At 44.7% G+C, this 72089-nt stretch overlaps 1 protein-coding gene across 1 annotated transcript; it reads left to right on the top strand.

Moving 5' to 3' along the window:
* The first annotated feature begins 24923 nt into the window (after positions 1-24923).
* Positions 24924-63100, top strand: PSMD8 (proteasome 26S subunit, non-ATPase 8). The gene is made up of 7 exons (XM_056537822.1): positions 24924-25093; positions 36147-36219; positions 40942-41044; positions 43822-43987; positions 44074-44174; positions 46656-46767; positions 62066-63100. The coding sequence occupies exons 1-7, from the start codon at positions 24965-24967 to the stop codon at positions 62201-62203; spliced, it is 822 nt and encodes a 273-aa protein (XP_056393797.1). The 5' UTR covers positions 24924-24964; the 3' UTR covers positions 62204-63100.
* The last annotated feature ends 8989 nt before the right edge of the window (positions 63101-72089 follow it).

The following is a 72089-nucleotide window of genomic DNA, read 5'->3' as shown; positions in this document are numbered from 1 at the left end:
GGAACACATTGCAGTCTATTGGAGACTGCAGTGTCATCGCGGTCCTAGCGCCGACTGATTCAGTCAGCGCTGGCCGCACTAGGAATCTCCGGGCGGAAATTTTCTGCCCGGAGATTACGTAGTCTGAACCTAGCCTAAGGGTATGTTCACACTGAGGAATTGGAGAGGAATTTACTTGAGTAATTCCGGTCGTTTATTCCTCTCCAATTCATGCAGCAGTGAAAAACCCAATAGAGTTTAATCAAATTTATGCTCCTCAATTACCGCTAGCGGAATTCCGTCACTGAATTCCGTTCCGCATGAAGAATGAACATGTTCTTCATGTGGAATCCGTGTCTTTGTCCCATAGAAATCAATTAATTTTGTTTTTCAGTCCGACGCTGTTCCGCACGGAATTCACGCGGAAATTCTGTACAAGGAGAAGAAAAGAAAAAAAGGGAAATTCTAATTGGTGGTTGTCGTCCAGCAAAAAAAAAGAAAAAAACTGTTTCCTCCAGTATTTCCGTGCGGAATTCCGCATCAATTCTGTCGCAATTTCCATGCAAATTCTGCGTGAAAAAAAACCTGTAAATTCCACGGCATCATTTTTCAGCGAGAATTCCTCGCCAATTCCTCAGTGTGAACCCTTATTCCCTATAATAACCAGAACAAGGTGCTCCATGCATTCTCTATGGAAGAGCCAGAGATACACGAGTGCTGTACTCCAGTATCTCTGGCGCTCCCATACACAAAGGATTGATAGATAGATAGGTAAGGAAAAATCATTGCAGCACTCCAGTTGAGGGCATTTACACCACGGTTTGGCTATCCCGCAGCCGGATCTGGTGGGCGAATTTCAAAACCGGCCGCTGCCGTATCCTCACCGCATCCTGTTCACTTCCATGAGCCGAACTGAGTCAGCTAGTTACTCCGGTTGGCTCATTTTTAAACCATATCCGGTTTTGTTGCTAGACTGAAAAGTGTGGTCTGCCACAGTTTTTAGTCTGGCAAAAAAACTGATAAAGTTCAAAAATGAGCCAACCAGAGTCGCTATCTGACTCCTTCCCGCTACTTGAAATGAATGGAGTTTGGCGGGGATGTGGTCGATTTTTAAATTGCCGTACAGCCAAAACGTGGTGTGAATGCTCACATAGATAAACAAGAGTTGTGTACCTTTATTCCATCATGATCTCAAGATGCAACGTTTCAGCTTCCCATGCAGTTTTTAGCAATCATAAGTGACCAAAGGAAAATATATATATTTTTTTCTACATTGTTAATAAATATAAGGGTACATGCACACCACGTTTTTGCAATACAGTTCCTGTATCAGGTATTTGATGAAAAACGGATTCCTCAAAACCTGACTATGGCTGCATTCACATCTCGTTTTTGCAATACGGTTCCCATATCAGGTTTTATGTTAAAAAAAAAAACGTATGTCTCAAAACCGGACAGAACTGTATACAACCGTGTACAAACATATATACCTCTGTACAGTTTTAAACTGTATATGGTTTGAAAACGGATGTCCGGTTGCATACGGTTTAATAAGTTTTTTTTTTTTTTAACGGATACGGTTTTATGTTTGTCCTTAATTAAATAAAGTTCTTCTTGTTCTATTTGTGGGAAGAACTTTCGGCGTGCACTGCGCATGTGCAAACTGCAAAACTGTATTTTGCCCACCGGAGGGAACCGTACGCACATACGGTTCTGTACGGTTCCCATAGATCACCATTTCAAAAACATAAAACGTATACGGGTTGTATCCGGTTTTTGACCCAGACATAAAACCGTAGTAGACTACGGTTTTGTGTACGGAAAAAAATTGGATAAAACTTTAAATGGTGCAAAACGTACACAACCGGATGCTACGGTTGGCATACGGTTTTCTATAAAACGTCTATACATACGGTTTGCAATACGGTTCCATACGGTTTTTACACTGAAACCGGATACAGGAACCGTATTGCAAAAACGAGATGTGAATGCAGCCTAAACTGTATCAAAACGTGTGTACAAATTTTAACCCATATACGGTTTGAAAAATGATGTCCGGTTGCATCCGCTTTTAAGAAAAAAACGTATACGTTTTTAACTTTCCACTCCATTTTGAATAAAGTTGCACTTGTTTGATTGAAATTCCAAGAAAAAAACTGTGCAAAGTCAAAAACCGTACGGTGCAAACCGGATGGATCCGGTTTACAATGTTAAGTCAATGCATACGGTTTTCTATACAGTTCCATACGGTTTTTAACTTGAAACCCTATACGGGAACTGTATAGCAAAAACGTGGTGTGCGTGCAGCCTAAGAGAGGACAGATAGACAATCTCCTACCTATCTCAGATGAATGAAAGCAGACATCCTATTTTTCCTGTACTGCGCACAGGAGGGGAGGTGCAAGTGTAAGGACTGTGTGCAGCACCTAAAACCTTCCTCCAGGGAACCGGTAGCAGTCATCTCTGCCCCCCAGCAGGTCAATGTGAGAGGAATCCATTACTGCTCTCTGTTACAGGAGGAGCCATCACATCTGTCAGGTAGAGCTAACTTCACATCATGCTATGTCCCCTTCGGGGTCCATTCATTTTTAGTATTTGTTTTTTTTTTTTTGTGTGGAAGGGATCTTGAACGAGTTGGAGTGCAATGGACATCGCCAGGTTCCAATGGGTCCGACTGACTTTAAATGGGGCCTGTTGGGTTTGCATCAGGTGTCTGTTGTATAGCAGAAGTTGAGCAAAGAAAAAATGGTAAGTACTCCCCTTGCAGACCCCCATGAATCTGCCATGTGTGAACATACTCTACAGCGAAGTGTTTCCCAACCAGGGTGCCTCCAGCTGTTGCAAAACTACAACTCCCAGCATGCCAGGACAGCTGTTGGCTCCCGTAGTCAGTGGCGTCTCCTCTCTTATTTCTTCCCATCCGCTCTGTGCTCCGGCATAGCCGAGTGGCCCGCATTTAACTATAGATGTGTCTGTAAGACGTGCTTATAGTTAAATGCATCCATGACCGACAGGCTCTGCAGAGTGGTGATGCCAACATTGTACGCATTGCCACTCACATAGCGGGCGAGTTAGGTGGCTGAGAGGCCCCTCTAGCGCCTTAGACAGCTGCCTTACTGGCCTAATAGGAGAGCCGCCTCTGGTGTTAGACGTCTTGTTCAGGCACCAGTTGATTTAAAAAAAAAAATTTATTCCCCCGGAGTAACCCTTTAATCAGTCTAGGTATGCAGAGATATAGGAGAGAGCAGATGCATATCTAGGTAAACTTGCCACTCAGGAAACATGAAAAGCTTATATGGCAGTCATAGTGGTTGTCCTCCAGCTTTTAAAGAATTCTGTATGGAATAAGGAACACATGACTAGATACAATGCCATTGAGAAACCAACGCAATTTAAGAAACAGTGACATTGTCATCCAGATTCCCAAGGCTCCTGAATGGCATGGGAGTCTAGTTTTGCATAAATTTGGGAAAGGGAAGTCCTTCAGGAAGCAGGTACGGCTCAATGACAACACCTGTAAAGGCTTTGATGGTTGTCAGGGAAAACAATGCTCATCTCACCACCCAATATGGACACAATGGCCCTCAATTACTATTGCAAACCCAACATGCTTTGTCGGGTTGTGCGCCAGATTCTGTCGCATTGCGCCGGAAATTCTGTCTGCGCCACAAATTCTGTCTGCGCCAGAAATTGCGCCAGAATTGAAGAAACCCCAACTAACTCTCCATTTTGCTAAGAAAACCAGAAAAAGGGGCGTGACCACCAGGGAAAGGGGGCATGGCCTCCGAAAAGGGGCGTGTTCCCGACATTTTCACAAAAACCCAACATATTTACTAAGGTTTCCACATAAAATGTGGTGGATTTCAGCTGAGGAAAACACTACAGATCAGAACACGTGTAAAAAAAAATAAATAAAAAATAAAAATAAAAAAAAATGTAGGGAAAGTGGAAAATGTAGGGAAACCTTAGTAAATACCGTGGAAAATAAATTGTAGGGAATTAAAACCCACAAAGAAACCTACACAACACTCTTAGTAAACAAGGGCCAGTGTTGAAGGACCTCAGCTATGGTTAGAATTGCTGGAGCACGGACTGTGCGGCCTCTTCCCGTATATTGCAGATGAATGAATGGGGGCGAGTCCAGCTCACAGGTCTATTGCTGTTAAAACAGCTTTTACTATATCACATTAAAACATGAAACAAAAGGGAAAAAAATATGTGCGTTAAAAACAGCACGCTGACGCGTTTTTAGCTTAGGGCTTTTGTTTCATGTTTTAATGTGATATTGTAAAGGCTATATTTTTAAAGGGGTATTCCAGAATTTTTTTTTATATATCAACTGGCTCCAGAAAGTTAAACAGATTTGTAAATTACTTCTATTAAAAAATCTTAATCCTTCCTATAATTATTAGCTGCTGAAGTTGAGTTGTTTTCTGTCTGGCAACAGTGCTCTCTGCTGACATCTCTGCTTGTCTCGGGAACTGCACAGAGTGGAAGAGGTTTGCTATGGGGATTTGCTTCTACTCTGGACAGTTCTCGAGAGAGGTGTCAGCAGAGAGCACTTAGACAGAAAAGAACAACTCAACTTCAGCAGTTCATAAGTACTGAAAGGATTAAGATTGTTTTTAACAGAAGTAATTTACAAGTATTAAAGCCCAATGGGCTGTATTTGTGGGAGGGGCTGGACACTACATAAACCCCGGGCTCCTGTACCTCGGGGCGGGTGCGGCGTTATTGCAGTTTTCCTTGTGTGGCTGCAAGTGAGCTCACTCGTCGCGTCACTTCCGGTTTCGGTTTCCTGTTTCCGGTTTCGGTTTCCTGCTCCGGCGTTCGGCTGCGGAGTGTCACGTCAGGTGTTTGGCGGCGCGTGGAGGGTAAGTGCCGGCTGGCCGGCATATTGGAGTTACTTTTACGGGCCTTCATTAGGTATGCACCGGGAGCCGTATCCCGCCCCACTACAAGTTTGCCCCGCTTCGTTCTCGGGGCCGTCCGTCCATAACGTGCGGGGTATTCCTGAGATCAGGGATTATTTCATTAAGACAGTTATAGGTAGATAGTGTGTTATGTTCGGGTGGTGGTTAGTCATTTTGGTCACCGCATAACCGCGAGTCATTTGTACGTCCCATTGCAGGTGGGTCTATTGAAGGTTTCTCTTTTATTTTTGTGGGGGGGGGGGGGCACTACTGCCATGTGAGATGGTGTTGGCTCCCGCAGCCAGGCACTCATACTTAGAATATATCATGTCACTTCATAGTCAGCTTTTAAGACAGTTTACATGGGCTAACACAGGGGTTAATATACTATAGAACATCCACCAGGTCGGTTTTTCCAGATCTGCGTTGGATTTGGCAGATATAGTTAGTACACTGTTGTAGGGGTCTCTGGAGGTTTATAGATTACTTAAAATGGGGACAGCGTTTATTTTGCATCATATCTGTCACATTTCTGCAGAGTTAGGCGTGATTTTCTGTTGATTATTTAGTTTGTGTGTGTACATATAGATTCGGTGGGTCCTGGATTCAGGTGATTCATTGAGGGGTTCCTCCTGGTTGGTTCAGCTACAAGTTACCTCGGGTAGGTCACATGGTTTTAGGTTATTTTTGATTCTGTCGGGCGTACGTTTTGTTGTTGCTGACACGTCTTCAGAACAAACAATAGAATATATAAAAAAAAAAAAAATAAAAAAAAAAAAAAAAGGGGGGGGATATGGATAGATATATATATATATATATATATATGTGTATATGCTCGTATGGGTAAATAAGCTGTGGGGATACATAAGTGTGCGTATATGTATGGGTATGGGTCAGGCAGGGATATATGTGTATGGTCTGGGTATAGGCACGTGGGTGTGCACATGTTTTCTTTACATATATGTGTGTGTATGTGTAGGTATCTGTGTGTATATATGCAGGCGGGTATATGCAGGTATGCACATATGTGTGTATGTATGTATATGCTTATGTTTATGTGTATAGTAGAGCACATTGTATGTGTATGGGATGTCTAGTTTTACGTAAAAATTGGTTATATCTTGACGATGACCCGGCACGTTGTTGGGTCTGGCAGAAATCTCGTTTCGGTAGTCATGCTTATACACCAGCAGTTATCCTAAGTAACTGCCACGAATGGTATGTCAGTCCTAACTACGCACGTCACGTAGTTATATAGTCAATTTCTCGGTACCCTGTTGCCTGACTCGTTCCTTCAGCTCGAGGGTTGTTATTACTTGTTTGTTGTTTCTGACTCTTCTTCAGAGCAACCTCATTGCGGCAGGTTCTGGTTGGCTTTCTGACACGTTTTCAGATCGATTTGCAATATCTTTATTTACGTTGTACTTAGTGTACGCATATTTCCATTTACGGTCAGGTTTTTCTCCTTTAGTAATTACAGGTCCAGTATCAGTGGTGGTTACTCGATTACATCAGCAGCACCTAGGTGGGTAAAAAAAAAAAAAAAAAAAAAGTGAGAGAAGTCCATGACACATGCTGGTTTGGGTTTAATTGTTATATTTTATTTTCCACCGGCACCCGTTTGGCCCGGACAGGTACCTACTCAAGCATGTCTCATGGGTCAGACATCGAGGAGTCCTTGTCCGTCTTGGATACCCCATCCAGGGTGTCTGAGGGGGGCGACGCTCCTTCGTATCGCACATGGACCATCCCAAAACTGATGGAGGAACTTAAGAAGCGTGGGGTTCCTTTTCCGGCTTCCGCACGAAAAGCCGAATTATATAAGATACTGATGGCTGACCCATTGCCAGGGACCAGTCTGCAGCAGGATCCCATTACAGCTTCCCTGGGACAGTTGCATGCCTTAATGGCGACTATGGTGGACTCCCTATCAACTGTGCAGGCTAGGTTGGACAGTCTCGAGAGCAACAATGCCCAGAGGCCTGCAGCAGGTGTCCTGGTGCCTGCCGTTGTCCCAGTTCCAGCTGCTAACAGTATGCAGGTGGCAGTGCCGGTACCAGGGTGCAGTACGGATTCAGGTAGGGGGTTGGTACCTCCTAGGGTGGCACCAGCGTATTTTGTTCCTTCCAATGTGCGTAAGGACATTTTGGAGGGAAGGGACGTAAATTTGGCGTCTTTGCTCATTGCCACCCAGGACATGATAGATACTAGAACCATTGCCTGCGGGGAGTTGTCTGTGGTGCTGAGGAGCAAAGACGCCAGGTTGAATAGGAAATTATCTTTTCCTGAATTCATTGTGGCATTTAGCATGTTCAGGGATGTAGTCTGCTCGGCAAAACCTCTTAGGAGGGAGGAATTGGATATTTACCTATTTAATATGGCAGACCTATGTAATAAATATGGAGGGACCTACTTTTACGATTATCATAAGTCGTTTTCAGCAAAAGCAGCAGCGGCATTTGCGCAACATGGTTACTCTTATGACTGGTCCAAACTGGACACGGAGCTGTTTTGCCGGCATTTTGCGGGGCTTAGGGCCCCGTCATGCGCGTTATGTCAATCTATATCACATGCCACGGCATGGTGCAATTTAGCGCAGGAGGAGGCGTCAGCAAGTAAACCAGGTACCTCATATGCTGGTAACAGGGCCACAGAATCGGTTGATAAATTGGGCAGACCAGTTAGGTTTTTGGGTAAAAACCAAATTTGTAATAATTATAATTTAGCTACATGCAATTACAATCAGTGTAGACTGTTACATGTTTGTTTTAAGTGTTTTCGGGCTCACCCCCGTTCACTGTGCTCAATAAAAGGTGGTTCATCATATTTAGGTGTCATACAGATGCATGTCTTGAAGGGGTATCTTGAATTTCATCCCAACTTAGAATGGGTAAATTGGCTTTTGGATGGTTTCAGCAGCGGTTTCCATACAGGACTAGTAGCTCTTCCACAATCCACATATGAATGTAATAATTTATTATCAGCGGCCAATGACCCTATGTCAGTATCAGAGTTGCTGGATAGGGAAGTTGATAAAGGTTACATGATTGGTCCTTTTTCAGTACCTCCATTTCAAGATTGGCGGGTCAGCCCCATTGGTATTGTCTCAGGGAAGTTCAGTAACAAAAAACGATTGATTTTCGATCTGTCAGCACCGCACGGCTCTGTCATACCCAGTATTAATTCTTTGATCCCCTCAGATGAGTTCGCTATGAAATATTCTTCCGTTGACCAAGCAATCCAGATGTTGCTAACGTTGGGTACAGGTGCATGGTTGTCCAAGGTAGACATAATGGATGCTTTTAAGCTGTTGCCAGTAAAAAAGGATCTTTGGCAGTGGTATGGGGTGAAGTGGCAACAACTGTATTATTTTGCGGTAAAACTTACATTTGGTTCCAAATCCAGTCCATGGCTTTTTGATCAGTTAGCTTGTGCTTTGCAGTGGATTTTACAACACGCTGTTGGCTGTAGCAACGTTATTCATTATCTTGATGATTTTCTGTTGTTAGAGCCCCCTCAGCAAGTTCCGTGGCAGTTGGGAAAGACACTTGAGGTTTTTAGTCAGATAGGAATTCCAGTTTCCCCCGCTAAGGTGGAAGGTCCGACCAAGGTTCTGACTTTCCTAGGGATAATTTTAGATTCTAACAAAATGGAGGCCCGATTGCCTGCAGATAAACTATCACGTATCCGAGACATGGTTAATAAGTTCGTCAGGTCCCGGGTCACGAACAAAGCAGAGTTGCAGAGTCTTTTAGGGATGTTGGCTTTCGCCATGAGGGTAATTCCCCAGGGCAGGTCCTTCATTTCTAGGTTGTTAGATTTGGTGGCCGCTGCTCCGCTCCAGGACAGCATAGTGCACCTGGGTCATCCAGCTATGTCGGATCTGCTCATGTGGCAGCAGTTTCTAGCAAACTGGAAGGGGGTGTCTCTCTTTGTGCCTGTTGTTGGTTCCGATTCTCCCCGCATATTCACAGACGCCTCATCCAGCGTGGGCTTTGCTGCTATATGGGGTTCTCGATGGATAGCTAGCGGCTGGCCGGGGCAGGTTTATGTTATTCCTGGTTTCACGGACAGCTCCGCTACCTTTGAAATCGTTCCCATAGTGGCGGCAGCGCAGGCTTGGGGGGAGTACTGGTGCAATAGGTCGGTGATTTTTGTTTGTGACAACTCGGCCACTGTGGACATCGTCAATAAAGGGAGATCTAAGTCAGCAGAAGTAATGAGGTTTTTAAGACGTTTAGTTTGGATCGCGTTACAATTTAATTTCCATTTCTCGGCTGTACATATTGAAGGTAGTAGGAACATAGCAGCTGATGCGTTATCTAGGCTAAAATTTGATGTTTTCTTTCAGGTTATGCCGGGGGCAGATACGCGAGGGTGGCCAGTACCACAATTTCAACTTCTCAGCATGGATTAGGTCTTTACAAACAACTGGCTCGGAAGCTAATGATGAGCTCGTTGGCTCCTAGCACTGCTCGAGCATATAATCTTGCGTGGGACAGGTATACCAAATTTATAGCAGAGTTTTCTAATCCTGAAGAAGATTATGTTTCAAATTTAGTTTGTTTCATTTCATTTTGTCATTTTACCAAGAAGTTCTCATTCAATACTATCAAATTATATTTGGCGGGTATTCAGCACTTCCTGGCCATGGAATATCCAAGCAGGCCTTCACTTTTTTCGGTACATGCGATAAAGTCGGTGTTGCGCGGTATTCGCAGCACCCCAACTGTCAGGGCAGGGGCTAGGTGGCCCATTTCAGGTGAAATATTCCGTAACTTATCGGATTTGTTGGATACAGCACCTTTGGGGGTTGCACGCAGCATTTTGATTAAATCAGCCATGTACTTAATTTTTTATGGTTTTCTCAGGCCTGGAGAAGTGACAGCTAGTTCAGTCAAGGGCAGGCCAGTTTTAAGGCAACAGTTATCGCGAGTTGGAGATAGATATGTTTTATCTCTGCTAAGTACCAAGACATCCAAATCGGAGGTTTTGATTACTTATTTTTTCTCGGGTAACAAGTGGTGCCCAGTAAGGGTCTTGGATCAATTCATGAATATCACACGCGGAGTGGGTCCCGAGGTGCCTTTACTGGCAGTAGATGGTTTGCCGTTGTCAACTAGTCTTTTCACTAGTTCTATTCGCTCTCTACTCACCATGCTAGGCCTAGACCCGCAGAAATTTTCTGGCCATTCCTTCAGGATAGGTGCAGCATCGGCCGCGTCAAAGCACAAGGTGCCCGCTCATGTAATAAAGAGGTTGGGTAGATGGAAGTCGGCTTGTTACGCTCGATACATTCCAAACCCCGAGAAAGAAATGTCAGATGTATTTAAGGTGTTAGTTTTGTGAATTAATAAAGGTTATATATATTTACCTATTCTGGCTTGTCTTTTGCCCTCTATAGGCGGGCCCTCATCTCATGCGGTTATGGCACACCTCAGACCGCTGTTAGTATAAGGTTAGGTAAGTTCATATCCATTATGGGAAGCCTTGACCACAAGTATTAAAGCCCAATGGGCTGTATTTGTGGGAGGGGCTGGACACTACATAAACCCCGGGCTCCTGTACCTCGGGGCGGGTGCGGCGTTATTCCCACCCAACCCTCCCTCATTTATCATATTTTCACAACAGGGCATGCCCTCTATAGGCGGGCCCTCATCTCATGCGGTTATGGCACACCTCAGACCGCTGTTAGTATAAGGTTAGGTAAGTTCATATCCATTATGGGAAGCCTTGACCACAAATCTATTTAACTTTCTGGAGCCAGTTGAGATATATATATAAAAGTTTTTTCCAGGATAACCCCTTTAATGGTTGTCACCCAGCTTTTCCCAGTAAACCAAGAATTAGCAGAGAGGCTAGGTAATCCGTTTGCCTCTTTACACCAGATTATCTGGGGGCAGTAATTAAATGAATGTACTATTTGTCCTTTTCGCATATTGTAATGGTATAAACTGGAGACCATCCAGCAATTATATAGAGGAGGATGGCAAAGGAAGGGTTAATGCGTCCAGCTGTCACTAAATTCGGTGCGCTCCCTTTCATTCGTCCGTAATTGCTTATAACAAGGGACATTAACACTAATAACGACTCTTACTTACATGCTGGAGCGTTTAGTGCAGCAATTGGACACAGATTGAGCAGCCACAAGTCTTCTTCTACATGCAGGTCATAGTGATTGGTATAGAGAGGGCAGAACCTTTCTATAAAGCGGGCATCCGCAGATGGTGGTGGTATCACTGCATGATGGACACAGAAGAGAAGGGCTATGCTGAGGCTCTGTTATTCCTCCTGGACATATCTGAATACAGTGATCCCTCAACTTACAATGGCCTCAACATACAATAGTTTCAACATACAATGGTATTTTCTGGACCATTGTAACTTGAAACCAGACTCAACATACAATGTACAGACCGTTCAGATCTGTGAAACATGTCAGTGGCTGGAAGAACCGACCAATCAGAATGGACATTCACTGGTAAAACCCCTGTATTACTGAAGTGTATGCACTGACTGATGTCTGGTAGCGCCCCCTACAGTACAGGGAGGTATTACATGTTCTGTACTCTTTACCTGTATTACTGAAGCGTATGCACTGACTGATGTCTGGTAGCGCCCCCTACTGTACAGGGAGGTATTACATGTTCTGTACACTTTACCTGTATTACTGAAGTGTATGCACTGACTGGTGTCTGGTAGCGCCCCCTTCAGTACAGGGAGGTATTACATGTTCTGTACTCTTTACCTGTACCAGGGTTAGCTGCTCCTTTGGACACCAAGTAAGAGAGACTCCATTTTACTCTTTTAGGACATTGTGTGTTCTGTACAGGACCCTGAAGAAGCTCCTGTCCTCTACATAGACCAGTGTTTCCCAACGAGGGTGCCTCCAGCTGTTGCAAAACAACAACTCCCAGCATGCCCGGACAGCCTTTGGCTGTCCGGGCATGCTGGGAGTTGTAGTTTTGCAACAGCTGGAGGCTCCGTGCTTGGGAAACACTGAAATAGACAGTGATTACAGCTCCCAGCAGATCTTTATTACTTTTATATATAAGGATTTGCTTTATATATATTAGTTATCTACTTTTTATTTTATTTATTTTTTATCCTCACTTTTTCCTATTTTTGGATGACATTTTGGTACCTTTAGAACCAATTACCAGGTTTCCATAGAGTTGTGGTCCCAACATACAATGGTTTCAACATACAATGGTCATCCCAGAACCAATTAATATTATAACTTGAGGGACCACTGTACATTGAAAACTGTGAGTTACCATTCCTCTTGGTTGTCCTGATGCTGTCAGAGCTGCACTTTTCCTTTTCCCCTATGAAAGTCCATCAGAATGTGATGCATGTTTTCATTTAAAGGGGTTATCCAGGAATAGAACAACAGAGTTAATTTCTTCCAAAAACAGCATCACGCCTATCCTCAGGTTGTGTGTGGTAGTACAACTTGGCTCCATTCACTTCAATGGAACTGAGCTGCAATACCAAACACAACCTGAGCACAGGTGTGGCGCTGTTTACAGAAGAAATCAGCTTAGTATTTCTAACCCTGGATAACAGTTCCCGGCTGTGAAAGCTCCTTACATTAGTTTTCTGCTATCATCACACAGATGGAGGAGAATCTTTGGGTGACCATGTAAGAATCATGGAACTTTCCAACAACAATAAGAGCCCCACGCACACTACGGAATTATTTCCAGAATCGACTTGCACACGGCAGAATTTCCATGACATCAGAAATCCTGATATCGGCATCCGCTCTATGTGTTGCCATCTATGAACACGGCGCATCTCCGAGCGGTACTAGCGCCGGCATGTTCTGCTGGGGCCCACTATTTGTGGAATATCTGCCTGTGCTTTTCCGGATGGACCGACCGAAAATATTCCGCCATGTGAACATAGCCTGGAACTTATTTCTGCTGTAAAATTCCATGCAAAATAAGCGACGGTTCTTGGCGGTGTGGCTCCGCTGACTAAATCCAGCAAGGAAATTCCTTGCAGAATCTCCATAGTGTACATGGTACCTTAGGCTTCCATAAGACACACTTTTTAAGTAATGTTATGCAATGTGTGTCCTTTTTACCCAAAATAGTGTGCATTAACATAGTGTAGTCATGTGAATCTTTGATCATGTGAGTTAAAGGGGTACTCCGGTGAAAACCTTTTTTCTTTTAAATCAACTGGTGGCAGAAAGTTAAACATATTTGTAAATTACTTCTATTAAAAAAATCTTAATCCTTCCAGTACTTATTAGCTGCTGAATGCTACAGAGGAAATTCCTTTCTTTTTGGAACACTGATGACATCACGAGCACAGTGCTCTCTGCTGACATCTCTGTCCATTTTAGCAACCATGCATAGCAGATGTTTGCTAAGGGCAGCATGGTGGCTCAGTGGTTCGCACTGCTGCCTTGCAGTGCTGGGGACTTGGGTTCAAATCCCACTAAGGAGAACAATAAATAAATAGACTTAAAGACTTATTATTATTATTATAATAATGTCAGCAGAGAGCACTGTGCTCGTGATGTCATCAGAGAGCATTCCAAAAAGAAAAGAATTTCCGCTGTAGTATTCAGCAGCTAACAAGTACAGGAAGGATTAAGATTTTTTAATAGAAGTCATTTACAAATCTGTTTAACTCTCCGGAGCCAGTTGATTTAAAAGAAAAAAGGTTTTCACCGGAGTACCTCCAGCCCTAGACATCTAATCCCATATGTAAAGGATAGGGGATAAGATGTCTGATCGCAGGGGTCCCACCACTAGGACCACCCCCCCCCCCCCCCCCGATCTCCAAACAACACCCGACGTTCTAAACAGTATGTTTAGAATGTTGGGTTCCCATGCCAGGTGTCGTTAAGTCACGCCATGCCTCCTCCATTCATGTCTATGGGAGGGGGCGTGGCATGACATCATGACCCTTGCCACGGGAACCCAGTGTTTCGGGTCCCAGCCGGGTGCTGCATGGATATCGCAGGGGGTCCCAGTGGCAGGACCTCTGAGATCAGACTCATAAGATGTCTAGGGGTGGAGTATCCCTTTAAAGGGGTACTCCACTGGAAAACTTTAAGATTTTTAAATAGAAGTAATTTACAAATCTGTTTAACTTTCTGGCGCCAGTTGATTTAAAAAAAATAAATACATTTTTTTCCAGGGAAGTAGATTTCAATTAAAGAATGCAAGGAGAAAACACCAGCAAAAAAACACCCACATACATTTAGAAATGCGTTTTCTTTCTAGACTTTATTCCCCCACCCCCTCCCCCTCCTAATAGAGGTGGAAAAAGGACACAAACTGGGGACAAAACAAAACTCCTAAGCATGCTGCAATTTTAAACAGATACCAACTGACCTAAAAAGGGCCCCTTGGGATTGCAGGGCACCCCAGTAGTGAGACTCCATGCAATCAGATAGTTATCTAGCTAGTTATCTGTTTAAAAAGTACAAATCCCAACATGCCCAAAGGCTGGGAGTTGTAGCTTTGCAACAGCTGGAGGCACCCTAATCGGGAAACACTACCCTTTCCTGTGGACAGGGGATGACTTTGGAAAATGGGAAAAGCCCATTGGATGACACAATAGTAGATGCTAGGATCAAAAGGTGTCAAAACCAACTTAACATCCCCTTATAATGATTATTGTACAGAGAATGACTGACCTATCTAGTTTTACCTCCCGGCTACCACTCACTACAAATTGCTCTGGCCAAATGATTTTGGATTAATGCTGTTCCTTTGTCTCCCTCTTGTGGTTCCTGTCTGGTACAGCGCTTTAGGCAGATTTATTAATATCACAGTAACCCCAGAGTGCCTAATTCAAGGGAAAAAAGTGATCATGTGAGGCGTTTGGGGTTATGCGAGTTGTAATAGGTTGAGATACAGTGCGGCACTAAAATAGTAACTCCATGTGTTTTACGTTTTCTTATATTATACAGTCATGGCTGTAAATGTTGGATTGCAGTAACACATCTTTTGCTATACACATGTTTATTCCCTTTGTGTGTATTGGAACTAAACCAAAAAAGGGAGGAAAAAAAGCAAATTGTACATAATGTCACCAAACTCCAAAAATGGGCTGGACAAAATTATTGGCACCCTTTCAAAATTGTGGAAAAAATAAGATTGTTTCAAGCATGTGATGCTCCTTTAAACTCACCTGGGGCAAGTAACAGGTGTGGGCAATATGAAAATCACACCTGAAAGCAGATAAAAAGGAGAGAAGTTCACTTAATATTTGCTTTGTGTGAAAAGGAGAGAAGTTCACTTAGTCTTTGCATTGTGTGTCTGTGTGTGCCACACTAAGCATGGACAACGGAAAGAGGAGAAGAAAACTGTCTGAGGACTGGAGAACCAAAATTGTGGAAAAATATCAACAATCTCAAGGTTACAAGTCCATCTCCAGAGATCTAGATTTGCCTTTGTCCACAGCGCGCAACATTATCAAGAAGTTTGCAACCCATGGCACTGTAGCTAATCTCCCTGGGCGTGGACAAAAGAGAAAAATTTATGAAAGGTGTCAATGCAGGATAGTCTGGATGGTGGATAAGCAGCCCCAAACAAGTTCCAAAGATATTCAAGCTGTCCTGCAGGCTCAGGGAGCATCAGTGTCAGTGTGAACTATCTGAAACGCTATGGCAGGAGACCCAGGAGGACCCTACTGCTGACACAGAGACTTAAAGAAGCAAGACTACATTTTGCCAAAAGGAACTTGAGTAGTGTCAGAAAGCTGGGTTTGTGTCAGAGATCTTGGGTCTTCCAGCAGGACAATGACCCCAAACATACGTCAAAAAGCCCCCAGAAATGGATGGTAACAAAGCGCTGGAGAGTTCTGAAGTGGCAGCAATGAGTCCAGATCTAAATCCCATTGATCACCTGTGGAGAGATCTTAAAATTGCTGTCGGGAAAAGGCGCCTTCCAATAAGGCTGCATTCACATCTCTTTTTGTACATACGGGCTCCTAATCCGGCTGGGGGAGGGGCAAACCTGGCGCTCCCGGTTTTAGGTCCGGTCCAAAACCGCATACGGGTCAAAACTGAGCTGACCGGAGTCACCGTTTGACTCCGGTCGGCTCATTAAAGTAAATGGAGTCACAGGCTGATCCGGCTGGGGTACGGGAGCTCCCGGTTTGCCCATCCCCTGCCGGATCCGGCCCCGTATGTACAAAACGAGATGTGAATGCAGCCTAAGAGAGACCTGGAGCAGTTTGTAAAGGAAGAGTGGTCCAACATTCCGGCTGAGAGGTGTAAGAAGCTTATTGATGGTTTTAGGAAGCGACTGATTTCAGTTATTTTTTCCAAAGGGTGTGCAACCAAATATTACGTTAAGGGTACCAATAACTTTGTCCAGACCATTTTTGGAGTTTGGTGACATTATGTCCAATTTGCTTTTTTTTCTTCTCTTTTTGGTTTAGTTCTAATACACACAAAGGGAATAAACATGTGTGTAGCAAAATGTGTGTTACTGCAATCCTTTTCTGTGAGAAATACTTCATTTTCTAGAAGAATTTCAGGGGTGCCAACATTTACGGCCATGACTGTATCTATATTACCTTATATTTCTTTTATGATAGTCAAATACTGAGGGGCTCAGACAATTCGGGAACATGCCGCTGTGGTAGACAGTGGGTGCCTCCAAGTCTGTGCCTATGTAGACCTTCCATACATTCCTTCCTGAACAAGGACACTATAGTAAACTATTATTTCATTGGTCGCTCACATAGAGGATGAGGAACAAACCTCCTCCGCTGCAATAGGATATTTCTTATATGCTGATGCTGAGGAGATACATGACTTTACACAGGCCTCCTCCAGTCATACAAATATTTGTCTTTCATAATGCAGTTTTTGTGCCATTTTTGTCCTATTCGAAGTTCCTGCTAGCTTATAGACCCCTCCCCTTCCACATTTGTATACTGCTGCAGCTATCTCTATGGGATCAGGATATATATTAGATATACACCTCCCCTCCAGCTCTATCTCTATACTTCTGCTGCTACCTCTATGGTAGTGATTTCCAAACAGTGTGTCTCCAGCTGATGCAAAACTACAATTCCCAGCATGCCCGGACAGCCAAAGGCTGTCCGGGCATGCTGGGAGTTGTAGTTTTGCAACAGCTGGAGACACACTGTTTGGAAAACTCTGCTCTATGGAATCAGGATATAAATTAGATATACCACTCCCCTCCCAGTTCTGTATACTGTTGCTACCACCTTTCTTGCTGTGTTTTTTTATTTTTATTTTTTTCAGTTTTGTGCCAATTCATGTGCATTGTTGTATTTTTTTTCACCCAAGTTTTTCTCATTACAAGTCATGTGATTCTAGGATTTCTAGACAAAAAAAGATGCACACATTTGTCTATGCATTTTTTTTTCAACCTAAAGAGGTCTATGAGAAGAAAAATTCCCCAAACTGAGTTGAAATTCTGTTAAATTTCCATCAGAAATTCCAACTACTGTATTTATCGGGGTATACCACGCACCGGCCTATAACACGCACCCTCATTTTACCAAGGATATTTGGGTAAAAAAAGTTTTTTACCCAAATATCCATGATAAAATGAGGGTGCGTGTGTGCGCGTGTATACCCCGATATACCCCCAGGAAAGGCAGGGGGAGAGAGGCCGTCCCTGCCCGCTTCTCTCCCCCTGCCTTTCCTGGGGTCTAGAGCGCTGCTGTCGGCCCTTTTCACCCCCTGTTTATCGGCGCCGCTGCCCGTTCTGTCCCCCTGACTATTGGTGCCGGCGCCGATAGCCAGGGAGAGAGAAGCGGCGCCGACAGCGAGGGGGAGAGAAAGGGCAGCGGCACCCATTGCTGGCGCCGCTGCCCCGTTGCCTCTCCCCATCCCCGGTGGCATAATTACCTGAGTCGGGTCCACGCTGCTCCAGGCCTCCGTCGTGCATCCCCAGCGTCATTGCTATGCACGGCGCGGCGCTCTGACGTCAGGCCTGGAGGCCTGGAGCAGCGCGGACCCGACTCAGGTAATTATGCCACCGGGGATGGGGGGAGGCAACGGGGCAGCGGCGCCGGCAATGGGTGCCGCTGCCCCTTCTCTCCCCCTGGCTGTCGGCGCCGCTTCTCTCTCCCTGGCTATCGGCGCCGGCACCGATAGTCAGGGGGACAGAACGGGCAGCGGCGCCGATAACCAGGGGGTGAAAAGGGCCGACAGCAGCGCTCTAGACCCCAGGAAAGGCAGGGGGAGAGAAGCGGGCAGCGACGGCCTCTCTCCCCCTGCCTTTCCTGGGGGTGTATCGGCGTATAACACGCACACAGACTTTAGACTAAAAATTTTAGCCTAAAAAGTGCGTGTTATACGCCGATAAATACGGTACATTTGAAGCCCATTGGGCTTATCTAAACCTGTCCAGAGGAAAAGTTGCTGAGTTGCCCATAGCAACCAATCAGATTGCTTCTTTGATTTTCGAAAAAGGCCTGTGAAAAATGAAAGAAGCGATCTGATTGGTTGCTATGGGCAACTGGACAACTTTTGCTCTGGACGGGTTTTGATAAATCTCCCATGTGAAATAGGATTCCGCTGTCCCATTCACACAGCAGAAGTTCCGCAGTGGAAATTCCACATTCATTAAATTTTAGCAGAATTCTGGGGGAGATTTATCAAAACCTGTCCAGAGGAAAAGTTGCCCAGTTGCCCATAGCAACCAATCAGATCGCTTCTTTCATTTTTAAAGAGGCCTGTGTAAAATGAAAGAAGCGATCTGATTGGTTGCTATGGGCAACTGGCAACTTTTCCTCTGGACAGGATTTGATAAATCTCCCCCTCTGTGTTTAGAGAGTACAGAATTCTGCCCAAATTTCACTGCAATTTTAGCAGAATTTCGGCAGAATTCTGCATACTTTGCTGAATGGAATTTGTGCAGAATTGCAGGAATTCTACCATCTAGCCTTACAGAACCCCCTAGAAAATGTATTCTTACCTCAGGGACCCAACCAATTAACTTTTTTTTTTTTTTTTAAAGAAGGAAAAGACTAAAAACAAATAATATATAAAAATACAATCTGACTATGGACACCACCCCACAATGTATTCAGACCTGTGGGTTTTCCTGACGGGGCCCCCTAGAACGCTAGTTGGAAAAACGCTGCATTAAAGGAAAACTGTTACATAGTTACATAGTTAGTATGGTTGAAAAAAGACATATGTCCATCAAGTCCAACCAGGGAATTGAAGTGAAGGGGATAAGGGAAAGGGATGTAGTTTTATAATTCTGCATAAGCATTAATGTTATTTTGTTCCAGGAATGTATCTAAGGCTGGTTCACACTACGTTTTCTCCCATACGGGAGCGCATACGGCAGGGGGGAGCTAAAACCTCGCGCTCCCGTATGCCTTCGCATGCGCTCCCGTATGTCCTTCATTTCAATGAGCCGGCCGGAGTGAAACGTTCGGTCCGGTCGGCTCATTTTTTGCGCCGTATGCGCCTTTACAACCGGACCTAAAACTGTGGTCAACCACGGTTTGAGGTCCGGTTGTAAAAGCGCATACGGCGCAAAAATGAGCCGACCGGACCGAACGTTTCACTCCGGCCGGCTCATTGAAATGAATGACATACGGGAGCGCATACGAAGGCATACGGGAGCGCGAGGTTTCAGCTCCCCCCTGCTGTATGCGCTCCCGTATGGGAGAAAACGTAGTGTGAACCCAGCCTAACCCTGTTTTAAAGCTATTAATTGTTCCTGCTGTGACCAGTTCCTGAGGTAGACCGTTCCATAAATTCACAGTCCTCACGGTAAAGAAGGCGTGTCCCCCCTTTAGACTAAACCTTTTCTTCTCCAGACGGAGGGAGTGCCCCCTCGTCCTTTTGGGGGGGGGGGGGGGGGGGGGTTTAACCTGGAACAGTTTTTCTCCATATTTTTTGTATGGGCCATTTATATACTTATATACGTTTATCATATCCCCCCTCAAACGTCTCTTCTCAAGACTAAACAATTGTAACTCCTTTAATCGCTCCTCATAGCTAAGATGTTCCATGCCCCATATTAGTTTAGTCGCGCATCTCTGCACCCTTTCCAACTCCGCAGTGTCCCTTTTATGGACAGGTGCCCAAAACTGAACAGCATATTCCAGGTGAGGCCGTACCAATGCTTTATAAAGGGGGAGTATTATGTCCCTGTCCCTTGAGTCCATGCCTCTTTTGATACATGACAATATCCTGCCGGCTTTGGAAGCAGCAGCCTGACATTGCATGCTATTCTGTAGTCTGTGATCTACAAGTACACCCAGATCCTTCTCTACCAGTGACTCTGCCAGTTTAATCCCCCCTAAGACATACGATGCATGCAGGTTATTAGTACCCAGATGCCTAACTTTACATTTATCCACATTGAACCTCATTTGCCAAGTGGAGGCCCAGACACTTCGTCTATCCAAGTCATCTTGTAACTTATGCACATCCTCTATAGACTGTACCGTGCTACAAAGCTTGGTGTCATCTGCAAAGATAGAAACAGAGCTGTTAATACCATCCTCTATATCATTGATAAATAAATTAAACAGCAGCGGGCCCAGTACTGAACCTTGGGGTACACCACTAATAACCGGGGACCAATCAGAGTACGAATCATTGACCACCACTCTCTGGGTACGATCCATGAGCCAGTGTTCAATCCAGTTACAAACTAAAGTTTCCAAACCCAAAGACCTTAACTTACCTGTCAGACGTCTGTGAGGGACAGTATCAAACGCTTTAGCAAAATCCAGAAACACTATATCCACAGCCATTCCTCTATTTACAGAGCCCCCCCTCTATATCCACAGCCCCTCTATATAAACAGCCCCCCCTCTATATACACAGTCCCCCTCTATATCCACAGCCATTCCTCTGTCAAGGCTTCTACTCACCTCTTCATAAAAGCAAATTAGGTTGGTTTGACAACTTCTATCCTTAGTAAACCCATGCTGGCTATCACTTATAATACAGTTATCCCCTATGTATTCCTGTATGTAATCCCTTATAAGTCCTTCAAACTATTTACCCACAATGCATGTTAGACTTACCGGTCTATAATTGCCTGGCAAAGACCTAGAGCCCTTCTTGAAGATTTGCACCACATTCGCCTTGCGCCAGTCCCTTGGCCCAATACCAGACACCAGAGAATCTCTAAATATCATGAACAGGGGTACAGATATTACTAAACTTAGTTCTCTAAGAACTCTTGGGTGTAGTCCATCCGGTCCTGGAGATTTGCTTACATTTACTTTACTTAACTTACCTTGTACCATCTCTACATTAAGCCAGTTCAGTACATTACATGATGTGTTACCAGCACTGACCTGTACATGATGTGTTACCAGCACTGACCTGTACATGATGTGTTACCAGCACTGACCTGTACATGATGTGTTACCAGCACTGACCTGGCCAATGTCAGCTCCTTCTTCCATAGTATATACAGAACTAAAGAACCCATTCAGTAGCTCCGCCTTCTCTTGATCGCCCGTGACAACCTTCCAATTATCATTATTAAGAGGTCCTACATGCTCTGTCCTTGGTTTTTTTGCATTTATATATCTAAAAAAATATTTGCTTTCTTTGGCCACCTGTCTCTCATTTTGAATTTTTGCTGTTTTTATTACATTTTTACAGATTTTATTAAGCTCCTTGTACTGTTTAAATGTTATAGCTGACCCCTCAGATTTGAATTTTTTGAAGGCTATTTTTTTGTTGTTTATTGCTCTTTTAACATCATTTGTCATCCATGTAGGATTTAGTTTTAATCGTTTATATTTGTTCCCCTTTGGTATATATTTAGCTGTATAGTTATTTAGAGTTGATTTAAAGATGTCCCATTTACCTTCTGTATCAGTATTTGACAACACCTCCCCCCAGTCTATGTCCTGTAGTGCAGCCCTCAGCCCAGGGAAATTTGCCTTTTTAAAGTTATATGTTTTTGCCTTCCCCGCCTGTCTTTGTTTTCTACATTTTAAGTCAAAAGTAACTATATTGTGGTCGCTATTACCAAGGTTTTCCCGCACAGTTACATTACCAACCAGCTCTGCGTTGTTGGAAATGATCAGATCCAACAAGGCATCACTTCTTGTTGGGTCCTCCACAAACTGGCCCATAAAATTATCCTGCAATAAATTTAGGAATTGTCGCCCCTTTGTAGTTTTAGCCAACCCCGGACCCCAATCTATATCTGGATAGTTAAAATCTCCCATTATTACCACTGTACCTGCCCGGGCGGCCCTCTCTATTAGTTTATGAAGCCGACCTTCTATCTCTTCAGTGATATTAGGGGGTCTGTAGATTACACCAAATATTATTTTTTCAGTATTTCCCTCCTTTTGTAATTCTACCCACAATGATTCCACATCCTCAGAATCATCACACACTATGGCATCGTTCACACTGACTTTCATACCACTTCTTACATACAGACAGACTCCACCACCTTTTCTGTTCATTCTATCCTTGCGAAACAATGTAAACCCCTGCAGATTGACAGCCCAGTCATGCGAGGAGTCCAGCCATGTCTCAGTGACCCCAACTATATCAATATGTTCCTCCAGTATCGAGGTCTCAAGCTCCCCCATTTTATTTGCTAGGCTTCTGGCATTTGTGAACATACACTTTACATTTCCATTAAGTTTTACACATATAGTCTCACTAATGGGATTTTCAGAGTTATTGGGGTTAATGTTATTATTTGAGTTATAAGGGCTAATTGTACTATTTAAGTTATTGGGGCTAATGGGATTTTTTGAGTTATTGGGTCTAACGTTATTATTTAAATTATTGGGGCTAACGGTATTTTTTGAGTTAATGGGGCTTATTGTAGTTATTGTAGTTATTGGGGCTAATGGAATTTTTTGAATTATTGGGATTACAATTTTCCGGGCTACATTTATTTTTACAGCTGGTTTGTAACCCATGGATCTCCTTATCCACTGCTCTTAACCTCCACCAGTTTGTTTTCTGTCACTTGTTTTCTCCCGCATTATCCACAGGTACTGGTGTGGTGGATAGTGCGGGAGACGCTGATTGAAATGAGCCCTACCTTGCCCAGATCTGCGCCGCCGTTCTCCCGCAATTGTAGTTTTATTATCTGTTCAAATCTTCGTGTAACTGGCACGGGTGGGGCTTCGGCACTTAACTGGCACTGGCGTCAGCGCCGCTTATGAATATTCATCCTCCTCTCTCCAGTTCTCCCTCTCTTTGAAGCTCGTAACTGGGGGGAGGGGGGGATGAATATTCATAGGCGGCGCTGACGTCAGTGCCAGTTAAGCGCCAAAGCCCCGCCCGTGCCAGTTACAGGAAGATTTCAACAGATAATAAAACTACAATTGCGGGAGAACGGCGGCGCAGATCCAGACAAGGTAGGGCTCATTTTAATCAGCGTCTCCCGCACTATCCACCACATCAGTACCTGTGAATAGTGCGGGAGAAAATAAGTGACAGTTTTCCTTTAAGTCTATGAAAAGACACAAATTTTGTTTAGTGTTTTTTTGTTTAGTGTCCACTCTTTTTTTCATCTCCATGATGCAGATTTGTGGCATTTAAAAAAATATAAAATAAAAATGTACATTGGTATAGGTGTTTTTTTGATGTGGTGTTTTTCCCTGCATCTTTCTTAAGTCAATTTTTTTATCATGTAACTCAAGGATTTTTGATAAATTGGGGAAAAACTTCAGAAAAAAACACCCACATACATGTAAAGCTGCCGTCACTCCCCCTCCCAAATACATGAATGTCGCGTCACGTCACGTCTCCAGTCCCGGAAACACAGAGGTTTGCAATACTGGAGCAGCAGGCTCGCATAGAATGCGGGTGCTGCACGGAGATCGCGCACTCACCATCACTAGTCGTACAGCGCCACAGCACAGCCGCATCTATGTGTGTGAAAAAAATGCTGCATGAATCAACAAAGATTCATCACTTATATAAAGTACAATATGCCAATCTCAGAATTATGTCGTTAAGTAAAAGTATGTCAGCGGTATTACCACTTAAAGAAACACATGCCAGGTTTGAAAAATTGGACCTGGTCATTAAAAGGGGTACTCTGCCCCGCCCCCTCAATGCAAGTCTATGGGAAGGGGCGTGGCATCACACCCCCTCCAATAGACTAGCATTGAGGGGGTGGGGACGTGACATCACGAGTCTACGGCCCCTGCATCGCCAGTCATCAGGCAGGGGGTGAAGTTCACTCCGTGCACCAGATGACAAGGGCTGCAGGAGAGATCGTGGGGGTTCCCAGCAGCAGGCCCCCACGATCAGACATGTTAGGGTGTGTTCACACTACGGAATTCCGCTGTGTGAACTTAACATTAGTGTGAATGGGTCTCCGCGAGACCCTTTCCCACTGCGGAAATTGTTCTGCGCAAAGAAAGAACATGTTCATTCTTTGCGCGGATTCCGTGAGCACTGCATGGCCATCAATGGTAACGGGTCAGTGCCCCGCAGCCCTAGCGCCGAAGTATCTTCGGCGGCAGCCCCCAGGCGGAATCTCCTTCCTTTGGATAGGGGATAAGATGTCTAGGAGCGGAGTACCACTTTGGGGGTTAAATCTTAATAAAACACCTTAACTGTTATTATGGGTCAAATAATTTTTGCCTTGCGGCAATTTTTCTATAAAATGCCCACTTTTCATTTTTTTTTATCTAATGAGTTCATCTGGGTAAACTCCAGCACTAGCAGTCCGATGAGATGAACAGGTGTAGTGATCAAACTCCACACCATTAGCCAGATGATTCATGGGAAATGTGAGCTGCATTACAAAATCACCTCAGTAACGAATTTCCATTCACAATGGAGCCAATAATCACGTGGTATACACTCCATGCACATGTTCCCCAACCTGCAGCTCTCGAGCTGTTGCAAAACTTCCATCACGCCCGGAAAGACTGCAGCCGTATGCATTTACCGGCATGTGATGATTTAGCATACGTCATAGACACGTGTTCGCCATGTTTACTAAGTTCGTTCGGCTTCCATAACTGACCTTCCCAAGATGGCGGCGTGAAGTTCCACGGACGTTGCGTGGTGACGTTCTAGAATGACGTGATGACGTCAGGTGCGGCATGTGTTGTCTTGCAGTTGCCGATTCATTGTGGAGATGGCGGTGAACGGGGGTGAAGCTGCCGGCCTGAGACAAGTGGCTGCCATGTACGAGCAGCTGAAGGCGGAGTGGAACAAGAAGAGTCCGAACCTCAGCAAGTGCGGGGATGTGCTGGGGAAGCTGAAGGTGAGCTCCGGGGGGCGCTGTGCGAGGACGAAGACATCCGGGGAGTGCTGTGGGGGAGGGGCTGGCAGCCAAAAGGTACAGGTAGGAAAGATGATAGGAGTCCGTGTGTAAGGTGATGGGGCCCTGTAGTGGTGTTTATGGTGACAGGGGCCCTGGTGCCAGCTTCTGGGGTGACAGGGGTCCTGGTGGCAGCTTCTGGGGTGACTAGGGGCCCCTGGTGGCAGCTTCTGGGGTGACTAGGGGCCCCTGGTGGCAGCTTCTGGGGTGACTAGGGGCCCCTGGTGGCAGCTTCTGGGGTGACTAGGGGCCCCTGGTGCCAGCTTCTGGGGTGACTGGGGCCCCTGGTGCCAGCTTCTGGGGTGACTGGGGCCCCTGGTGCCAGCTTCTGGGGTGACTGGGGCCCCTGGTGCCAGCTTCTGGGGTGACTGGGGCCCCTGGTGCCAGCTTCTGGGGTGACTGGGGCCCCTGGTGCCAGCTTCTGGGGTGACTGGGGCCCCTGGTGCCAGCTTCTGGGGTGACTGGGGCCCCTGGTGCCAGCTTCTGGGGTGACTGGGGCCCCTGGTGCCAGCTTCTGGGGTGACTGGGGCCCCTGGTGCCAGCTTCTGGGGTGACTGGGGCCCCTGGTGCCAGCTTCTGGGGTGACTGGGGGCCCTGGTGCCAGCTTCTGGGGTGACTGGGGGCCCTGGTGCCAGCTTCTGGGGTGACTGGGGCCCCTGGTGCCAGCTTCTGGGGTGTCTGGGGCCCCTGGTGCCAGCTTCTGGGGTGACAGGGGCCCTGGTGCCAGCTTCTGGGGTGACTGGGGGCCCTGGTGCCAGCTTCTGGGGTGACTGGGGGCCCTGGTGCCAGCTTCTGGGGTGACTGGGGGCCCTGGTGGCAGCTTCTGGGGTGACTGGGGCCCCTGCTGGTAGCTTCTGGGGTGACTGGGGCCCCTGCTGGTAGCTTCTGGGGTGACTAGGGGCCCCTGCTGGCAGCTTCTGGGGTGACTAGGGGCCCCTGGTGGCAGCTTCTGGGGTGATTAGGGGCCCCTGCTGGCAGCTTCTGGGGTGACTGGGGGCCCCTGGTGGCAGCTTCTGGGGTGACTGGGGCCCCTGGTGGCAGCTTCTGGGGTGACTGGGGGCCCCTGGTGGCAGCTTCTGGGGTGACTGGGGGCCCCTGGTGGCAGTATTTTTTTTTTTTTGTGTTAATTAGAATTAGGGATCCAATCCTAGGTTCCTATTTGGTGATCCTGCACCAGGTTTCTGGCTAAAGGGGGGTAGGGCGAACATATCCGCCAGGTGACAGCACCAGGTTCCCAGTGACCAAGTCTGGTGATTAGATGGTAGGTGGACCAGGATCTCTTACAGGGTACCATATTTAATTCCTCACATTTTTGTAAATATTTTCTTCAATCTACTACAATGTAAATTAGGGAGTCCATAGCCTCACATTCATGGCTGTGTGTTGGGTCATTTTTGAGGGGACACAACATTAAAAAGTGTTATACAGGCCGTGCACTCCCTACATTACATTGGATCTGACGGCCACTTCTTCAGTATTGTCACATGAAAAGAGTAAGTGAGGGGTGTACTCAGTTATGTGAGATATATTGTGCTCAGATATATATAATTTTCTCCTCAAATCTTTTATTGCATCAGAGCATAAAGTGCGACGTTTCGGGTAACAAGACTTTTCAAAAATGCTTGTTAGCTGAAAGGTCGCACTTTATGCTCTGCTGCAATAAAAGATTTTGTAGCCTGCACTATACCTGGACTTCGTGTTGGGTGCTGTTTCCTTGAGGAGAGTGGCGCATGTGGATCCAGTGTGGCACACTGGTGGATACTTTGCACCTCACTAGAAGCAATCCTGTGCTGGAATTTTCTACAGTGTTTCTATACATATATAATATCTCTAATCTAATATCACAGAGATACTATATAAAAATATATAATACACACATACAGTATGTGTTAGTCATGGCCATAAATGTTGGCACCCCTGAAATTTTTCTAGAAAATGAAGTATTTCTCACAGAGAAGGATTGCAGTAACACGTATTTTGCTATACACAAGTTATTCCCTTTGTATTGGAACTGTTAATGTTTGCTGCTGGTTAGGCCTTAAAATGTGTGTGACTGCCGCTGTATACTGTTGAGTGTCGACACAAGGAATAAACACCAGACAAAATGTTGGTATATATCTCCTTCTCAGCATACTGGCTAAGGAGGTTTCCCAAGGAGTTCTGTTTATTATATGGACATACATTGGTTTTTACATTTGACAAAAAGGGGAGGTTAGTTGTCACGTCAAAATCATCATGTTATATTTTGATTGGTTATTTGAATATTACGTCTGTATATATTAGCTTATCAAGCATTCACTCCGGATTTATCTGTCCTTCTGCACTGTCTATATTTCTTCAAATTAGGGCTGGGCGGTATGACCTAATATGTGTATCACGGTATTTTTGTAACTTATGGCGGTTCCACGGTATATATAGCCGGCTTCTTACATGACAGTGGGCTCAACCTATCACTGGCCGAGACAGAACATCACTGCGGCCGGTGATAGGCTGACTGTTCTCCGCCATTCCCAGGAAGGTGAGTTAAAGTTTATTTTGTTGACCTCTTGCAGCCCGGGCATAGGGATTCAGGGTACAGTATAGAGTGTCATTGCCGGCAGCCGCAGCAAACAGGAGGACAAGGAGGGCAGTGCTTGCGGGTGATGTGAGTAGTACCCCGATGGGGACAGCGCAGCGCTGGGCTGATAATTGGGGGGGGTCATGTGACACATCAAACTTATTGGGAATTTCACAAGAAAACACTGATGTGCTTGATTTTAACATAACTTTATTCTTTCATGAGTTATTTACAAGTTTCTGACCACTTATAAAATGTGTTCAATGTTCTGCCCATTGTGTTGGATTGTCAATGTAACCATCTTCTCTATATACTGCTATATACTACTATATACCCCGCAGGAGAAATGCTAGCACAGGCTTCCAGTATCCGGATACACTGCTATATACTACTATATACACCGCAGGAGAAATGCTAGCACAGGCTTCCAGTATCTGTATACACTGCTATATACTACTATATACACCGCAGGAGAAATGCTAGCACAGGCTTCCAGTATCCGTATACACTGCTATATACTACTATATACACCGCAGGAGAAATGCTAGCACAGGCTTCCAGTATCCGTATACACTGCTATATACTACTATATACACCGCAGAAGAAATGCTAGCACAGGCTTCCAGTATCTGTATACACTGCTATATACTACTATATTCACCGCAGGAGAAATGCTTGCACAGGCTTCCAGTATCCGTATACACTGCTATATACTACTATATACACCGCAGGAGAAATGCTAGCACAGGCTTCCAGTATCTGTATACACTGCTATATACTACTATATACACCGCAGGAGAAATGCTAGCACAGGCTTCCAGTATCCGTATACACTGCTATATACTACTATATACACCTCAGAAGAAATGCTAGCACAGGCTTCCAGTATCCGTATACACTGCTATATACTACTATATACACCGCAGGAGAAATGCTAGCACAGGCTTCCAGTATCCGTATACACTGCTATATACACCGCAGGAGAAATGCTAGCACAGGCTTCCAGTATCCGTATACACTGCTATATACATCGCAGGAGAAATGCTAGCACAGGCTTCCAGTATCCGTATACACTGCTATATACTACTATATACACTGCAGGAGAAATGCTAGCACAGGCTTCCAGTATCCGTATACACTGCTATATACACCGCAGGAGAAATGCTAGCACAGGCTTCCAGTATCCGTATACACTGCTATATACTACTATATACACCGCAGGAGAAATGCTAGCACAGGCTTCCAGTATCTGTATACACTGCTATATACTACTATATACACCACAGGAGAAATGCTAGCACAGGCTTCCAGTATCCGTAGTTCCAGGTGCTGCAGAATGGGCAAAACATAAATTGGAACAGGACCCTCAGTTTACGCAGAAGATTTTGTTCAGTGATGAGACAAACTTTTATGTGAATGGTGAAGTTAACAAACAAAACCACCGCTATTGGTCTGACACTAACCCACATTGGATAGATCCCTCCAAAACTGTTGGAACACAAAAATTGATGGAATAGTGTGGTATATGGGGTACAAAGATAGTGGGGCCATTCTTCATCAATGGAAACCTCAAGGCCACTGGATACGCGAAATTGCTACATGATGTTGTGTTTCCCTCTTTGTGCCCTGAAGCTGCCACGTTCCCTGAGTTTTTCCAGCAAGATGGTGACCACCACATTATGGGTGTCCGGTCCGAGCATTCCTAGATGAACAGTTTCCTGGAAAGTGGGTTGGCCGTCGTGGGCCAGTTGAATGGCCGACTTCAAAATGGCCGCCATGGTCACCACCCATCTTGAAAAGTTCCCCCCTCACATATACTAATGTGCCACAAACAGGAAGTTAATATCACCAACCATTCCCATTTTATCAAGGTGTATCCATATAAATGACCCACCCTGTATATATATTATATTTTCAAAATCATAATGGTCATCCTTATCAGAACTAAACAAAAAAAAAGGAAGGAAAAGAGCAAATTGGACATAATGTCACACCAAACTCCAAAAATGGGCTGGACAAAATTATTGGCACCCTTACCTTAATATTTGGTTGCACACCCTTTGTAAAAAAAAAATAACTGAAATCAGTCGTTCCTGTAACCATCAATAAGCTTCTTACACCTCTCAGCCGGAATGTTGGACCACTCTTCCTTTGCAAACTGCTCCAGGTCTCTTATTGGAAGGCGTCTTTTCCCAACAGCAATTTTAAGATCTCTCCACAGGTGTTCAATGGGATTTAGATCTGGACTCATTGCTGCCACTTCAGAACTCTCTAGCGCTTTGTTGCCATCCATTTCTGGGGGCTTTGTGACGTATGTTTGGGGTCATTGTCCTGCTGGAAGACCCAAGATCTCGGACGCAAACCCAGCTTTCTGACACTGGGCTGTACAGTGCGACCCAAAATCAGTTGGGTTCATGATGCCTTGCTCCCATCCAAGGCACCCAGTGCCAGGGGCAGCAAAACAACCCCAAAACATCAGTCAACCTCCACCATATTTCACTGTAGGTACTGTGTTCTTCTTCTCTTTTTTTTTATTTATTTATTTTTTGTAGGCATCATTCCTTTTTTGGGTTAACAGCAGAATGATGTGCTTTACCAAAAAGTTCTATCTTGGTCTCATCTTTCGACAATACGTTTTCCTAGAAGGAATTTGGCTTACTCAAGTTCATTTTGGCAAAATGTAGTCTTGCTTTTTTATGTCTCTGTATCAGCAGTGGGGTCTTCCTGGGTCTCCTGCCATAGCGTTTCATTTCATTTAAATGTCAACAGATAGTTGACACTGATGCTCCCTGAGCCTGCAGTACAACTTGAATACCATTTGTAACTTGTTTGGGGCTGCTTATCCACCATCCGAACTATCCTGCATTGACACCTTTTCATCAATTTTTCTTTTCCGTCCACGCCCAGGGAGATTATCTACAGTGCCATGGGTTGCAAACTTCTTGATAATGTTGCGCACTGTGGACAAAGGCAAATCTAGATCTCTGGAGATGGACTTGTAACCTTGAGATTGTTATAAGATTCTTAGTGTGACACACACAAACACAAAAAGGCCAAACAAAACAAAAGGCCCCAAACAATTTCCTGCTAACACCCAGAGTGGGGGGACATTCTGGGGGTTCAAAACGGGAATCTCGTCCCTCATACACTATAAACTTTCAAGTGTACCCAGAGGTACTCTCGCAAAGTTTATACATCTTCACGCCATACCGCGCTCTCTTGGTAAGGATGTATTGCCGGAAGCTGAGTATCCCCTTAAAGCTGATGAGACTCATCAATAGAGACCTCCCACCCCGGGACATAGGCCTCCCAAAATCTGGCCCCGAAGTGATTAATGACCGGGCCTGATTTTATACAGGTGGTCATACGCAGGGTCAGTTCGGGGGGGGGACATGCAGCATTATCAGCATAATGCAAACATTTCCGAATGGCCTCGAACCGGGGACATGTCATGGCCATATTGTAGAGCGGGGTCTGGTACAGGATGTCCCTACTCCAATATTGCCTGACACTGTTTTTTTTTTTTTTTTTTTACTAGACCCATATGCAGCACGAGGCCCCAAAAGGTCCTCATTTCGGCTGCATCGACTGGAGTCCAGCCACCGGGTCTAGCTAAAAGTGAGCCCGGGTTAGCGGCGACGAACTGTTGGGCGTACAGATTCGTCTGTGTAACCATCAAATTAACAAAGTAGTCACTGAAAAAATGACCGAAAAAGTCCTTTTCAGTGAACCCGGCGATGTTAATCTTGATTCCTGAGTCGCCAACAAACTCAGGAATCACGGGCTCGTGGTCCGCTGGCTGAGTCCAGACAAGTTCTCTGGTATGAGGTACCAGTGACCTTTGCAGGGGGGCTTCACTAGTATGAGCACCAGGGGGACTCATACTAGCATGGGGCACAGGGTCAAGGGCAGAGGAGGTTTGCGGCACCGCACGGCGGCATCTCTGCCGCCTTGGTGGCTCATCATCTGAACTAGATGATGAGGAGGACGATGAAATAAGGAAGGTGGGGTCTTCATCGTCCTCTGAGCCGCTCTCGGTGTCGGAGGCAATTATGGCATATGCCTCCTCTGCCGAAAACGCTCTGCGGGCCATTTCCCTAATCTAATGGGGATACGGGTGTGTGTGTGTGTGTGTGTGTGTGTGTGTTTGTGGGGAAAACTTTATTTGTGTGTGTGTTGTGGTGCGAGACTACCTCCCTAACCCGCCCTAATCCTCCCTAACTAAACTAACCCGCCCTAACAGAAAAAAAATAAAAAGGGGACTTTTTTTTTTTTTTTTTAAAGGGAACTTCTAGCGCAAAAAAGCCCTGCGCCAAAAAAAAGCATTTATCTGATCATTGGTGTGTGCACTGATTAGCGCTTGTGGTGGCAGGGGGGGCAGAAGTCAGTGGGGGGTCCGGCCACTCAGCCCAGAGCAGTGACTAGTGGCTTGTACACAGACCCCCACACAAAAAAAAACCTGAAAAATAAAATTAAAAAACGCTTTAACCCGAAAAAAATTCACCCGCCTGAACCAAAAAAACGCTGATCAGTGATAAATCCCTGACAGCGGTGGGACAGGCTGCACACACAGGTACGGTCCGTCCACACAGTACACACCTGCTACTGGTGGCACAGACCGCCTATGGGTGCAAAAAAAAAGTTAACCGAAAAAAGGGCCTTTACCGCAAAAAAAACGCTGATCAGTGATAAATCACTGACAGCGGTGAGGCACGCCGCACACACACAGGTAAGGTCCGGCCACACAGTACACGCCTGCTACTGGTGGCACGTACCGCCTATGGGTGCAAAAAAACGCTAGAAAACGCGGAAAAAAAAGTGCCGGCACCACAAAAAAAACGCTGATCAGTACTATGGGACTGATCAGCGGCGGGTGGGCTTTAACAAACGGTGGCGGACCGCTCTTATAACTAAGAGGGTCCACACACGCTTAGGTGAAGAAGAAAAAATCTGCGCCAAAAAAAACAACGCTGGCGGCAGACCACAGCGACCCAGCAGGGCCGGGGTCACGCAGCTAAAGGTGCCACGGACACCCACTGAGGTACGCTGAAAAATAATTTATTTATTTTTTTAACCCTAACCTGTCCCTACCTAATCTAAAACTAACCCTGGGGGATTTCTGTGCCAAGGGGGCAAGGGGCACTTTTTTTAACTGAGGGGATGGTGGGAAGCACGGAGCTCCGTCCTGCTCGCCAGATCTCTGTGGAATGGCGGGCAGAACGGAGCAACGTGCTCCTAGCCGCCACCATCCCCTCCCATTACACTGTGATTGGTGTGGCCACTTTGGCCACCCAATCACAACTGTATTGAGGGGGGTGGCCACAATGTCAGCCCCCAGTACAGCACGGATGGTGATTGGTGGTGTATATTACACCACCATTCATCATCTATATCCGGGTCACACGTGACCCTGATGACCCGGAACCGCTGCAGAATGCCGGTAAGTAGTTACCGGCACCCTGCAACGATCGCTGGTATAGGAGGTCCTCCGGACCTCCTCCGGCATACTGCCGGGATGTCTGCTGAATGAAATCAGCAGACATCCGGCTCCGATCCCCGCCCGGCGGGGAATGGAATCGCAGCACATCGTTCGTCTGAGTTGACGTGCGATGCGCTGTGATCGTCGACATGGGGGGGGGGGGGTTATCATGACCCCCCTGGGCGATATGCCGCGATGCCTGCTGATCGATATCAGCAGGTATCGGGCACTGGCTCACCTCCTGCTAGCGGCGGGGGGCCGGGAATGGACAGGACGTACTAATATGTCCTCGGTCCTTAAGGACTTGGAAACGGGGGCATAGGAGTAGGTCCATTGTCCTTAAGGGGTTAAAGAACTTCTGACATGTTCTGTCTTATGAGTGCTGTCGCTTTAAAAAAAAAAAAAAACCTCTTGAAATGTTGTAGAGATGTGTCAAGTTTTGATCGCTCTGGGGTCTGAGGGGGAGATTTATCAAAACCTGTGCAGAGGAAAACTTGCCCAGTTGCCCATAGCAACCAATCAGATTGCTTCTTTCATTTTTAGGAAGGCCTGTGAAAAATTAAAGAAGCAATCTGGTTGCTATGGGCAACTGGACAACTTTTCCTCTGCACAGGTTTTGATAAATCAAAACTGCGACCTATAGGGAGAACTAGCTGAGAAGAGCGCTAAGCGTGACGGGCTTACACTGTAAGTCTATGGGATTGTGTTTGTCAGCTGCGCTTTTCTCCTGGCTCGTTGTAACGACTGGTTGAGGTTCGGAACACTTAGACCCTGTTAGACCAAACATTTTGACATGTCTCTAACATGACAACTTTTATTTTATTTTTTTTTTTTTTTTTAAGTGACAGGTATACTTTAAATGGGTACTCTCATTAAAGTAAATTATTTTTTTTTATTAAAAAGATTATGCAAAAATAAACATATTTCTAATATGTTAATTTAAAATAAAATCTAGTTTTTATTTTTTTTTCACATTAGAAAACCTGGTCACTAGGTGTCACCCTATATGGCTCAGGAATCCTTCCCTCCCCCCCCCCCGACGTTGAGCACGTTCCGAACACTGCTGGCCGGGCAGCTTGGTCCTGTGCGTTCGCTCGTCACATGCAAAGTTTGAATATCCCGCCCCCCTTCATATGCCTCTTCTCATTGCAGCACGCGTGCAGTCTCTCTCTCATGCTGGAGACAGAGAGGGAGACGACAGTCCTCCGACATTCCTCCTCTCTGTATGGCAAGTGTATAGCCAAACAGGAGGGGACTGAGATGCTGCCGTCCCTGCCCTGATCTACGCCTCTATGCGTGCTCCCGAGAGGGAGCGCAGCATACAGGAAGACGGGCGTAAACTAGCCCTGGCCAGGGTTCTGATGACGTTGCGTCTGCCTTTGTGAAGAGAGCGCAACACTGAGCTACTGAAGAGGGAATAAACAAGGTATTTTAACGGGAATTTCATTACAAATTAAAGGGATAGAGGTGGTTAGTGTCAGGGACAGACGGGGAGGGGGATTAGGGATAGTTTAGTTAATGATTGGCTTCACTTTAAAGTGGTACTCCACTGCCCCAGGTGGGGTTGTGACGTCAAGGCCACGTCCCTCATGATGTCACAGCACGCCCCCTCAATGCAAGTCTATGGGAGGGGGCGTGACAAAGTCACGCCCCCTCCCATAGACTTGCATTGAGGGGGCGTGACGTGACGTCACAACCCCTGCAGCCCGCACCCAGTGTTCGCAACTAAATGTTCCGGGTGCTGGGGCAGTGGAGTACCCCTTTAAATACTAAAACGAAAAGTCAGTTTTCCTAATGTCTGGTTTGTCTATGGACAGTTTGTGTATCTAACAGAACAAGATAATCCACTAAAGTACTAGATCAGTGTTAACCACCCAGTGTTCCTCCAGGTGTTACACAACTACAATTCCCAGCATGCCTTTGGCTAGTTGTAGTATCACCTGGAGGCACCCTGGTTGGGGAAACGCTGATCTAGCACTTTAGTTGATGATCTTGTTATGAAGCTACTCTCGATCCTGTTGATGATCATGTCAGATTACTTCTCCTATGCCTAATCTTATTTCTGTACATTGTCATTTGAGCATGTACTGTCATGACTGTCCACAGCCTTACAGCTTGGACCCCCACTGATCAGCATGTTTCTTATTCTGTAAATAGGGGGTAACATGCTGAGATGGGGATACCCCTTTAATCTTGGCTCATAGCCCCTGGTCAATGCCTTTTAACTAGTGTGCCCCCAGCTGTTGAAACACTACAACTCCCAGCATGTCAGACAGCCAAAGGCAGCAGGAGGCACACTAATTGGGGAATCCCTGCCCCAGGTCCTGCTCTCAGTACCCGAAGAAAACAGGGATTTTGCGATGGCAAGCCAGACATTTCCCCTGCAGCAAAAATGTAGTAAAACATGGCAGCCATGGGTGACAAATGGGAACACAAGGGGCGCTGCAGCATATTGATTCTTTTTGGATACTACTACTTAAAGGGGTACTCCGCTGCTCAGCATTTGGAATAAACTGTTCCGAACGCTGGAGCTTGTGACATCATTGCCCCGCCCCCTCATGACGTCACTCTTCGCCCCCTCAATGCAAATCTATGCGAGGGGGCGTGACGGCTGTCACGCCCCCTCCCATAGACTTGCATTGTGGGGGTGTGACGTCATGAGGGGGCGGAGCTTTGACATCACAAGCTCCAGCGTTCGGAACAGTTTGTTCAAAATGCTGAGCAGCGGAGTACCCCTTTAAAAGATCAGGTCTCCTTCTTGATCTATGTTTTCAAAACAGCCAAAAGCTGTCCAAGCATGCTGGGAGTTGTAGTTTTGCAGCAGCTGGAGACACACTGTTTGGAAAAAACAGCTCCTGAGGGTGTCTTATTGGAGAAACGATGACACTATGCGCCAAGGATACTAGAATGCTGTAAATATGAATATGACCTGTAATGCTCTGTGTTTTCTCCCCTTATAGTTGGCCCTTTTGGAGCAGAATTTTTTACCCACTACTGATGCCAAATTGACCAAGCAGCAGCTGATCTTAGCTAGTAAGTATGATATTTAATGGAAAACTACTTTTATCTGACATCTGGTAATATTCACAGTTTTATAGGGACAGAGACTATGCTGGGCTGCTCTGTCCTGTGATCCCCTCTGATATCAAGAAAGAAGACACAGCTTTTCAGATCTGGAATCTTCCTATTTACTAGACATGTATGTCATTATATATGGGTGTCTTGCTTTTGTTAATGGATGGCATATCGCAAGGGGTAATGGGTGTGGGGGTCTGACCTCTGAAACCCCAGAGATGTTTAGAATGAAGGCGCAAGGTTTAGTGCTTCATCTGTTTCCCTGCACAACACTTCATTGGCCCTGTGCATAACAAGATGCTGTGCCAGAGCAAAGAAAACAGTTGCCGAAATTACATCTCTGCCGATCATAAACCCGTGGCTAATCCGAATGACATTGTAAGTAATATAGTGATCCCTCAACTTACAATGGCCTCAACATACAATGGGCTTTTCTGGACCATTGTAAGTTGAAACCAGACTCAACATATAATGCTACGGACAGTCCAGATCTGTGAAACGTGTTAATGGCTGGAAGAACCGACCAATCAGAATGGACATTTTACTGGTAAAACCCCTGTATTACTGAAGTGTATGCACTGACTGGTGTCTGGTAGCGCCCCCTACAGTACAGGGAGGTATTACATGTTCTGTACTCTTTACCTGTATTACTGAAGCGTATTCACGGACTGGTGTCTGGTAGCGCCCCCTACAGTACAGGGAGGTATTACATGTTCTGTACTCTTTACCTGTACCAGGGTTATCTGCTCCTTTGAACACCAGGTGAGGGCGACTCCATGTTACTTTTTTTTAGGACACTGCGTGTACCGTACAGGACCCTGAAGAAGCTCCTGTCCTCAACATAGACCAGTGTTTCCCAAGCAGGGTGCCCCCAGCTGTTGCAAAACTACAACTCCCAGCATGCCCGGACAGCCTTTGGCTGTCCGGGCATGCTGGGAGTTGTAGTTTTGCAACAGCTGGAGGCTCCCTGCTTGGGAAACACTGACATAGACAGTGATTACAGCTCCCAGCAGATCTTTATTACTTTTATATGTAAGGATTTGCTTTATCTATATTAGTTATCTACTTATTTTTCTTTAATTCTCACTTTTTCCTATTTTTGGATGACATTTTGGTGCCTTTAGAACCAATTACCAGATTTCCATAGAGTACTGGTCTCAACATACAATGGTTGTCCCGGAACCAATTAATATTGTAACTTGAGGGACCATTGTATATGGCACTCTCTTATCAAATTCTGGTGCTCAAATAGGTTCCCAATCCGTCATATAAAGTAGAAATAAATTCAGCACTCATATGCAATTGAGAATGTGTAGTTTTATTCTGCAAATTTAGCAATCCAACAGATTATTATTGACATTTGGATCCGTAAATGGATCTTAATCAGACATCCTGGATTGCTGCAGAGGCTTGTGCAGATTGGCCTATAGCCAGGAAATTAGGAGATGTGGTAGAGCGATCTGTGATCTGTGATGGCTCTACCACATCTCCTAATTTCCTGGCTATAGGCCAATCTGCACAAGCCTCCGCAGCAATCCAGGATGTCTGATTAAGATTCATTAACGGATCCAAACGTCATTAACCCCTTCCTGACCTATGACATACCTGTACGTCATGAGTGAGAAGGTGTTCCCGACCCATGACGTACCAGATACGTCATGAACATTTTTGCCGCTACTCGCGGCATCCCGCAGCGCCCGGTAAGATGGTGGCTATCACTGATAGCCAGCCATCTTACCATGCGGCCACGGGGGGTTTCTCTGCCCGTGTGACTGTACCCTAAAAACACTACACTACACTTACACTAACTTAAAATAAAAAGTAAAAAACACTACATATACACATACCCCTACACAGCCCCCCTCCCCTCCCCAATAAAAATGAAAAACGTCTGGTACGCTACTGTTTCCAAAACGGAGCCTCCAGCTGTTGCAAAACAACTCCCAGTATTGCCGGACAGCCATTGACTGTCCAGGCATGCTGGGAGTTTTGCAACAGCTGGAGGCACACTGTTTGGGCATCGCTGGCGTAGAATACCCCTATGTCCACCCCTATGCAAGTCCCTAATTTAGGCCTCAAATGCGCATGGCGCTCTCACTTTGGAGCCCTGTTGTATTTCAGGGCAACAGTTTTGGGACACATATGGGGTATCGCCGTACTCGGGAGAAATTGCCTTACAATTTTTGGGGGGCTTTTTCTTAAATCCCTATGAAAAGGTGAAGTTGGGGTCTACACCAGCATGTTAGTGTATAAAAATTACGTTTTTTACACTGACATGCTGGTGTTGCCCTATACTTTTCATTTTCACAAGAGGTAAAAGGGAAAAAGACCCTCAAAATTTGTAATGCAATTTCTCCCGAGTACGGAGATACCCCATATGTGGGCGCAAAGTGCTCTGGGGGCGCACAACAAGGCCCAGAAGGGAGAGTGCACCATGTACATTTGAGGTGATTTGCACAGGGGTGGCTGATTGTTACAGCAGTTCTGACATAAACGCAAAACAATAAATATCCATATGTGACCCCATTTTGGAAACTACACCCCTCATGGAATTTAATAAGGGGTGCAGTGAGCATTTACACCCCACTGGTGTATGACAGATTTTTGGAACAGTGGTCTGTGAAAATGAAAAATAAAATTTTTGATTTGCACAGCCCACTGTTTCAAATATCTGTCAAACGCCAGTGGGGTGTAAATGCTCACTGCACCCCTTATTAAATTCCATGAGGGGTGTAGTTTCCAAAATGGGGTCACATGTGGGGGGGGGGGGTCAACTGTTCTGACACCATAGGGGCTTCCTAAATGGGACATGCCCCCCCAAAAACCCTTTCAGAAAAACATACTCTCCAAAATTCCATTGTCGCTCCTTCCCTTCTGAGCCCTCTACTGCACCCGCCGAACACTTTACATACGCATATGAGGTATTTCCTTACTCGAGAGAAATTGGGTTACAAATTTTAGGGTGATTTCTCTCCTTTTACCCCTTGTAAAAATTCTATAACTTGGTCTACAAGAACATGCGAGTGTAAAAAATGAAGATTTTGAATTTTCTCCTTCATTTTGCTGCTATTCCTGTGAAACACCTAAAGGGTTAATACACTTACTGAATGTCATTTTGAATGCTTTGAGGGGTGCAGTTTTTATAATGGGGTCATTTATGGGGTATTTCTAATATGAAGACCCTGAACTGGTCCCTGAAAAAGTACAATTTTGAAAATCTTGAGAAAAATTGGAAAATTGCTGCTGAACTTTGAGGCCCTCTGGTGTCTTCCAAGAGTAAAAACACGTCAATTTTTTGATGCAAACATAAAGTAGACATATTGGGGGATATTTATCAAAGTTGTCTATGTCCCGCATCAATATAGACCAAGCCACAGAGTATTAGGCCGGTCTATTGTGCGCCAAATTTTCAAAAGGCGCACGGCTCTTGATAAATTCTGTGCACAGACTGCATGATCTATGCTTTAGTCTATATTTAAACCTGCTCCAACATGGTCTGACATTTCCTCGTACTTTCAGCCGATGCGACTTATCGCTGAAAAGTCGCTTTTGATAAATTCAGCATCAATGCATTTTTCAATGCATTTCAGTCTAAAATAGACTTGCATCATGTTCTAAAAATCCTCTAGAGCAAAAGTCGCAGAAAAGTCGCACATATTTAGACTGCGACTTTCTGTGCAACAAAGTTAGACAAGAAAAAACAGTCTAAATCCTTTGATAAATCTCCCCCATTGTATTTGTGAATCAATATGTAATTTATTTGGAATATCCATTTTCCTTACAACCAGAGAGTTTCAGAGTTAGAAAAATGCAAACTTTTCAAAATTTTCATGACACTGTTTGATTTTTATTTATTTATTTTTTTACCAAGAAAGGATGCAAATATCTAAGAATTTTTACCAATAACATAAAGTAGAATATTTCATGAAAAACAATCTCTGAATCAGAATAAGTAAAAGCATCCCAGAGTTATTAATGTTTAAAGTAACAGTGGTCAGATGTGCAAAAAATGCTCTGGTCCTGAAAGTGAAAATGGGCATGGTCATGAAGGGGTTAATCTGTTGGATTGCTAAATTTGCGGGATAAAACTACACCTTCTCAGTGCTGAATTTATTTCTAATCCTAGTGACATGCCATCACTTTATGAAGTGGGGAAACCCTCTGTAAACCTAAGTTTGGTAAAAGGGTGGATTTGTGCCTGAAGTTTTGATTCACTTTTACAGAGATTTCAAACAAAATAGTAAAATTCTCAGTTGTTCCTCAAAGGTTGTTAAAACCCACCTTACACATTCATGGCAAGAGCAGGGGAGGGGGCTCCTGTGAACCATCAATGTAGTAGATGCCTTTTCTGATAGGGGGAGACTCTCACCCATGTTGGTATTCCATAAATGTTGGGTTCTTTACAATATTTTTTACCAGACTTTCTGCCATTTTACAGCATATATTGTTACTAATATAGACACTGTCTGTAGCCGCATTGCTGGATAAGGTGTTCATTGTTTTCACCCTAGCTGTGCTGGATCCTTTTTCAAAGAAATTCCAACAACCTGATGCTTCCTATTGATTGGATTTGGTTTCAGTTGAGCCCCTGTACCGCAATAATGTACATTCTGATGGAAGCCTAACAATGTGAACAGAGCCTATACAACTGATCATGTCTTTTTTCCATTCTCTGTTTAGGAGACGTCTTGGAGATTGGTGCCCAATGGAGCATCCTGAAGAAAGACATCCCTGCGTTTGAAAGATACATGGCGCAGCTGAAGTGTTATTACTTTGACTATCAGTAAGATCTTGTTTCTGTTTAAAATGTGTGTAGGCTTCTGTTTAGATATAAGATATATGCTGGGGGTGCACTTCTTAGGCTAAGTTCACATTGCCTTCTAACTCTGTTATTCTGAAGTCCGTTGGCAATTCTGTCAGAACGACCGAAGTTAATATGCACACCCTTAAAACTATAGTCTCTTAAAAATGTACCTAAGTGAGATTATAACTTGTACATGACAAGAATATGTATTGTCACGTATGACGGAGAATAACTTCACCAAGTACAGGTTATGTAGCGGCGCTGCAGTCTGCCGCAATTACCACCTGTCAATGTAGATTTTAACATTTAACTTAACATGTTGACCTCTACATGTTTCACCATTACAACAGCATTCTCAAGAGGAATTTTATGGCAATGTCTGTGTCAAAATGGCAGGGGGGGTATTTATAATAGTATCCTCTGACATCATCCTCAGTGGACACACAGATTTGGCCACTCCTAGGTCTCCTTACATCATATAGCGTATATTAGCCATTCACAGAACTCACCTGGCTATCACTTAGAAAAGCACGTCGCCCAATAGCAGAGTCTGTCGATTCTGACATATAGTGTGTCGTCATTGCCTCAGTCTCCTCTTGTCCGGGATGTGCAGCCTCTCACATCAATTCTGTACGACGCGCACGCTCTGAGTCCCGTGCGGCACTTACAAAATAAACATTGTTCTTGTTCTCACTGCGCATGTTCTTGTTCTCGCTGCACTAGTTGAAACTGCGCATGTCATGGCACTTATACTAGAATAGCAGTACTCCATAGAAGGTGCTGATACGATGTATGGCTCCAACAGTTAGGAGTCTAATAGTCATAAAGGTTAGTAAGTACCTATTACTGGCATTTTAAGCAGTGCCATGACATGCGCAGTTTCATCTAGTGCTGTGGGAATTTTTCTAAGTATCAAAACATGCACAGTGACAACAAGAAGAACGTTTATTTTCTAAGTGCCGCACGTGACTGAGAGTGCATAGCACAGAATTGATGTGGGAGGCTGCGGCTGCGCATCCCTGACAAGAGGAGAATGAGGCAATGACGACACACTATACGTCAGGATCGACAGACTCTGTTATTGGGCGACGTGCTTTTCTCACCTGGAAGTGATAGCCAAGCGAGTTCTGTGAATGGCTAAAACACGCTAATATTATGTAAGGAGATCTAGGAGTGGCTGAATCTGTGTGTCCACTGAGGATGATGTCAGAGGATACTATTATAAATAACCCCCCCCAACCCCAACATTTTGACGCAGACATTGCCATAACATTCCTCTTGAGAACACCGTTGTAACGGCGAAACATGTAGAGGTCGGCATGTTATGTTAAATTTTAAAATATACATTGACAAGTCATAAGTGACAATACATATTCCTGTCATGTAAAAGTTTTAATCTCACTTAGGGAAATTTTTAAGAGACTATATTAAGTAATATTTTAAGGGTGTGTAAAGGTTTTTTTTTTACCCCGGGTTTCGGCCCTGGGGTTTGGATATCATTGAGGGTTGGCCCCTTACTAACCCTGGGTCCATAGTGTTATTAAAGGGGTACTCCGCCCCTAGACATCTTATCCCTTATCCAAATGATAGGGGATGAGATGTCAAATCGCCGCGGTCCCGCTGCTGGGGACCCCCGGGATCGCCGCTGTGGCACTGCACTATCATTACAGCACAGAGCGAGTTCGCTCTGTGCGTAATGACGGGCGATACAAGGGACGGAGCAGCGTGACGTCATGGCTCTGCCCCTCGTGACATCACGGCCCGTCCCCTTAATGTAAGTCTATGGCAGGGGGCGTGACGACCGCCACGCCCCCTCCCATAGACTTGTATTGAAAGGGGCGGACCATGACGTCACGAGGGGCGGAGCCGTGACATAACTATGCTCCGGCCCCTTTATTGCCCGTCATTACGTGCAGAGCGAACTCACTTTGTGCTGTAATGATAGCGCAGTGCCACAGTGGCGATCCCGGGGGTCCCCAGCAGCGGGACCGCGGCGATTTGACATCTCATCCCCTATCATTTGGATAAGGGATAAGATGTCTAGGGGTGGAGTACCCCTTTAACGTCGGGAGTTTAATGTAGAAAAAGATTGGTGCATGTACATTTTTATTTTTTTCTCCGGTAAAGGGACCCAACATTGTCTGTTCTACACAAGAAACAAAAGAGCTGAGCAGAACCAGAACGGGATGGCTGCAAATGGCAATGTGTACTTAGCCTTAAATGGGCACACTCATTAAAACACATTTTTTCTATTGCACTCCTTATGGTAAATAATGATGGGGGCAGTGACCTGGGAGGATTATAAAATTTAACAAGATCATGAGAGGTAATCTTTAAGTGTATCACTGACTGTGATATACCTATAGAATATACCCGCACATTCTGATTGTTAGATGTATATACAACATTTATATAGACACTCGCCTATTCCAAAAGTACACTAATTTGGAATGCATTTATATTCTAAAGTCTATGGGGAAGTTTTCATGTATATGTCAAAATGCATTGTATGGACAATAGCAGAACAGGCCCTTGGTTCTCTATTTCATGTCTATATACTCTTATAGGGAATATGAACAAGGACTGTCATGTTACCCTAAAGTATGTGAGTTTGCTATGCTAGTATCATAGAACTGCATGAATCTCCATGTGATTTGATGTATGGACTTTCTCCATGCACATTTTCAGTATCTCTGCGCAGGACTGGCCTTTATCTGCAGTGTGCGATTCCTTATGTATTTGGTCTGTCTTGGCAGGAATGAGCTCCCTGAATCTGCATACAACCACCAGCTGCTGGGCCTCAACCTCCTCTTCCTCCTGTCACAGAACAGAGTGGCCGAGTTTCACACTGAGCTGGAACGGTTACCTGCCAAAGACATCCAGGCAAATGTATACATAAAGCACCCAGTGTCTCTAGAGCAGGTATGTGGCTGCAGGGACTCAGTGATGCGGAGAAATTCATCCATAGACATAACGCTCATATGATCATCTTCTTCTCTGTATTTTAGTACCTGATGGAGGGCAGCTATAACAAGGTGTTTCTGGCCAAAGGGAACATTCCTGCAGAGAGTTACACATTCTTCATTGACATTCTGCTAGACACAATAAGGTCAGAGTCGTTGTCTGTTCCAGAGTCATCCTCTTATTTCTGTCAGGTTCCTTACCACAGGCCTGTTTTGGTCCTTAAAGGGGTACTTCGGGGAACTAAAACCATAGCCCATCCTTTCCCTCTCACCAACCTATTTGTCTTAATATCACTCATTAGCTATAGAGAGCAGTTTCCCTCTTTCAGCTGTCACTTACATGCAGGGGGTGAGAGAAAGATGTAATTATCAGATCCAACTTGTCTTTGTGCAAAGCCCTCACTATGAGTAGCCCCCACCCTCCTGGAAGACAAACACTACGGTGAAGATTTTTAGAACTTGTCCAGCGGAAAAGTTGCTGAGTTGACCATAGCAACCAATCAGATCGCTTCTTTCATTTTTCACATTCCCTTTCAAAAATGAAAGAAGCTAACTTATTGGTTGCTATAGGCAACTCAGCAACCTTTCCTCCTCACAGCCTCCCCTCCCTGTGTGAGGATCTGGCCAGCAGAGAAGCCCAGTGTCTCCTGTGAAGATTCTGTCACAACTCAGCACATAACTCTGCTCTGTCTGCTGTAGATCTAATCACTGACTGCTTCCATTCAGAGCATATCATGCTTTATTGCTGGGGGGGGGGGGGGGGGATAGTTTGAAAGAAAAGACATGTACAGTGTGTGCTGCTGACTGTGTAATGGCTGCCAGCCATCGTTGTAAACACAGAGCTGCACTGACTGCTGGGAGTTGTAGTTTGGGCTGCAAGTAAGAAATAAGAATATTCAGGAGGCAACACGGGCCACAGGAGCTGACAAAATCACAAGGATGACTACAGGGGACACAGAAGAGGTATTATGGTGGCTTTGGGGTATTTTTATTAACTTCACCAGAGTACCCCTTTAAGAACAAAGTTGGAGATTTATCAAAACCTGTGCAGAGAAAAGTTGCCCATAGCAATCAATCAGATTGCTTCTTTACATTTTTAGAAAGGCATTTGAAAAAGTAGCAATCTGGTTGCTATGGGCAACTGGTCCACTTTTAAAGTGTTTTTACTAGGGGGAAGAAAGCAAATCCAACACTAAACAGGGTGTTGATGCTGCAATTGTTTGCTTATTGTCTGTCAGTGACAGGGAGTTTATTAGGCCTTAGGGGGGGAGATTTATCAAAACTTGTTCAGTTGTCCTTTGCAACCGATCAGATTTCAGCTTTAATTTTTCAGAGGCCTTATTGAAAACGTAACCCTTAAATGACACAACGATTTTTTTAATTTTTTTTTTTTTTTTTTTTTCCTCCTCTCCTTTTAAAAGCCATAACTCTTCCAATTTTTTCATAAATTTTCCATCTATAGGGCTTGTTGTTTGCGGGACCTATTGTACTTTTAATGACCTCCTCATTTTACTACAAAATGTATGGTGAAGCCAAAAAAAATTATTTGTGTGGCAAAATTGAAGGAAAAAAAAAAGCCATTATGCAACTTTAAGGGGGTTGCGTTTCTACATAGTGCACTTTAAAAATGACACATTATCTTTGTTCTGTATGACCACACAATTCCAATGATACCCAATCTATATAGGTTTTGTTTTATTTTGCTAGTGGGGAAAAAATATATAACTTGTAAGAAAAGTAGTAGGCTTAAAATTGTCCCCTCCTGATCCCTATACTCTATTTTTCTGCTTATGGGGATATGAAAGCTAATTTTTTTGGATCTGTAGTATTTAACTGTGCCATTTTTGGAGTTTTTGATCACTTTTTTTTTTTTTGTTTTGTTCCTGGCATATGAAGTGATCAAAAAATGAACTTTGGTATTTTTTCCGTTTACGCCATTGACCGTGCGGTTTAATTAACATTACATTTTAATAATTCAGACATTTATGCACATGGCGATACCACATGGTGTTTGTTTTTTGTGTTTTTTGTGTTTTTTTTTTTTTTACATTTATTTTATTTATAAAATGGCAAAAGGGAGTGATTTAAATGTTTATTAGGGGAGGGAGTTATACACATTCCTAACTTTTTTTTATTTATTTTTTTAGTCCCCATAGGGGACTATAACATGGAATTTCTCGATTCCTAACACTGATCAATGCTATGCTATTACACATCATTGGTCAGTGTTATCTGCGGTCTGTTGCTCTAGCTTGCCAAAGCAGACGGGAGCCACAGACAGAAGATCGGACGGAACAGAGGAAAGACGGGGCTATCATTTAAGTTGGTCAGGACTGCGCTGTTGCCCCGTGGTTGTACCGATCACCCATAGCAACCAGCCGGCAACATTGAGTTCCCGCTGAAGGCTCTAAGCTGCATATGTCTTGGGGAGGGAAGGGTTAAAGAAGCAATTGGTGCAACTGCTTCACAATTTTTTTTTGCACAGGTTTTTATAAATGTCCCTTACTTCCCTTCTCCTGGGGCAGGAATACCCCTTTTACAACAATGTCTGATAACACCTATAACTTTGTGTATAGGGTATTTCTGTTTATTCATAGACCAGTGATAAAATAATATGCCTTTTGCAGAGATGAGATTGCAGGTTGCATTGAGAAGGCCTATGAGAAGATCCTGTTTGATGAAGCCGCACGGATATTATTCTTCAGTCCTCCAAAGAAAATGACAGACTATGCAAAAAAGGTGAATATGGCTGCTTTTAAAATCTCTATATTGTCACTGACGGGTAAGGGGTCTGTTAACTGGCCAACATTATAGTCTATATAGACTGTAGACCTGACGTTATGTACCATATAGTACCAGGATACTGTAGAGAGGATTTTGTGGGGGATTTGTGTGGTGGTTACATCAGGTGATTATTTACTGGCAAGGGTGGAAGGGATAGTTGGATTGCCTGGTGTTTATTTTTGCGTTGTGTCCTAACCTGATTACACAGGGGGAAGACTTTCTAGGGAAGTTGAACATACATCAGTTTCAACATTCAATGGTCTTTTCTGGACCATTGTAACTTGAATCCAGACTCAACATACAATGCTACGGAGAGTCCAGATCTGTGAAACGTGTCAATGACTGGAAGATTTGACCAATCAGAATGGGCATTCACTGGTAAAACCCCTGTATTACTGAATTGTATGCACTGATTGGCTGTGTGGTAGCGCCCCCTACAGTACAGAGAGGTATTACATGTTCTGTACTCTTTACCTGTGCCAGGGTTAGCTGCTCCTTTGGACACCAGGTGGGGCGGCTCCATTTTACTTTACGACATTTTGTGTTCTGTACAAGAAGCTCCTATCCTCTACAGTGATTTACAGCTTCCAGCAGATCTTTCTTACAGATAAAGCAAGTCCTTACATATAAAAGTATTAGTTATGTACTTATTTTTGTTTAATCCTCACTTTTCCTATTTTTGGATGACATTTTGGTGGCTTCAGAACCAATTACCAGGTTTCCATAGAGTTATGGTCTCAACATACAATGGTCGTCCTGGAACCAATTAATATTGTAACTTGAGGGACCACTGTATTAGCATACAACTAACCTAGAATAACTATTGTTAGCAAACTTCTGTTTTTAGTCAAGACTGTGGTGTTTGGCTTTATAGATAGTCTCAGTATGTAAATCTGTTCTATTAATCTGTACACCATTTGCTCTTTCTGATGATACGCAAGCATGAATGAATGGCACAGCACTCGGCTGAACATTTTTTATGTAGTTGTCCCCCCAATGATCAAAACTTCTGGTCACACTGACAGTGTGATAAAATAGGGACCCTTTCACCTCTTGGGGACGAAGGGAGTACAGGCGTACGCCCTTGCCCCCTGGTACTTAAGGACCGGACCGGTGTGACTGCTGATGTCTATCAGCTGGCACCACATGCAAATGCCCAGGGCCACCCTGGCAAATTTTTCGCCACAGCGCAAACTCCTAGTGGGAAACTCTCCATAACCCGCCAGTGCGAATGTACCCTAAAAACACTACACTACACTAACACATAATAAAGGGTAAAATACTCCATATACACCCCCTTACACTGTCGTCACCCCCTCCCCCCCCCCCCCCCCCCAATAAAAATGAAAAACGTATAATACAGTAGTGTTTCCAAAACGGAGCCTCCAGCTGTTGCAAAACAACAACTCTCAGCATTTCTGGACATCCACTGACCAGGCATGCTGGGAGTTTAACAACAGCTGGAGGCACCCTGTTTGAGAATCACTGGCGTAGAATACCCCTATGCAAATCCCTAATTTAGTCCTCAAATGCGCATGGTGCTCTCTCACTTCGGAGCCCTGTCGTATTTCAAGGAAACAGTTTAGGGCCACAGATGGGGTATTTCCGTACTCGGGAGAAATTGCACTACAAAATTTGGGGGGCTTTTTCTCCTTTTACCCCTTATGAAAAGGTTGGGGGCTACACCAGCCTGGGTTTTTTTTTTTTTTTTTTTTTTTTTTTTTTTTTTCTTCTGGGCAACACCAGCATTTTTACACTAACTTTATTTTCACAAGCGGTAAAAGGAAAAAAAAAAATTGTAACGCAATTTTTCCTGAGTACGGAGATACCCCATATGTGGGTGTAAAATGATCTGCGGGCGCATAACAAGGCTCAGGAGTGAGAGCGCACTATGTACATTTGAGGCCTAAATTGGTGATTTGCACAGGGGTGGCTGATTTTACAGCGGTTCTGACATAAACCCCAAAAATACCCACATGTGACCCCATTTTGAAAACTACACCCCTCACGGAATGTAACACGGTGTATAGTGAGCCTTAGGGGTGTGAATCGCCAAGAATTTGGCGATACGGTTCGAATCGCGATACCAGTGTGGCGATTCGATATATCGCAATACCGTCTAGGTTGACGATACATTGAGATATATCCCGATTCTGTCTTATCTTATTAAAACTTTATTTTTGTATTTTTTATTTTAGACTTTTAGAAGGAATCATTAGATTCCTCAGACAGATGAATAGAGTTCTATTGAACTCCATTGATCTGCGATCCATTGATAGAGCCAGGTCAAGCCAGGCTCTATCAATGACAGAGCCACGGGACAGCAGGAAGCAGAGGTAAGCCCTCCGGCTACCTCTATAGTGGATCGCCCGCCCGCGATCGCGCTGCGGGGGGGGGGGGGGGTGCGATCCACCCCACTAGCCCACCAGGGAGCAATCACAGATCCCTTTAGACGCCACTGTCAGCGGCAATCTAAAGGGTTAATAGCCAGTTGCGGCGATGGCCTCATGCTGGCTATTAGCGGCGGCCCCCGGCTACTGAGAACAGCCGGGGGCTGCAGAGTATGGAGCGGGCAGGAGTCCGGAGCCCGCTCCATACACCCCTCTGAGCGCCGCATGCTGGATATTAGCAGCGGTGAGGCATCATCGGCCCCCGGCTACTGAAATGAGCCGGGGGCCGCAGAGTACGGAGCGGGCACGAGTCGGGAGCCCGCTCCATACACCCAGAGCGACGCCGCGTCAGATCCGGCTGACAAAATGTGGAACTTGTATCTCCTGACGCCCGGGACATGTTGCTCCGGGCATCAGGAGATACAAATTCCTAAAAGGATCGATTCAAAAAATATTTTTAATTGATTCAGTATCGCCAAATGAAAAATTGCGATAATCGCGCAAATCGATTATTTTTTTATTTATTTTTTATTTTCTTACATCCCTAGTGAGCATTAACACCCCACAGGTGTTTGACGAATTTTCGTTAAAGTTGGATGGGAAAATTAAGACATTTATTTTTTTTTTTTCACTAAAATGCTGGTGTCACCCTAAATTTTTCATTTTCACAAGGGAAAATAGGAAAAAGGCCCCCCAAAATTTGTAACCCCATTTCTTCTGAGTAAGAACATACCCCATATGTGGATGTAAAGTGCTCTGCGGGCGAACTACAATGCTCAGAAGAGAAGGAGCGCCATTGGGCTTTTGGAGAGAAAATTTGTCCGGAATTGGAGGCCACGTGTTTTTACAAAGCCCCCATAGTGCCAGAACAATGGATTTCCCCCCCCCCCCCCCCCCCCCCACACACACACACACACACACACACACACACACACACACACACACACACACACACGTGACCACATTTTGGAGACTACACCCCTTATGTAATGTAATAAGGGGTACAGTGAGCATTTACGCCCCACAGGTGTCTGACAGATTTTTGGAACAGTGGTCCGTGAAAATGAAAAGTCATCTTTCATTTGCATAGCCCCACCAACCTCCAGCGGTCATAAAACTACAACTCCCTCCATTACTACTCGGAAAAGGAAGAGATCATGAGAAGGGCCAGGCAGCTCAAGGAGATTGACTTTGTTGGTGCCAAGTTACTACTGTTTCCTGACCTCTCCCGCCATACCCTGCGCCTACGGGCTGCCTTGAAGCCACTGCTTGCGGAACTGCAGTCACGTCACATTCTTTACAGATGGGGGTTTCCGTTCGCTTTATTTGCTCATCACCAAGGGAAATATGCTACACTGCGCACTCCGGAGGATTTACCCGACTTTTTGTCCGTGTTTGACCTCCCACCTGTTCAATTGCTGGACTGGGAAAGACTTCTGGACAACCCCTTTGCACCTGTTCCACCGCCCCAGCCCCGTACACGGAGGCACCAGCCGGATGGACCTTCGCCAAGACCGCAGCGCTCCCGCCGCCGACCCCGCAGTCTCTCCGGGTCAATGGATGGTCCAGGTGGCTCGGGAGACCGCTGAGATCCTACTGCTGTTGGTCCTCTTTGATTTACAGTGTTGTGGTGACCTTTTCTGATTGCTCTACATACTGTGGTTCTCTCCTGGTGCTACGTTTCTCCTCTCTCACCGTTTTCTTGCTGTCCTGTGTCCCCTTTTCCTCCCTGGTCTGTATACTTGACTCCCCGTGGGGCTCCTCTATCTCATACTTCCTGTCTCTTCTTTCCCTGGATGGCGGTTTGGCCTCGGTTGCTCGTTTTGTCATCCCCTTCATCTTCCTTTCCCTCTTGTCTGTCACTTCTGCACCACCTGCTGACCTACCCCCAATAGGTAGTGACAGGATTGTACCCCTGTCCGGTTATAGCTTGTGCTACTGATAGGATATTTTTGCAGGCATCCTAACTGACCTGCTAAGTTTTCCCCAGTTTAGTTTGTTGTTGGTTTTTTTTTTTTTTTTTTTCTTCTTCCCTCTACCTCGTCTAGTGTCAACTCCTCTCGTTCTTTCCCCATCCTACACCCCTAGCTCCCCTCTTTCCTAGCTGCCTTGCGCCCCCCCCCCCCCTTCTACTATCGTCTTTCCCTCTCCCTTCCCTTTTTTCTTTCTTTCCTCTCTTCCTATCCGGCGCCCCCCCCCCCCCTCTTTTTTATTTTTTTATTTTTAAATTTTTTATTTTTTTTATTTTTTTTTCTCCCACTGCCCCTTTCAGACTCCACCCTCTACCTCTTTTCCTACTCCTCCTTGCCATCTCCGTTAATATGTCAGTTAAAATAGCTTCCCTGAATGTTCAGGGCTTTAATTTCCCTGAGAAAAGAGCTAAGATCCTTTACTCCATGCATAAACAACGTGCCTCCATCTTATGTTTACAGGAGACCCATCTCTTGCGCGATCACGCAGCCGTGGTACGCAACAGATACTTCCCTGTTTGTTTTCATAGCTGCGACCTCTCCCATAAGGTTAAGGGTGCCTCTATTTTGTTTCATAAGTCCCTACCTGTCCATGTAATAGACTCTAAACTCGATACCGAGGGGCGCTATGCCTTTGTTTCCTGCACACTCCAAGGTAAACCCTATACCATCGCTAATATTTATGCGCCCAACCATGGCCAGTTGACGTTCCTGCAGCGTACCTTTGATGACCTCACCTCCTTCGCGCAGGGCACTCTTATTGTCTGTGGTGATTTTAATGTGTCTTTGCTTCCTTCCTTAGATTCCTCCTCTGGGACCTCTGCCCTCTCGTTCACGCAATTAAACAAGATCCGAAAGCTTCTACATCTGATGCAGCTGTCTGATCCCTGGAGGTTGTACCACCCGGACGCACGTGACTATACTTTCTATTCTCATGCACGACAGACCTACACAAGACTGGACTATATTTTTGTTAGTCACTGTCTACTCCCTCAGGTTCTTTCAACGACCATAGGCTCGATAGTATTCTCTGACCATGCCCCGGTGTTCTGTGGTTTGTCTCTCCCGGACTGTCCACGGGGGGAGTTTGTGTGGAGGTTCAACGAGTCGCTCCTTTCGGATTCTCTCTGTTTGGCGGATCTGAAATCAGCGACTACTAATTTCATGCAGGATCATGCCAGTGATCCTACCTCCCCTCAACTTAAGTGGGAGGCCTTAAAATGTGTGCTCCGTGGTGTTCTAATTAAGCACGGTTCTAGACTTAAGCGTGAATCCTCCCAGAAATTGAAGGAATTGCTACTCCGCTTACATGCTTTGGAGTCTCGACACAAATCCTCCCTGTCGGATGTGGTGTTTAAAGAACTCATGGACGTCCGCAGAGACATTCAGGTTCGCATAGATAGGAAGTATAACCGGTATAGACAGATCTGTTCTAGTGTGACTTACGAATGGGGCAACAAATCGGGGCGACTGTTAGCACGAGCGTTGCGTGATAGGAGAGCGGCGACGCATATCCCTTCTATTAAATCGCCCTCAGGCTCTCTGGTTCACCTCACCTCCCAGATACTGGATAGTTTCCGGGCATATTATGAGGGCCTTTATAGCCTGGACCCGGGCCTTGCCGGTCCTGACTCTGTGTCCCCCGATCTACAGGCCTACCTCTTGAGGACGCAGCTGCCTTCTCTTTCCCCCCAGTCCCTCTTGGACTTGGAACGCCCCTTTTCCCAGGAAGAGGTTGCAGAGGCCATAAGGTCTATGCCCTCAGGGAAGGCACCTGGCCCTGACGGGTATACCGCCAAATTTTATAAGTTTCTTGCTTCAGACTTGACTCCGTCACTGATGGCCTCCTTTAATTCAGTATCCGCCACGTCCCCATTCCCCAGCTCCTTTCTCCAGGCATTTATTACTGTGATCCCGAAGGAGGGTAAGGACCCGAACCTCTGTCAAAGCTATCGCCCGATATCCCTTATTAATGTGGACACGAAATTATACGCTAAATTACTAGCCCTCAGACTGAACCCATTATTGGGGACCCTCATCCACCCTGACCAGACGGGCTTCGTACCTGCTAGAGAGGCCAGAGATAACACCCTGAAGACTTTCTCTGTGATCCACCACGCTCAAACTTCTCGGTTGCCATGTGTTTTATTGTCCCTGGACGCCGAGAAGGCTTTTGACAGGGTGGCGTGAGGGTTCTTGAGGGGTGTCCTGTCTCATCTGGGTTTAGGCCCGCTAATGTTGTCACGTATCTTTGCCTTGTATACTCACCCACAGGCTAGGATAAGGATAAATGGTTCCCTTTCCTCTCCTATCCCTATCTGCAATGGCACGAGACAAGGGTGCCCCCTGTCCCCTCTCCTGTATGTCCTAGCCATGGAACATCTCTTGCAAACTATCAGACAGAGTGAACAGGTTCGGGGGGTGCCGGTCGGGGGAGAAGTTGTCAAATGTGCTGCCTTTGCTGATGACTTGTTATTGTTCCTGTCAGACCCTTGCGGTAGCATCCCTGCCCTCTTCACTCTTTTGGATGACTATGGTCGTTTTAGCAATTATAAACTAAATATAACTAAGAGTGTAGCCCTAGACGTGTCATTAGGTCCTGGAGGCGTCGCAGAGCTCAGGAAGCAGTATGCCTTCCGTTGGGCGTCCAACTCCTTCAAATACCTAGGGATCCAGGTCCCCAGTGACTTGACCCGCCTGTATGACTTGAACTTCGGCCCCCTACTTACCTCCTTTTCCTCTGACTTGACCAAATGGGACAGACGAGACTTTTCCTGGATTGGGCGAGTTAACATACTTAAAATGAACCTATTGCCCAGACTGCTTTACCTCTTTCAGACTATCCCTATCCTTCTTCCCCGCTCCTTTTTTCTGACCATTAACAAACTATTTACTAAATACGTGTGGGGCCTCCGGGGTCACCGCGTGGCCCGGAGGGACTTGATTCGCCCCAAATCGAAGGGAGGTCTGGCTCTGCCGGACCCTCATCTTTATTACATGGCTTCTGTTGCAACTAGAATAATGGACTGGTTTCACCACCCCACCGATAAGCTGTGGGTGCGTTTGGAGGCCCTCCTTTCCCCTATCCCGCTCACGTCCCTACCCTGGACGCGTGCGTCCTATTGGACCCCAGCACTTCAGGCGAAACTCCCGTATGTGGCGCGTTCCGTAATTCGGGTGTGCCTGCGCCATTTGGGCAAGGCGGGTCTCCTACGCCCCAATGGTCCCCTGACGTCTATACGTGACAACCCTGACTTTACACCGGGTGGCCGGGTGGGACCCTTCCTAGGTAGGTCCCGTGGACAGATTTTTTTTATTTGCTCACGTTCTTCACTCGGGCTCCTTGAAACCATTGGCGGAGGTCCTACGGGAGGAACATCATACACCTGCTCAGGTTTGGCAATACACCCAGCTCACCCATTTTTACTCTTCTTGGAAACAGTCCCTTGACCTACATAGGCTTCCCCTTCCATTTGAATCTTTATGTCTGGCAGATGAGTCTCCGGGACACCTGATATCTGTTATCTATGCTCTTTTGATGTCTGCATGCACCACACAGGTCCCGACTCATCAGGAGGGGTGGTCGCGGGAGCTGGGTCGCACCCCTGATCCCCTAGACTGGAGCAAGGCATATGCCTTGTGCCATTGGTCCTCGGTTTCTGTTCAGTTGCAAGAAACTAACTTCAAAGTCTTGTCCAGATGGTACCGTGTCCCAGCTCTGCTGCATCGGTGCTTTCCATCTGTGCCTAATGTCTGTTGGAGGTGCGGCTTGGCCCCCGGGACCATGCTTCATGTTTAGTATGATTGCTCGCTTTTGCAATCTTTCTGGTCCGGTGTCTTGTCTGCCGTGTCCAGGATTTCAGGTTCCGTAGTACCCCATACCCCCCAAGTAGCCTTACTGTCGATGGTGCCGGGCCAATTGAAATCTCTGAAAAAGGGTCTGATCGGCATATTACTCTCTGCTGCCCGAAGGGTGCTCCCACGCAAATGGAAGTCAGTCCTGCCCCCGACCATGGCTGACTGGATAGGTGAGGTGCAATTTATCTACGGGATGGAGGAGTGCATGGCGGACATGGCGTCCAAACCTGAACGTTTTCTGCAGCGCTGGACTCTGTGGACCGACTTCCTGTCATCCCCTGAGTATCGGGCCATGTCTCTGTCGTCCCCCCATTTAGTTTCGCTACCATCCACCACTGATACTGCCCTTCCTCTCCTGTGAGGGTCTCCCCCCCCCCCCCCCCTTTTTTTTTTTTTTTTTTTTTTTTTTTTTTTTTTGCTAGTCTCCCTTCCTTTGCTTTGGGCTCCTTCCTTCCTTCTCCTCTTTCCCCCCCCCCCCCCCGGACTATTCTCTTTGGGTCTTTGTGGCATCCTTTACCCCCACTCCCCCTCTCCCTCTCAACTCTATTCCGACTGCTTCTGCTCTGTTCCTTCCCCCTCCATTCTCCCCTTTTGTGTCTTGTCTATGTGTGGTTCTTTTCCTTTTTTTTTTTTTTTGTTGGTTTACATTGGTAGTGTATTAGGCCTCCCCGCCAGCCTGACCCATTTAGACTAAGGTTGTAATATGCTAGTTTGAGTGGCTGGGGCCTGGTTTGGATGGCATGGGTTCCAGCGGTTGCCTACTCTAGTCCCTTAAATGGATACTGGAATGAGACATCGCTCCCCACCACGTTGGCTAGATGTCCTTGATTGTTTGTTTATTTCTTTCACATTGTCAAAGGTTCCCCCGACCTTGCTAGTTATACGTTATCCCCGCTGTCTCTCTCTATCTGGCCTTCACCTATGGCATCATGGCCTACGTCAGTGTACTGCATTGACTGGGTCTTACTAGCCTGCCTATTTAGTACTATCCAGCGCATGATGGTGATTGTTTATGCTTCAGTACTGATTGCATGGAATCCTGATACCAGCTATCTGTATTTGATTGCCCGCTTCTACCGCCCTAGGGCGGATGTTGTATATGTTATCAATGTTTAATAAATCTTTTGAACCGTTAAAAAAAAAAAAAAAAAACTACAACTCCCAGCATGTACTGACAGACCGTGCATGCTGGGAGTTGTAGTTTTGCAACAGCTGGAGGCACACTGGTTGGAAAACCTTCAGTTAGGTTCTGTTACCTAACTCAGTATTTTCCAACCAGTGTGCCTCCAGCTGTTGCAAAACTACAACTTCCAGCATGTACTGATTGCCGAAGGGCATGCTGGGAGATGTAGTTATGCAACAGCTGGAGGTACGCAACTACAACTCCCAGCATGCAGAGACAGCTGTTTGCTGTCTGGGCATGCTGGGAGTTGTAGTTTTGCAACATCTGGAGGGCTACAGTTTAGAGACCACTGTATAGTGGTCTCAAACTGTAGCCCACCAGATGTTGCTAGGCAACTCACCGGCTTCCATAGGATCTATGGATCTTTTGCTGCCTGTCACCGCCCACTGCCACTACCGATGGGTAAGTGGACCTTCGGCGCCGGTCCTCGTCGGTTTCCCCGTTCTGCCCAGCCTATTGTGGGTGGGCAGAATGGGGAAACCGAAAGTTAATACCCAGACATCAGAGGGCTTCAAAGTTCAGCAGCAATTTCCCAATTTTTCACAAAATTTTCAAAATTGGAATTTTTCAGGGACCAGTTCAGTTTTGAAGTGGATTTGAAGGGCCTTCATATTAGAAATACCCCATAAATGCCCCCAATATAAAAACTGCACCCCTCAAAGTATTCAAAATGACATTCAGTAAGTGTGTTAACCCTTTAGGTGTTTCACAGAAATAGCAGCAAAGTGAAGGAGAAAATTCAAAATCTTCATTTTTTCACTCGCATGTTCTTGTGGATCCAGTTTTTTTATTTTTACAAGGGGTAAAAGGAGAGAAATCTTCCTAAAATTTGTAACCCAATTTCTCTCTAGTACGGAAATACCTCATGTGTATGTCAAGTGTTCTATGGGTGCACTAGAGGGTTCAGAAGGGAAGGAGCGACAATGGGATTTTGGAGAGTGAGTTTTTCTGAGATGGAAGCACCTATGGTGCCAGAACAGCAAAGAAACCCCCCACATGGCATACTATTTTGGAAACTACACCCCTCAAGGAACGTAACAAGGGGTACAATGAGCCTTAGCACCTCACAGGTGTTTGACGACTTTTCGTTAAAGTCGGATGTGTAAATGAATTTTTTTTTTTTTTTTTTTTATTGAAATGCAGTTTTTCCCCCAAAAATTTTAAATTTTTACAAGGGGTAATAGGAGAAATATCCTCTAAAAATTTGTAGCCTTATCTCTTGAGTATGGAAATACCCCATATGTGGATGTACAGTGCTCTGTGGGCGAACTACAATGCTCAGAAGAGAAGGAGCGGCATTGAGCTTTTGGAGAGAGAATTTGGTTAGAATAGAAGTCGGGGCCATGTGAGTTTACAAAGCCCCCATGGTGCCAGAACATTGGAACCCCCAACATGTGATTTACATTTTGGAAACTACACCCCTCACAATATTTAATAAGGGGTGCAGTGAGCATTTACACCCCACTGGCATTTGACAGATCTTTGGAACAGTGGGCTGAGCAAATGAAAAATAACATTTTTCATTTTTTTTGGACGACTGTTCAAAAACTGTCAGACACCTGTGGGGCATAAATGCTCACTGCACCTCTTATTACAGTACGTGAGGGGAGTAGTTACCAAAATGGGGTCACATGTTCTGGCACCATGGGGGCTTTGTAAACACACATGGCCTTCAATTCCAGACACATTCTCTCTCCAGAAGCCAAATGGTGCTCCTTCTCTTCTGAGCATTGTAGTTCGCCCGCAGAGCACTTTACATCCACATATGGGGTATTTATATACTCAGAAGAAATGGTTACAAATTTTGGGGGGCTTTTTTTTTCCTATTACCCCTTGTGAAAATGAGAAATTTGGGATAACACCAACATTTTAGTGAGAAATTTTATTTTTTTCCATTTTCCCATCCAACTTTAACGAAAATTCTTCAAACACCTGTGGGGTGTTAAGGCTCTCTACACCCTTCACGGAACGTAACAAGGGCTATTTTCCCAAATGGGGTCACATGTGGGTGTTTTTTTTTTTTTTTTTTTTTCCCCCTGTTTGTCCGAACCGCTGCAACGATCAGCCACCCCTCTGCAAATCACCTCAAATGTACATGGTGCTCTCATTCCTGAACCTTGTTGTGTGCCCTCAGAGCATTTTACATCCACATATAGGGTACTTACGTACTCAGGAGAGATTGTGTTACAAATAAAAAAATTTTTTTTTAAGTACCGTATGGGGCAACACCAGCATGTTAGTGTAAAAAATTAAAAAAAATTTTACAATAACATGCTAGAGTAGACCCCAACTTTATCTTTTCATGAGGGGTGAAAGGAGAAAAAGCCCCCCCCCAAAATTTGTAAGGACATTTCTCCCTATGGAAATACCCCATATGTGGCTCTAAACTGTTGCCTTGAAATACAACAGGGCTCCGAAGTGAGGGAGCACCACGCGTATTTGAGGACTAAATTAGGGATTTACATAGGGACAGACCTGAATGCAAGAATTAGACTTTCCTCCGATACCAAAATTACCCTATGGCAGTGTTTCCCAAACAGGGTGCCTTCAGCTTTTGCAAAGCTCCCAGCATGCCTGTACAGTCAATGGCTGTCTGGCAATACTGGGAGTTGTTGTTTTGCAACAGCTGGAGGCTCTGTTTTGGAAACAGTGCCATACCAGACGTTCCTCAATTCTATTGGGGGTGGAGGGGGGAGAGGTAACTGTGTTGGGGTATATGTATCAAGACACCGTGTAGACAGCTTTCACTCGTACCTCCAACACAAGCACGGACTAGCCGGCAGCATCCCCGGACTGGAATAATCTGTACAGAAAAGGACGTCCAGCGGCAAGATGCGGTAAAACAGGTACTTTATTGTAGGATCATCGGACACAAACTTCAGGTCAGCATCAGGGCAGACACCGACGTGTTTCGGACCGTTACAGGTCCTTGGTATATGGCCTATACCATGACTGACTAAGGACCTGTAATGGTCCGAAACTCGTCTGTCTGCCCTGATGCAAGTTTGTGTCCGATGATCCTACAATAAAGTACCTGTTTTACCGAACCTTGCGATGGATATCCTTTTTCTATATGTAGTGTTTTTAGGGTACATTCACACAGGCGAGGGTTTACAGTGAGTTTCCCGCTGGGAGTTTGAGCTGCAGCAGAAAATTTGCCACAGCTCAAACGTGCAGCTCAAACTCACTATAAATCCCCGCTTGTGTGAATGTACTCTGGGGGGGGTGGGGGGGGAGAGAAACATCCAGCTGTTGCAAAACTACAACTCTCAGCATGCCCTTTGGCGGTCGGTGCATGCTGGGGGTTGTAGTTATGCAACAGCTGGAGGAACACTGGTTGCAAACACAGAGTTTGTTACTTAACTCAGTGTTTCGCAACCAGTGGGCCTCCAACTGTTACAAAACTAAAACTCCCAGCATGTACAAGACCGTACATGCTGGGAGTTGTAGTTTGCAACAGCTGGAGGCACACTGGTTGGGAAACACGGAGTTAGGTAACAGACAATGTTTCCCAACCAGTGTGGCTCCAGTTGTTGCAAAACTTTAACTCCCAGCATGTCCAGACAGCCGAAGGGCATGCTGGAGGAGAACAGTTTGGAGACCACTTTATAGTGGTGTCCAAACTGTAGCCCTCCAGATGTTGTAAAACTTCAACTCCAAGCATGCCCAGACTGCCCAGGCATGCTGGGAGTTATAGTTCGGCAACATCTGAAGGGCCACATGTTACAGAACTACAACTCCCAGCATGCCTGGACAGTCTGGGCATGCTGAGTTGTAGTTTTGCAACATCTAGAAGGGCACAGATTGGAGACCACTGCACAGTGGTCTCCAAACTGTGGCCATCCAGATGTTGCAAAACTACAACTCCCAGCATGCCCAGACAGCCAAAGGCTGTCTGGGCATGCTTGGAGTTGTAGATTTTGAAACGCCTAGAAGCAGCAGTGAAGATCACTTTACGGCGATCTTCACTGCTGCATCCACTTGCCTGCGCCGGTCCCCGTGTGATCACAGGTAACTGCCGCAGATCCCCCCCCCCAGCCGTCGCCGCCATCTTTCCCTGCTCTGCCCGGGCTTCTATGGGCGGGCAGAGCAGGGGAAATGAACTGTCATGCTCTGCGATTTGCCGGTCACTCCTGACCGGCCAATCGCAGGGCATAGGAGGAGGTGCCACCTCGCTCCTACCCTTCAGGATGATCGGGAATGTCTGACAGCTCGGATCATCCCTATTTTCCAGGCGATCAGTTACCAGAGACCTGATCAGCCCAGCATCGCAGCAAATTGCCGATCTGGACTGACATACGCCCTGTGTCCTGACGGGGTTAAGGATGGACCCATTTTTTTTACCTAAATGACCAGGTTTTTTTTTCCCCTTATTTGACATGTATCTCTTTAAATGGTAATAACTTTAGAATGCTTTTTCTGAGCAGAGCGATTCTGAACTTGTTTTTTTTTTTGTATTTTAAGAGTGCATTTTTGTTGAAACATGCAGCATTTTTTGTGAAAAACTCCAAAATATTGTGAAAAACTGGAAACTGGAGTTTTTATCTATGGTGTACACTGTGCGGTAAAAGTGATGTTTTATATATTCTGTGGGTCAGTACGATTATGGCGATACCCATTTTATAAAGCTTTCTGTTTTTTCCTTTTCTGAGCAAAATTCTTCTGCCATTCATTTTCCAACAGTTGTAACTTTTTTTTTTTCTATTTTTCGTTCGACGCCATTGAGTAAGGGCTTATTTTTTGCGGGATGAGCTGTACTTTGTATTGGTATAATTTTTGCGATACATGCTACCTTTTTATTTTTTTATTTTTTTTTTTGTACGGTGTTCACCGTGCGGGATAACTTTATAGTACATGTCAGTACAGATGTGGCAATACCTATTATGTATATGATTTGTGTTTTTGATCTTTTTTGGTAAAAATACAGGGCTTTTATTGGGAAAGGGGAATTTTTTATTTTATTTATTATTTTTTTTTTTTTATATACACTTCATACTTTTATTGAAGAACTTTATGATTTTATGTAGCAAGAAAAAGTAACGGAGCACTCACATAATGGACCTGTGTCCCGAGGCAGGAGAGTCAGTTTTCAATCCTGGTCTTCCATAGCTTCGTTACTTTTTGTTGCTACATTGAACATACACTTATGCATACGAGAGCACCACAAGACAGTCAGGTTGGTTCCCTCTAGTCCGTTTTTTGACTCTGCTCTCTATTCACATTTGGGTGGATTGTTTTGCTTAGTAAGAGTGCCATCCACCTTTTCCCCTCTTTTTCTAGATCAACTTTTTATTATAGTTTTTACACTCTTTACAGGTTATACTATGCTGCAATAAATGTGTGTGTGTGTATGACCCGATCAGCTGCACACACAGTATAGCCTCACAGGCTTCCGTAGCAGGCAGACAAGAGGTAATCTGACCTCCTGCTGCCGTAGCAACCAATGGCGACCTGCGATCGCATCGCCGCCGTTGGTGAACAGGGGGGAGCGCGCTCCCACTGTCAACACCATAGATGTGTGATAAGGATTGATCACGGTATCTATGGGGTTAATGCTACCGGAACCGGCGCAATCTCTGCCCCGGCAGCTGCGGTGGGACTCCGGCTGTGATTGACAACTGGGTTCTGCTGCCGATCTCCTGCACTGTGGCAGTGCAGAAGATTGCTAGGATGTATGCATACGTCCCAGTGCACAAACATGTCTGCTGCTGGGATGTGTGCATACGTCCTATAGCGGGAAGGGGTTAATACAAAGGTTTTTTTTTTGGGGGGGGGGGGGGTTCTCGTTTTTGTTTTGTTACAATACCAGCCTTGCAATAATGACCAATCTTCTTCTTTCCCCTTCTCTACAGCGTGGTTGGGTATTGGGCCCAAACAACTACTACAGTTTCAGCAGCCAGCAGCAGAATCCGGAGGAGGCCACGATTCCTTCCACAGAATTAGCCAAACAAGTGATTGAATACGCCCGCCAGCTGGAAATGATCGTATAAATGATGGGAAGTTGCTCCAGCCAACTTCCCACTTGTGTTCTCTTTCCTGGTCTGCCTGTTCACCGGCCATTCTCACTCATTATTTTATAGACGATAGATTGGGGGTAGGGGATATTTTGTAAGAAGATGTATTATTGAATAATACCTTGACACCATTTTCCCTGGGCTGGTTTTATAGAACAACTCCACCCACTGTAATAAAAAAAAAAAATTATTTTTTTTTTTTTTTTTTGCTGCTTCTGTGAAATATTGTTACAATAATATTTCTTTATCTTCCAAGAACACACAATTATAATTTTTTGTCTGTTGTACAGGGTGAAGCATACCTTTTTATAATCACTGTCCTGGTAGCAGGATATGCGCTTAAATTTTGCGGCCGCTTCTAATCCGGTGTCTTGGTCAGAAACTATCATGATATGGAGACTGTTTCTTGAAGTCCCATGCAAATCCATAGAACTACTGGCAAATCCATCTTATGATCGCAATAGTTTCAGAGCAGGTCATGGAAGCAGAATCCGCTGCAAAATGGAAACGTGTATCCTGCCACTAAAACAACCATTAGAGGTATGCTTTAAAGGGGTACTCCAGTGGAAAACTTTTATTTTTTTATTTTTTATTTTTTTATCAACTGGTGCCAGAAAGTTACAGTTTTGTAAATTACTTCTATTAAAAAATCTTAATCCTTCCAGTACTTATTATCTGCTGAATACTACAGAGGAAATTCTTTTCTTTTTGGAACATAGAGCTCTCTGCTGACATCTCTGTCCATTTTAGCATATGTTTTCTATGGGGATTTTCTCCTACTCTGCTGACATCTCTGTCCATTTTAAGAACTGTCCAGAGAGCACTGTGGTCATGATGTCAGCAGAGAGCTCAGTGTTCCAAAAAGAAAAGAATTTCCTCTGTAGTATTCAGCAGCTAAGAAGTACTGGAAGGATTAAGATTTTTTTAATAGAAGTAATTTACAAATCTGTTTAACTTTCTGGCACCAGTTGATAAAAAAAAAAAAAAAATATATATATATATATATATATATATATATATATATATATATATATATATATATATATATATATATATATATATATATATATATATATATTCCACTGGAGAGCCCCTTTAAAGGTCTAAGGCATTGTTTCCCAACCAGGGTGCCTTCAGCTGTTGCAAAACTGGGGGCGCCCTGGTTGGGAAACATTGGTCTAGGGGGCTCTTCTAAAAAGTGAGCTGTACGAATGATCAGCTGATATCGATAGGGGACACTACAGCAGCCACAAAGGTTACATCATTACACAGCGCTCAATCTAAGCAGGTTTGATCTGGCTATTGAGGGAAGTCCCGAATGGGCAACACCTCTGTATGACCATGTGCCCTAATAGGGTAAATGAATGTCAGCTAGACTGATGAATCTGCAGTCCTACAGTACTCATTGGACTTTTACTGGGTCTTTCAGTCCTGGCCCGGCATACACCACATGTCCTCTCCTGTGTTACCATAATGGCCCAGAGCAACACTTCAGAAGAGCATTTATAACTTGTGGGTTTTACTAGTGTTTGCTACTATCACCTTGGTCTGACAGAGCAATTATGTCCTGTCTGATCAACATAGAAGTTATATCAGTGATTCTTTCTACCACAATGGCAATCTTCATTTTGGTTGGTTAGGGCTGAAAACAGTATATAGCCTCAATCCCCATAGGTCTGTACTGATATGGACTCGGACAAGTAATATTTGTTGAAGCAACCTTGTATTTAAACTGTGACTAAAATAAAAGCAAATCTTTTCAGTCGTTTAGGCTTTTTATTAAATGGTGTCAAATTCAGTTGTTTCAATTAGAGATGAGCGAACTTACAGTAAATTTGATTCGTCACGAACTTCTCGGCTCGGCAGTTGCTGACTTATTCTGTATAAATGAGTTCAGCTTTCAGGTGCTCCGGTGGGCTGGAAAAGGTGGATACAGTCCTAGGAAAGAGTCTCCAGCCACCGGAGCACCTGAAGGCTGAACTAATTTATACAGAATAAGTCAGCAACTGCCGAGCTGAGAAGTTCGCGACGAATCGAATTTACTGTAAGTTCGCTCATCTCTAGTTTCAATAGTAAATTTCACGTATTTAAAGGAATATCACGTCTGACAACTTTCACTTTTAATTGACTCCTATGTACAGTGCCTTGTAACGGAGAGTAGGAGCCCTCCATGCTGTTACCCAATCCAGTGCAGCTCCTAAGGCTGCATGCACACCATGTTTTTTGCTATACAGTTCCCATATACGGTTTCAAGTTAAAAACCGTATAGAAAACCGTATGCATTGACTTAACATTGTAAACCGTATGTCAAATGCATCATCCAGTTTAGTCCATCTTGCGTCTTATATGGTTTTGTCCAGTTTTTTACCTGTACCCAAAACCGTAGTCTACCACGTTTTAAACCGTATATATATATTTTTTTTTTACATGGGAGTCAATGGGAACCGTACAGAACTGTATGTGCGTACGGTTCCATCTGGTTTAACTTCACAGCTTTTTTATTTTTCTTGGGATTTCAATCAAACAAGTGAAACTTTATCCAAAATGGAGTGAAAAGTTAAAAACAAAAGTTTTTTTTCTTAAAAAAAAAAAAACTGATTTCAACCGTACATCATTTTTCATACTGTATTCTGTAAAAGAATTCAAAAGGGGTCTGGATACATTTTTGGAGAGTAATAACATCACTGGTTATGTACACTAGATTTATAGGGACAGAACGTTGATCCAGGGATTTATTCTGATGCCATATTTGGAGTCGGGAAGGAATTTTTACCTCTAGTATGAGGGTTTTTTGCCTTCCTCTGGATCAACTCAGTAGGGACTCATTAGGGTTATAGGTTGAACTTGATGGACTCTGGTCTCTTTTCAACCTTATGAACTAGGTTACTATGTATATGGTTTTTAACCGTATACAGGTTGAAATTTGTACACCCTAGAGATGAGCGAACTTACAGTAAATACGATTCGTCACGAACTTCTCGGCTCGGCAGTTGATGCCTTTTCTTGCATAAATTAGTTCAGCTTTCAGGTGCTCCGGTGGGCTGGAGACTCTTTCCTAGGAATGTATCCACCTTTTCCAGCCCACCGGAGCACCTGAAGGCTGAACTAATTTACGCAGGAAAAGTCATCAACTGCCGAGCCGAGAAGTTCATGACGAATCGAATTTACTGTAAGTTCGCTCATCTCTAGTACACACGTTTTGATAGTTAGTCAGGTTTTGAGGAATCTGTTTTATCAAAAACCTGAGACGGGAACTGTATTGACAAAAACGTGGTGTGCATGCACCCTTACACTGGAGAACCATAAGGACACGTTCACGTTTGTTCACACTGTGGAAGTTTAGCGAGGAACATTTCCTTGCTGAATTCCTCTGGTGATCCGTAACTTTTCTGGCAGATTCTGCTGTAAACATGTAACATGTTTAGTCTTCTGCCGGAATTCAATTTCTTAGCGAATGTGTGAACTGAGCAGCGGCATTCCCGTTGAAATAAACTGGAGGCTGCTTCAAGGCAGAATCAGCATGGAATATCCTCCCGCAGTATGAATGGGGGCCTAATTGTCCATTGAAAACAAAGGTTCCCATTGAGGTCAATTGGAGTTCTGTTTCAATGGTTTTTACCCAGTGGAGGTGCTGTTTACTCTCTTCCTGACAGTGGAGATTAGAGGACTCCCATTTACAAGAACGTCTTGCTCATGTGTTGGCTTCGAGACTCTGTACTATAAGAGGCTGTCCAAATCCCTAGGCCCTACCTGTATATGAAACAGTTGAAAGGTCAAAGCTACTTCATAAGTTCAACCATTGCTCAAAAGGTGGGTAGATATTGTACTAAAATGCTGTGTGTGGATTGGCAAGGTTTTATCCAGGGGACAGAGCTAATGGCTACATCAGTGTTTCCCAACCAGGGTGCCTGCAGCTGTTGCAAAACTACAACTCCGAGCATCCTGGGAGTTGTAGTTTTACAACAGATGGAGGCACCTTAATTGGGAAACACTGGGCTACATGGTTAAATCTTCTCAGGATCTACAATATCATTGTCAGTCTTATCGCATTAAAGGGGTACTCTGGTGGAAAACGTTATTTATATATAATTTTTTTTTTTTTTTTTTTTTTTTTTTTTTATGAACTGGTGCCAGAAAGTTTAACAGATTTGTAAATTACTTCTATTAAAAAATCTTAATCCTTTCAGTACTTTTTAGCAGCTGTTTGATACAGAAGAAAATCTTAATTTTTTTTTAATTTCTTTTTTGTGTTGTCCACAGTGCTCTCTGCTGACACCTGATGCCCGTATCGGGAACTGTCCAGAGCAGGAGAAAATCCCCATAGTAAACCTATGCTACTCTGGACAGTTCCTGACACGGACAGAGGTGTCAGCAGGGGGCACTGTGGACAACACAAAAAAGAAATTCAAAAAGTAAAGAATTTCCTCTGTAGCATACAGCTGCTAAAAAGTACTATAAGGATTAAGATTTTTTTAATAGAAGTAATTTACAAATCTGTTTAACTTTCTGCCACCAGTTCATATAAAAAAAAAATTGAAAAATTCACCGGAGTACCCCTTTTAAGGGAAACAAGAAGACCCTTTTAAACAGGCGCTGCCACCCCCAACGGAAGGTTCTTTAAAAGAGTCTTTCTTATCTAATTCCACTACAGGGTGCGGTTTCTCCCTTCATGTGACCTTTGGGCTAAGCAGCACGTGCCAGAAAGTTAAACAGATTTGTAAATGACTTCTATTAAAAATCTTAATCCTTCCAATATTTATCAGCTGTTGTATGCTCCACAGGAAGTTCTTTTCTTTTTGAATTTCTGTCTGACCACAGTGCTCTCTGCTGACACCTCTGTCCTGCTCTGGACAGTTCCTAAAATGGACTGAGGTGTCAGCAGAGAGCACTGTGGTCAGCCAGAAAGGAAATTCCTGTGGAGCATACAGCAGCTGAAAAGAACAGGAAGGATTAAGATTTTGTTAATAGAAGTAATTTACAAATCCAGTTGATTTAAAAAAAAATAATAAAAAAATTCCAGGGTAGTACCCCTTTTAAATTTAAATGTAGCTGTATCCATGGCGATTAGTTAATCATTGTGATGGCTACATTAGAAGCAAAGCAGATGGGATTTGTCAAAATTTCATCCACAAAATGTAAAAAAAAAAAAACACACACTGCATAATGTCTACACGTGAATTGACTAGCTGATGAGGATTTGCCTCTACTAGGAAATCCAAATCCAATAAAACTACTGTGGATTTCAAATACTTTTTATTTTATTTATTCTATAACGTTAAAGGGGTTAACCAATTTCGCCTTGCTTTCATATTTGGGAATTAAGCCGAAACCATCCTCTTCTCATCATGAGAGTAGTACTGTAGAAGAGATAATAATGGTTCTGCTCCCCAGACAATCACCACTAACTTAATCCATATTAGCAAATTGACACAATTTTTAATGTTTTTTTTTTTTACTGAGGAAAATCCAGGATACCCACCCAGTGTAAACATACCCTAAAAGGGGTAATCCCATCTCATAAAGTGAAAGCATATTAGGATATGCCATAACTTTATCATTCGTGATCTTTTTGCCCACTGTACCACTGATAGTTCTAAAGCTCATTTAGGTGCTGCTGTCCATGCGATCATCTAAAGGTCATGTCTTCTGTGACCTACACTTCCAATCTACTAAACCAAGTGTTCCTCAGATTGAGTGTCCAAATCCATTGCACTTCAAATTACTGACGACAGAATGTCCAATACTTGTTCCATTTCAGGTTGCTGTTGTGAAGTTTTCTGGGGTCTGATTGGCTGAGCTTGCGGCACATCCTCTCCCTGCTACTCGCTGAGCCGCGGCACATCCTCTCCCTGCTACTTGCTGAGCCGCGGCACAGTCTGAAAGATTCAGATTGGATAGGGCAAACAGCAGGCTGGCTGAGAGCGATGTGAAGTGGGCAGGGTAGGTGAACAGCGGGTGAGGAGAGGGGTGGGCACCAGCTCCATTCTTCACGCAGCCAAGCCAAGTACTACTGAGGCTGTGGAGGTGTGCTGCGGCTCTGTCTTGCACCTCTCCCCCTGTGTGAATTATCCTGTACTCTGGCCAGAATGCCTCCCATCGCACTCTAAGGGGGAGATTTATCAAGACCTGTGTAGAGGAAGAGTGGTGCAGTTGCCTATGGAAACTGTTACATCTTGTGACACAGGTCACGTCTTTTTCAGTCATTCACTTTCCTTTTTCTGCTACATCCAGCTGAAGCCATCATGATGATTTCAAACGGCGACGACTCAAAAAAACATTCTAGGCTCTGCACGTTTTCAAGACCTTTTTGTAGCTAGCAGTCCCCTGTAGAGAGTTGCTCCCTTCCCCCCCGTACGTAGCAGTCCCATTGTAGATAGTTGCTCCCTCTTCCCCCATGCGTAGCAGTCCCATTGTAGATAGTTGCCCCCTACCCTGTAGGTTGAAGCTGCCTTGTATGTAGCAGTCTTCCTGTAGATATTTACCCCCCCCCCCCCCCCCTGTATGTAGCAGTCCCCCTGTAGATAGTTGCACCACCCTGTAGGTAGTAGGCCGCTATACATAGATGCCCCTCCTGTAGGTGGCAGACCCCCTGTAGATAATGTCCCCTCCCTGCAGGTAGCAGACTCCCTGCAGATAATTCCCCCCCCCCCTCTGTAGGTAGCAGACCCCCTGTAGATGGATCCTCCTCTGTAGGTAGCAGACCCCCTGTAGATAGATGCCCCTCTGTAGACAGCAGTTACAACAACTTTAGGGGAATCTCCCAAAGGGGTACCCTAAACTAGAACCCCCCCCCCCAAATGTATAAAATATAACTTATTATGCGCTTAAAATAATGAAAAGAAAACATACATAGTGATTGAACTAGACACCACTGGGTGTCAGTATCACAATGTATTAAAAACACAGAATCAGTCTATCACATATTCATATGTATGCTTGTTATAATGCCAATATACTTGTGTGGCACTTGTGTTTGTATGGCCACTAATATGGCTGCTAGAAAATGTAGATGATAAGGCTGACTGTGTATGCTGATATTAAAACGAGACACAAGCCAGAGTCCTGACGTTTCGCTGGCGACCCAGCTTCACAAGAGGACTGGCGGCTAGTGAGTGCCAGAAGTACAACCTCCCCTTATATCAACTTCCCTAATGTCATCGATCAGTGTCCCCTTAATTCAGCCAATAGTTGAGCAGAAATAATGTCACATGTAGTAAACATGCCATAGATGTCATTGCAGAGCACCGTGCATGATCCGTAATCCTCACCATATGAGCGGATCAACTGCACATGTCACGGCCGTCTGCACATGACATCGGACTCACAAGAACCCGGTAAGGGCTGTCAGTGCGCCTGTGTGAGAAGCGATCGCTATGATAGCGGGCTCAGATATTGTGATGATCGCTAAGCCGACACTATGTGGGACCACTCGCGTGTCAGTGTACTGAAGCTCCGTGATCCTACAATAATAAATATATTGACAATGCACCTATATATATATATATATATATATATATATATATATATATATATATCATCATCATGCATATGGGTGACCTTAAACTCCGCAATCCAGATCAGGTTAATATGCCAAACGGGCTCCTAAGATCTCATATACAGTCATGGCCGTAAATGTTGGCACCCCTGAAATTTTTCATGAAAATTAAGTATTTCTCACAGAAAAGGATTGCAATAACACGTTTTTCTATACACGTTTATTCCCTTTGTGTATATTGGAACTAAACCTTCTTGATAATGTTGGGCACTGTGGACAAAGACAAATCTAGATCTTTTGTAACCTTGAGATTGTTGATATTTTTCCACAATTTTGGTTCTCAAGTCCTCAGACAGTTCTCTTCTCCTCTTTCTGTTGTCCATTCTTAGTGTGGCACACACAGACACACAATGCAATGACTAAGTGAACTTCTCTCCTTTTTATCTGCCTTCAGGTGTGATTTTTATATTGCCCACATCTGTTACTTGCCCCAAGTGAGTTTAAAGGAGCATCACATGCTTGAAACTATCTTATTTTTCCACAATTTTGAAAGCGTGCCAATAATTTTGTCCAGCCCATGTTTGGAGTTTGGTGACATTGTGTCCAATTTGCTTTTTTTTCTCCCTTTTTTGGTTTAGTTCCAACACACACAAAGGGAATAAACATGTATATAGCAAAACATGTGTTACTACAATCCTTTTCTGTGAGAAATACTTCATTTTCTTGAACAATTTCATGGGTGCCAACATTTACGGCCATGACTGTATATGGATGTATAAATATAAATGTCTACAGCATGCCAATATAGAAACCCTCAGTTCCTGTTCTCTACATCTATACAACAAGAAATAATGACTGACATGGATATACTTAACAATGATGAAGTATAGATAAACAAGATTGTCAGCAGAGAATTGGTGAATAAAATTAACAATAGTAATAATAAAGAGGTTCCTGTGCTAGTTATGAGTAAGCAGTAATAATAAGCATTGATAAATTGCTAATTATAAGTAAGCAATAATAAATAATGTCATCATAAATATGGTGATAAAATCCATAACCAATAATGAAAAAATGTAAATTGTATATACATGACATGTATCATACGTAAATAGGTGAAATCCTCTAATCATGGTTACAAGATGATTCCCATGTAGGGTCTGCCGTATGGCTGGGTGGACAAGATGGTCACCCCCAAAAAATTAAGGACGTTTAATCTGACAAAAACTAGTTGTCGCCTAACATGAAAAGTAACTATGACCCATGTCAGTATGAGGAAGGAATCGAAGGAGGGGGAGGGAAGATAGGGGGATATAAACATGGTGTGAGGAAAGGTGACAAATAAGGTAAGTATGTGTGACTCAGGTAAAGGTAAGTATATCAAAGTAAAGAAGAAAGGGGGGAGAATGATGATGACATACTAGCTCCTGTTGGGGTCAGATATTCCAGGGGGGGGGGGGGAGAGACGATTCTGGACTGTGTGGTACAGATAGTGAACAGATAATGGATATATATTTAATTTAATCCAAAAATGCGGAATATGAAAAGCCTTCATTAAGGCCTGTTGGACAGCTTGCTTGCTCCCGCAATAAGAGGCCATCGAAATTGCCCTTGCGGGGGCCTAGTTTCATCTGTTGTAAGCCCCAAAAGGACAGTGTATTAATTCTGCCATTATGCTGACAACTCATGTGTCTAGCCAAAGGGGTGTCCTGATTGGTCCTAATGGTACCCAAATGTTTGCTGATTCTGCGGCGAAATTCTTGTCTAGTCTTCCCGATGTATAACTTGGGACACGGACACTGGGCAATGTTCGTTTTTGCTACTACAATTGATAAAATCCAGAATAGTATAAGTCCGTCCAGATAGTAAAAGATGAAGCGCTCGGCACAGCTACAAGAGACCCAATAATCGATGCATATGGATACTCAGTCCGTATACTCTCCAGCAGGGTGCTCAATCCAGAATTCAGTGCAGAATCAACAAAAAAGAACGGAGTCGGCACTCACCACATCAGAGGTAACGGTAATGCTTTAATCGGTGACCGGCAGACTACAGCATAGGGAGGAGGAACGCCAGGAGCGTAATAGCTATTTCGTGCACCTGGTGCACGAAATAGCTATTACGCTCCTGGCGTTCCTCCTCCCTATGCTGTAGTCTGCCGTCACCAATTAAAGTATTACCGTTACCTCTGATGTGGTGAGTGCCGTCTCCGTTCTTTTTTGTTGAGTATAAGTCCGTCTGTCTGCAGGGTTGATAAAACTCTTTGTTTTTTTCATATGTTTACAGAACATTCAGTGACCACAGAGAAAGGAGCCCTGTGGCTGTCCAGGCAACCAAGTGAACATGCGTTTTTCAGGTTCATGGAAA

Source organism: Hyla sarda, chromosome 9 (assembly GCF_029499605.1).
Source record: "Hyla sarda isolate aHylSar1 chromosome 9, aHylSar1.hap1, whole genome shotgun sequence".
NCBI lineage: Eukaryota > Metazoa > Chordata > Amphibia > Anura > Hylidae > Hyla > Hyla sarda.
This window is presented reverse-complemented; position numbering and strand designations above follow the sequence as displayed.

Coding starts and splice junctions, on each gene's coding strand:
- PSMD8 (XM_056537822.1), top strand. CDS start 24,965: ATGGCGGTGAACGGGGGTGAAGCTGCCGGCCTGAGACAAGTGGCTGCC. Junction 41,045..43,821: donor TGTTATTACTTTGACTATCA/GTAAGATCTTGT, acceptor CTGTCTTGGCAG/GAATGAGCTCCCTGAATCTG. Junction 43,988..44,073: donor ACCCAGTGTCTCTAGAGCAG/GTATGTGGCTGC, acceptor TCTGTATTTTAG/TACCTGATGGAGGGCAGCTA.